The sequence below is a fragment of the Aotus nancymaae genome, unplaced genomic scaffold, assembly GCF_030222135.1.
Source record: "Aotus nancymaae isolate 86718 unplaced genomic scaffold, 86718_ANA_hifiasm-v0.15.2.pri h1tg000057l, whole genome shotgun sequence".
Lineage (NCBI taxonomy): Eukaryota > Metazoa > Chordata > Mammalia > Primates > Aotidae > Aotus > Aotus nancymaae.
This window is the reverse complement of record NW_026988471.1, coordinates 9,317,157-9,387,431: the sequence shown is the minus strand read 5'-3', so window position 1 is coordinate 9,387,431 and position 70,275 is coordinate 9,317,157. Positions and strand designations below refer to the sequence as shown.

Below are 70,275 nucleotides of genomic sequence, written 5' to 3'. Positions count from 1 at the left end.
GACCTCATTTAACCATAATTGCTGCCCTACTCCAAATACAGCCACACCGGGGGCTTGGGCTTCCACATGTGAATTTCGGGGGCCACAGTTCATCAATAGCAGAATTATACTGACTATTCAGTCAATGGTGCCTCCACAGTCCCACCTCCAAGGCTTTGCCAGATCACGCCCCCCACAGAGCACACCCTGCACAGAACCAGCCCAATCGCCGCTCGGCCTCCCAGGCAGATTTAGGCCCTAACCAACCCATGCCAGGCCAAGGGCTCTGGAGGGCAGGAATGCTGCCTTCTGCCCAGCCGGCGCAGGCCCTCATTCCCTTCAAGTTCGCTGAACTGGGTTAGACTGAATTCTTCTGGGCAGGCCTCCCAGCTGTGAGGCGATCAGGAGCCCAGAGGAGACTGTGCAGCGGGGGTGCCCAGGGAACCCCATCACCTCTCTCCTCACTCTCCTTCTCTCCTGAGGCATGAGGGCCTATTCCAGGCGAGGCTCCCAGGCTCCGCAGAGCCCTGCCCAGGGGCGGAGGGAAGGCTACTCCCATCCGGCCAAGGGCCTGACTGGGTTGGGCCTCTGCCAAGGGAGGAGGGATAGATACGGGTTTCAGGGGGCTGGAGCTGGCTCATCCCTAGAGCCAGAGGACATGGTGGGTCCAGCTGCTCCTGGGGCGACTGGCGAAGCCAGCAGAGGGGATCAGGCTGCAAGAACAGGCTGGGCACTTGCCACTGTTGTGCATGTTGAGATGCCGCTGGAGGAGAAAGGGGACCAAGGACAGGGGAACCAAGCAACGGAGGGAGAGGAAATCAGATGGAAAAGAGAAAAGAGAAAGAATAATCAGCTGGGCACGATGGCTCACGCCTGGAGTCCCAGCACTCTGAAAGGCCGAGGCAGGCAGATCATGAGGTCAAGAGATTGAGACCATCCTGGCCAACATGATGAAACCCCATCTCTACTAAAAATACAAAAATTAGCTGGCGTGGAGGCGAGCACCTGTAGTCCCAGCTACTAGAGAGGCTGAGGCAGAAGAATCGCTTGAACCGGGAGGCAGAGGTTGCAATGAGCCCAGATCGCGCTACCACAGTCAGGCCTGGCGACAGAGCGAGACTCTATCAAAAAAAAAAAAAGAATCATCATCGTGGCCGACACCCCCGAGGGCCTGCTATGGAACTCATGCTGGGCAAGCTTCCTACACCTCATTCTCACGATGATCCTCGGAGGTAGGGGCTATTCATCTCCCCATTTTGCAGATGTGGAAAACTGAGCACAGATAGTTTAAGTCACTTATTGAAGGGCTTACAACTAGGAAGTGCTGGGCTGATTTGAACCCAGGCAGCCAGAGTCCATGCTGTCGAGTGCTATGAGAAGAAGAGAAAAAGTCGAATGGGGTGGGAGGAGAGGGCAGACAAGGAGGAAGCTGAAGGAGGTCGGCTTTTCCATTCAACAGATATTTCCTGCATGCTGATGTACCACTGTTCCCCGGGACTCAGAGGGGTGGGCATCACAGGGTGTGACCCGTGTGGTCATGCTGGGCCCCTGCTCAGATGGGCCCTGAGCTCAGCTTAAGGCTTTGCTGCCACCGTCTTGAAATTCTTCATTGTTTTTCAACGAAGGGCCCCACGTTTCATTTTGCAGCTGATGTGGGCAGTCCTGGGTGCAGTAACAGCTCACCCAGCCCCTCCCTTCGCCGGGATTATATTCAGAGGCTGCACCAACAGACAGAAGGAAGAGGGAAGGGGCCGACCGAGCAGGAGGCGAACGTTCGCTCATGTCCTGCAGAGGGCTGGGGAAAGGGCACAGATTGTCCTTGAAGCTGGAAAGGCGCAATTCAATTATTTTTACAATTTCATTACTGGAAAAATCTATTGGCCCCAGGAGCATTCTGCTCACAAAATTGAACTAAAAACAAAAGGGCATTCGCCGTCTTCCCTAAGCGCTCGTTTGAGCCGGCTTCCTATAAATCACTGACGAACACAGAAGGAGCGCGGCATGGGGCATCGTCCTCCGTCCGCCCACCCTGGTCCCTCCAGAGCAGCGTCAGGTGGAGGCAGCGGAAGTGGGAGGGAAGCAGGCACGGCCCAGGGACCGCCATGGTGCCAGCCCTGGCCTCCTTCAGCTCGTCTGACTTTCCCCAGACCCTCGACAGACAGGCAGGCCTCAGCATCCGTGACTTAGAGCAGAGAAACTGCACCCCATGCAAGGTGACCCAGCAGGCTAGTTAGTAGACAGGGCAGGACTCAGCCCAAGTCTGTCTGGCTCCCAAACCCATGCCCTGTTAACACACGTCCCCCACTCAATGCACTCATGCTAAAATGCACACAAACCCCAAAGGAGCTGCGCTTCCTCTCATCCTTGGGCCTTGGCCAGGCCTGGACTGGCAGGGCCCCTTGGCCTGGTTTTCTAAACAAGCAGCACCTTCTCCTGAGATTTCCCAGCCTCTGGCCAGGTGGGGGCACCTCACAGCTCCCTGTCCTCTCTTCTTCATCCTGAGCAACACAAGGACCAAGTTCCTGTTTATTTTGTTTGTTCCTGAGACCTCGTGTCCAGAACAGTGCCTGACGTGTAACTGACACTCAATATTTTTTAATAAGAAAGACTGTTCCAGGGACGTTGCTGGGGGGGAGGTGTCCGTGACTATTCACTCCTGCCTCTGCCAGGCTGCCCTGTTTGGCTCCCTATGCCAGGGATCCTGGGGTGGCATCCATGTCGTCCTGACCCAGATGCTCAGGACAGAGGCTGCTGCAGCTCCCAAATCACCCTGTTCCTTTGTTCGACACCAGCTCTGTCTTACGGGCCACATTAGGGAGACTCTGACACTGACCGGTGGGCACCACCTTGCCCAGCCCTGCTTAGCTCACTTGACCCACATGCCTCTCTTTAGGAACAACTGCAGAGATGCCACCAGCTGGCACGAGGGGCCGGGCTGCCCTGGAAGCAAGCTCAGGAGGAGGGCAGGAGATGCAGACAACAGCAGCTGCCAAACCCGTCAGCCCATGGGACCCGCCTGACTTCTCTTTCCCTTTGCTGGGCCTTGCTGGGTACTGCATGGCTCTCAGCGCGGAGTTGCTCTGTGTTGATACCTTATCTCATTTAATTCCCCGGCAGCCCTGAGGGGCAGAGCTGACTGTTGACCAGTGAGGAGGCTGGGCCAAGCTGCCAGCCACAGAGGAGGGGCTCAGCCTCCACCACACCCTGCCCCGCCACAGGCTCGCTGCCTGGAGTCTGTGTGGCCCTGCAGCCTGTAATGAGTGGCCCAGCCTGTTTGGGGTCCGCTCCGGGTGGAGGGTCACCCGGATGCCCACTTTTCCCCTGACGAGGGCTGGGCCCCGCATCTCAAAGGAGCTTGCAGCCTGGAGGTACCTGGGCTGCTAGGGAACAAGCCCCTCACGGCCACTTCTCTCTCTCCTTCTCTCCTTTTAAAGGGCGCCACCTCTCCTGGCCTCTTGATTTTGGAATAGACACAGCTTCTTTCTGGCATCTGATTCCTAATCAGGCGTTCATTCTGCTGAGCTCTCAAAGGGCTGTGGCTGGGGCGGATGCAGGGAGCACAGCACACAGGCCCCATAGAGTCTCCTGTACTGCCTCTGCCGTGCCCTGGCACATAGGAGCCTGCACACCCACTTCTGGCAGCAGGAAAGCAGGTTGGAGAGAAGGAGGAGGGAGGAGGGGGGAGACCCAGGCCATAAATAACCCACCTCCCAGCCGGGGCTGGTGTCTGTCCCCACTGCCGAATGACTGAAGTCACCCTGGGGCTGAGCTCATCAGCTGCCCAGGCGCCTCCTTGGCATCATTCTCTCTTGTCCCCCTCCTTTATCGCTCTCTCTCCCAACAGGAAAACAAGGCTGACAGCAAAGCCCATTCGCCCCCACCCCCCAGCATTCCTGACTCACCCTGAAACTCCCCCCTGGTTCCAACGTCCATGAGCCAGGGGCCATCTGATTTCACCACGGGGCAAGATCAAAGTGACCTGACCAAGCGACCCCTTCTCGAGGAGGGAGAACATTGATTTCCATGATAAGCCAGTCAACTCCCAAGTCATGATACATTATGTTCTATGTCTCCAGCCACCTGCTCGACCTCAAAATCAAATTCCATGTCCAAAGAGGAAACGAGGAAGGTAATTGGGAAAACTGGGAGTGGCATCCTGGAAGGCAGAGGCGTCTCCAGGGGTCGTGGCAGGAGCAGGAACTCATTCTGGGGGTCTGGGGATGTCCGGGGTGTACTTTAAAGCCAGGAAGTCGGCAGGGAAAGGCACCCCCTTCACTCTGGAAAGCCTGAGCCCCAGTCCCAGGTACTTCCCATGCGGCCTTCAGGGACAGCAGGGACATTGGCCACTCCCGTGGCCTAGCTCACTCGGGTACTAGAATCTGGATCAGAACAGTCAAATGGGGCCACTCTCTATGTAAACTCGATGCCAGCCAAGGCCTCCCAGGCCCTCAGGAACTAGGAAAACCTGACTCACATCTCCCTCTTCTTCCCAAGTTCCAGCGTGGGCAGAAGTTCAAAGCCAGCTCCCAGACCTCCTCAGATCCCCAGGGGCTGGCTGGCATCCTCCTGGCCTCAGGAAGCCCAGTGCGGAGGCCAGCTCTCCAAGCTCAGACACTCATTTGCATGGCACGAGCACTCAGGACTGTGCAGACCTGGAGGGGCCAGGAAAGGGACACGTATTCTGTGGCCATGCCTGTCAGATTCCAAGGAGCAGCTGCCCCCGTCTTCAAATGCCCTCCCTCTGCTGGGGAGCCCAAGGTGCCTCCCCCACCCCAGCTCACCCTCACCATGCTGGCTTTGCGTCTCCTACTGTCTCTGCAGCAAAAACCAGAACCTGCCCCCTACAGAGCATTTTGCTGGCCTCTCTGTTGAGTTGCCTCCAGGGGACATCTAGGCCTTCACAGCGCCTGTGAGCACTTTTCTAGAGCAAAGACAGTCTTTGTCTTTGAGAGCAATTCTGCATGCAGCAATTAATCTAAGACTTCCCCTCATGTTGCACGTCTAAAACGACACCTGAAGGGAGTGCTTCAACTTGGGAACTTGCACAGAGAAGCAGCCAGGTGCAGTGGCGCACGCCTGTGATCCCAGCACTGTGGGAGGCTGAGGCAGGAGGATCGCTTGAGCCCAGGAGTTCGAAACTAGCCTGAGCAACACAGTGAGAACCCCATCTCTCCAAAAAAATACAAGTAGCTGGGCATGGTAGCATGTGCCTGTAGTCCCAGCTACTTGGAAGGCTGAGGTGGAAGAATGGCTTGAGCCCAGGAGGTGCAGGCTGCAGCAAGCTATGATTGTACCACTGTACTCCAGCCTGGGTGACAGAGCAAGACCTTGTCTCTAAATAAATAAATAAGTATTACAATAATAATAAGCCAGGCACAGTGGCTCACGCCTGTAATCCTAGCACTTTGGGAGGCTGAGGCGGGCAGATCATGAGGTCAGGTGTTTGAGACCAGCCTGGCCGACATAGTGAAACTCCGTCTCTACTAAAAATACAAAAAAAAAAAAAAAAAAAAAATCAGCCAGGCATGGTGGCACCCGCCTGTAATCCCAGCTACTCAGGAGGCTGAGGCTGGAGAATTGCTTGAACCTGGAAGGTGGAGGTTGCAGTAAGCCAAGATCATACCACTGCACCCCAGCCTGGGCGACAGAGCGAGGCTCCATCTCCAAAAAAGTAATAACAACAATAATAATAATAATAAAGAAAAGCAGCAAGTGACCAGTGTTTGTTGAATAACGGACGAAACGGGTATGTATCGAGTACCTGCTCTATGCTGGGTTTTGGGAGCCACTGCCTGAAGGAGTCCATGGTCCATTGCACAGGTTGGGTACTGAGGAAAGGTTGGATTGAAAGATGGAAGAATGACTGGTGATCAGGTCGGTGGGTGGGTAGAAGGAAGGAATGACTGGGTAATGGGAAAAGAAAAGGAGAAAAGAGAGGGAAGAAATGAATCAACAGGGCGGGGGCTGGAGGGTGGAGCCAGCCAGCCCAGAGCCGGCACATCTTTCGGCTGATTGTGGGGACAGGCAGGGCGCATAGGAGAGTGGTGTGGGAGCCACTCCAACCCCCAGTGCTGGTATCAAGATTATGTTAAACTGAAGACATCTGAGATTCAACAGATCCAGAAAGAAGGCTTTTTGGAGTTTTCCTTATCTGACTAAAAGCAGAAACTTCTGGGAGTGAGGCTGCCATAAACCCCCTCTTCAGAAAGGGGCAGCTTCACTCCCAGGAAGGAGGTCCAGAGCGAAACTCCCATAAATTCTCTTTTGGGGCGGAGGGCATGTCCTGCCAGGAGGAAGGTGGAGGAGATCTCTTGAACCTGCTGTTAAAGCAAAATGATTCAATGACGTTTGTTAATGATGGTAAGAAGGCACAGTTTATTGAGGGCATCAGGGGCGGGGGGAAGGAATTATCGCCATAGGTGTATGAACCACCGACGCGATCCTGCAGTGGGGGAGAGAGACTGAGCTCAGCCGCATACACAGCAAGGAAAAGTGGGAACTGATAGCCAAGGAGCAGGGTGGGGGTCAGCGGAGCGGAACACCTGGAGAGGGGGATCTGGCTAAACCGACCTCGCAGGATTCTTGCTGAAGGCAGGCCAGGCAATCAGACAGCACCTGGAGGATGAGAGAGGAGGATGGAGGGGGATCAGAGAGCAGGTGGGAGACTTCTCACTCAACTGACTTAGCAAGATTCACGCTAAAACTGGACAATGCAAAGACGAACACAGAAGTGCAAAAGTGAGGCCTGGGCGGGAAAGAGCCTAGGGAGACTGAGTCAAGCGTGGTCCAGGGGACAGTCTTTGTCATTGCATAAGCCAGCTTCATCACAGACGGTCTCATCTCACACGCTGGTCCCCTGAAAGCCCGTTTGTCTTTCCATTTGCTCTTCAGCAGGCGCCTTTTCTCTCCCTCCCGTCCCCTGTTCAGTCCTTAGAGCAGCAGGCCCCCACCCCCACATTTTTGGCAGCAGGGACCAGTTTCCTGGAAGACAATTTTTCCGACAGTGCGAGGGATGGTTTCAGGATGAAACTGGTCCACCTGAGATCATCCAGCATTCGCTAGATTCTCATGAGGACTGCGCAGCCTAGATCCCTCACACATGCAGTTCACAACAGGGTGCACGGTCCTCTGAGAATCTAATGGCACCTCTGACGGAGGCAGAGCTTAGGCGGTCGTGCCCACTCGCCACCCTCCTCCTGCTGTGAGGCCGGGTTCCTAACAGGCCCCGGACAGGTACCAGTCTGCAGCCTGGGGGTTGAGGCCCCTGCTGTGGATAAACCCCCTCCACTTCTCCAGTGTTACTATACACATATGTGTCATATGCATATAGTTTTCAGCCACGGTTCCCGGCTCGTAACTCTCATAGCCCTTGTTACACTCTCCGGTTATAACGTCGGGTGTTAGGCCGCAGGAGACAGAATCTCTCTGAACTTTGGGGCAGGACTCTAGTCTTCCCCCACTTTTCTGACTGTGGGTCTTAAAACCCTCCCCAGAGGGTCTCGCCCTATACCCTGGGGGAAGAGATGTTGACATCACGAAGCTTCCATAGAAACCCAAGAGGACTGGGCTCTCGAGCTTCAAGATGGCGAACCACACAGAGGTTCCTGGAGGGTGGCGCCCAGGGAGGGCATGGAAGCCCTGCGTCCCTTCCCCCACACCTCGCCCTATGCGCCTCTCCATCTGTATCCTTTATAATAAACCAGTAAACACAAGTGTCTCCCCGAGTTCTGGGAGCCACTCCAGCAAATTACTCAAACCCAAAGAGGGGGTTCTGGGAACCCCAACTTGAAGCTGCTCAGTCAGAAGTTCTGGAGGCTGACTTGTGACTAGTATCTGCTGCGAGTAGAGTGGCCTTAGGGACTGAGCCCCAGGCTGCGGGATCTGACACTCTGTCCAGGTAGGTAATGTTGGCACTGAATTGGAGGACAGCCAGTTGGTGCCCAATGCTTGGTGGTGGGGAGGAAACCCCACACATCCGGTCCCTGAAGTCTTCTGTGTTGATGACTGGGGCAGCGTGAGAGCAGAGAAAAAACAGTTGAGAGGGTTTGTGCGTGTGAATAAACTCTGTCTCTTCAGGCAGGCCAGGTCCAGTGGCTTGGGGCAGTAATCCCAGCACTTTGCGAGGGTGAGGCGAAAGAATCACGTGACACCCCATCTCTATGATAAAAAACAAAAACAAAAACAAAAACAGCCTTTGTCTTTTCTACTGTTGATCTGTTGACTGTGAAATTCTCAGACCCTCAAACACGGAGCCCAAGTGGGTAGACAACCCGCTTTTCCCCCAACACTGTAGTTTGGATGCTTTGAGAGTCGTTTCCAGAGACAATTCCTCTGGCCAAGCAGACATTTGGCCTAAGGGCTTATTACATCTCAGAGGTGGCCCCCATGGCCTTGTGTGGGAAGAGAAATCAGAATGGCCGAGTTATCTTCAATTTGGAAAATGAGGAAAGGCAGGTCATAAATCTCTGCCATGAAGAATTCAGGGTGGGGTCTAGTACACCGCCACCCAGGCCGGGGACATCAGCCCTGATCCCACCTCTCCACTTCCTCCTGGCCCAGAGAGGAGACACAAGGAGGCAGAGCCAGAACACAGGATGAGCAAGGGACAGAGGACCTTCCCACCACCACGCCCGCTGAGAGCACCTGCCCAGGACTATGCACAGCCCCTGAGAGAAGAGAAAAACACAAGGCAGGGCACTGCGTTCAGAGCCTGACACTCACCAGCCACCACATCCTCCACACAGGCACGGACACACACCCACCACCCCACTGTTTGTCCCCTGCAGTCAGGCAGGGTGAGAGGTGTGTCCCAGCCGAGCAGTGAGATCCCAGCCCCTGAGTGTTCGAGACAAGACGCTGTCCTGGGCCCTCGGGCCAGCTTCTTCCCAATTCCATCAAGAGCACTGTTCACGTCCAGTCATTTGCCTTTCACTGGCTCATTCATTCCTTGATTGGTTCATTCGTTTATCAACGATCATTTCTGATGCTACACCAGGCCCAGAAAAACCAAGGCAGATAAAACACAGTCGGGAAGGTGCCGTGCAGGGGTGGCAGAGTGGCAGTCCAGGAGTGTCTTGAAAACGGATGTGACAGGGCTCTTGACAGGTGTCACATGCATGAATCAAACAGCATTTGACATCCTGCTCCAGAAGGCAGAGTTCTTTGCCCTGTTGTCAAGGCATCTGCCATCATGCTGACACTGGCCCCAGCAAAGTGACCATGGCCTGTCCCCATCATAAGTGGCATGTATGGACACACTTGTTTCCTGACAGGGTCAGTGGTGACCGACTGCCACATTTCCAACGCCGCCGGGGTAAAAGCCCTGAGAGAGACTGTGAGCAAACTGTCACCATCTAGACACGCTCATGCTTGCGAAGTGCTTAGGACATGGGCAGGGGCAAAGCGCGTGTTCTATCACTGCTCGGTAAATAGAATGTGACAACGAGGCACTGCTCCGTAGGAGCACCCAAGCGCCCAGCGTGCCACAGGGAACAGGGCATGGGCTTCGTAGGCAACAGGCTAAGCCTTGGCCTCTGCCTCTCTGCCTCCTAGCTACGCATCACAGGCCTCAGTTTCTCCAGCTATCAAATGTGACCATAATTCTCTACCCCCAGGGGCAGCATGGACGATTAACAGAGATGGGATGCCAGACAGCTCACCCACTTGTCAGACTTGTGCGCAGAGTGCGGGGAGCACATGCGGCGTCCCTGACCCACCCTGACCCTGAGAGACCGGGCCCTGTTCAGGGCAGCCTGGTGTTCGGGCGCAGGGCACAGAAGCCATTTCGGCTGACCTACTCGCGCCAGCCACCAGGACCCTGGGGTGTGAGCGGGGCTGGTGGGCAACAGGGCCCGGGAGAAGGGCTGTGGGCCCCAGCGTGCCCCTGCAGCCAGCCCTGGTCTCTGGACTTCACTCTCCCGCACTCAGCTCTGGAAGGCCTGGTTAATTTAGAGGAGTCATTTTAATCAATTAGATGAAGTGTAAAATAACTGTTCAGCTCTGCTCAGGAAATGGGGCCTGTCGTCTTTAAGGCTTTATGGGAAAGGCATTAAGATGGAATGATGCGCTCCACGCTGCCAGCGCCGAGCTCAGCCAAACCCTGGGGCAGAAGGACCTTCCAGAGCCCCCGTGACGACCCAGCAAACTGTCACCAGCAGCTGCTGTGCTCCCCCAGGCCACTGGCTGCCCTTCCTGCCTTCAGACGCCTCTGATGCGGCTGCCGCCCGGGGATTCGAGGCACCCAGTCGAAGCCTCCTTCCCAGCCCATCCCCAGCTCCTCAGCAACAGGGCTGTGAAGCAATGCACTGAGTTACCACGGGGTGTGTGCACAGGGACCAGGAAGCGATCGGCAGGCCCTGGACCCCCGCACTTATTCCACCGAATCACATGCACTTTGCCAGCACAGCTCTTCCAGTTTGGAAGGCAGCATCCAGTCTCTCTGGGCGAAGCTGTCTCCCTAATCTCTTTGCCTTTCCTTGAGTGTGGTGTTTTAGGTCATTCATCACCCTGGTCACCCAGGAGAGGATGACAGCGTTGATGATGGGGAACGCCCGTGGGCACGTGACACTTCCAGAGCTTGCTTAAAACCATAATTTCCCGCAGGCTTTACAACATTTATACCCCTTTGTCCAGAGGAGTGGTGGGAGCCTTAGAAACAGCTGGTCTCCAGCTGGGTGAATTTGGCCCCTGCGCCGTGTCCTCACCCCTGTTGGCTTCGCCTAGGTCTGCCCTTCTTCCCACGCAGGTCCCCTGTCCTGGGACAGCTACAGAGCCCATTAATTGAGAGGTCACCCCATGTGGCTCTACCTCAGTTCCTCTCCTGCTGGAAATTTGATCCGAGAGGATTCAGTGAAGGTGCCGAAAGGGAAATGTGTTCAATGTATCTCTCAAAGGCCCTGCAAGTGTTCCGATGAAGATAACCGAAAGAGGCCAGGCGCGCTGGCTCACGCCTGTAATCCCAACACTGTGGGAGGTCAACACGGGCAGATCGCTTGACCTCAGGAGTCTGAGACCAGCCTGGGCAACATGGTGAAACTCCGTCTCTACAAAATAAAAAAAATCAGCTAGGTGTGGTGGCGTGCACCTGTGGTCCCAGCTACTCAGGAGGCTGAGGTGAGAGGATCGCTTGAGCCCAAGAGGTTGAGGCTGTAGTGAGCTGTGTTCACGCACTCCAGCCTGGGCAAGAGAGCAAGACCCTATCTCAAAAGCAAAAGGAAACCAAAAGAGTAAAGCGGGGTCCCCTGTGTGTGGCAGAATTCAAAACACTTTGTTCAGCTGAGAATGAGGAATGCTCCCAGTCGGTGGTAGCAGCCCGTGGCAGCTGGCCCCCAGGCACCTGGCTGTAAAACTGAGCCTGATTGTAAAACTGCAGATGGACTGCAGGACCAGGGAGGGGCAGTGGGGGCCCTGGCTGGTAAGTGACGGGGGCACCTTCTCTAAGGCCCTGGCTGCCCAGATCAGAACTGGGTGGCCCCCAGGGCTGGATTCTCTGGCCACACCTACATCTGTCCCCTAGTCCCTGCATCTGTAAGTAGCCCTTAAGTTACTGTCCCTTCTATCCAAGGATGGCATTCAAACTGTTTAACAACTAACAGGGTTCAAGCAGAGACCAATCCAATCACATGCCCACGTGCTCACCTCGCCTGTGAGTGCTGAGTGGACCCAGCCCTGCGTGCTCCTGAGTGGACTCGTCCCACAGCACTGGCTGCTTCATGTGGACGTTACAGTGACTGTCAGTGTCAAAAATAACAACGATGATGATGGTGATGAAATGTATTGAGCACTTACTGCCAGTCCTTGTTCTGAGGCGTCCGAGTGTACGAAGCAGCCCACACACATAGGCAGTGATGTGGACAGATGATGTGACCTCTACTCACAACACACACAGCTGGAGAGGTGGAGCCCAGATGTACTCAGGCCAGCTCAATAACTGTGCTCTGACAGCCTGGCCACTGCATATCCAGGGACCCGAGTCTGTTCGCCTGGCTGCAGGACTTCCCTCTTCAGAACCTTCCAGCACCACTGCCCCGGACCCCACAGCCCCCGCCTGCGGGCTCCATCTGCTCATTCTGCACAGCACTCATTTTGCAGACCTGGGGGAAACTGAGGCCAAGAGGGCTATGTGACTTGCCCAAGGTCACACAACCAACCCCCACCGAGCTGGCAGGAGCGGCCCTGAGCCTGCTGTCCAAACTGGCCTCTGCTCCCAGCCTGGCTGCCCCACACCCACCCACACACAGAGCTTGGTGCCCGGCGCAGGTGGTGGGCTCGGCCCTGGCCCCCAGAGGCAGCTGCAGACACCCGCCTCTGCCCAGCTCTGCCCTTTGGTTCCCCCAGGAACAGGCTGACATTCACCATCATGTGCTGGCTCCCCCTCTCCCTGCAGCCAAGAGCTAATTGTCCTGATTTCTTTCCAAGAGCAGTCTCTCTGAATAGCCTTCGCAGGCACAATTAGGCAGGTTCAGCTTGACTTTCACACTCCAGTTCTGAAAAAATCAAATCAGCAAGGAAGCAGAGCCTCTCGGAAGTTCTCTGAGAGCGCCTTTGTGCAGGAACAAAGCACACACATAATTACCTGCTTCGCTGATGAGCTCAGGACCCAGGGCCCTGCGTGCAGGAGCTGCCCGCTGGCGGCCCCGCCCAGACCCTGTCTGCTCTATTCTTAGAAGCAGCCAGCCAGGCTGGGGCTCCTCCTGGGACCTGCAGTGGGACGGACATGCCCCGAGACCCCCAACAATGCAGGCCATTTGTCTCTACCTAGAGCACCCCTGTCGTGGATTGGGACTGCTAGTGTGGGTGGACAACGGCCTTACTGTCAGGATGGAGCACTTGAGGCCCAGAGAGGGCAGATGCCCTGCCCAAGGTCACACAGCAAGTTCAGGCAGAGCCACGACTCCAATCCAGGCCTCCCGGGGAGCTGGTGTCTTCCCAGCCCTGACCCTGAGGCTAACACAGTGCACAGTCATCCTGCCCAGCAAAAAGCAGGGCTTTGAGCCCACGAAAGAAGATGGTTTCCCACTAAACAGCAGGTGCATCCCTGTTGACATATCAAGGAGAGTGTGGCCGGCACTTTTTCTGGGGACAGAGAAGGAAGGGCTCCTCTGTCTCCATGTGGGGAAATCAAGGCCCAGATGTCACACAGCCAAGAAATGGCAGAGCTGAGACTCATCCCCTGTCTCTGACTCCTGGGCGGGCGCTTATGACTAACTTCAGTAACCGCCCTGCACACACCCACACACACCGACACACCGCATCCCAAAGCCCGCTGCGGCAGCGTTTTGATTGACTGAGAGAATCAACATGAGTGACGGGTGGCTCCACACCACTCCGTTCATCAGGAAGTTGTGCCTGGCCTGGCAGCTCGGCTGTACCCTGCCTCCTCCCTTCCGTGCACCCAGGCATCCCGCGCCCTCTTGGCACCTCTCTTTGCTCATCTGTAGAATGGAGACGAGGCTGGCCCCTCACTGGGCTGGGGAGATTCCTGGTCCAGGTTGCTGTGTGGTACACTTGCAGGAGGCTGTGCCCCTTGTGCACGCGGGTGGTGGAGGCCATGACCCTGGTGGCACACATCCGTATCTGCCCTGCAATAGGGAGGTCGAAGTCTTGGACCTGTGCTAATAAAGAACCACCAGGCCGGGCACGGTGGCTCGTGCCTGTAATCGCAGCACTTTGGAAGGCCAAGGCAGGTAGATTACTTGAGTTCAGGAGTTCAAGACCAGCCTGGGCAACATGAGGAAACCCTGTTTCTATCAAAAATAAGAAAATGTAGTCAGGCACAGTGGCACATTTCTGTGGTCCCAGCTACTTGGGAGGCTGAGGTGGGAGGGTTGCTTGAGCCTGGGAGGCAGAGGTTATAATGAGCCGAGATCACACCACTGCACACTCCTGCCTTGGCTACAGAGACCCTGTCTCAAAAAAAAAGAACCACAGCCTGGGACAGAGTGGAGCTTGGTGCTGAGTGGCCCAGTCCACACTTCCTGCAGCCCCAAGGAGGGAGGCTCCGAAGGATGGAGTGACTAGCCAGGAAACACTTCCACGGAGAGGTGGGGCTGGGGGCCTCAGGGCCAGACCCACTTCAGAAAGCCTGATGGGAGCACTTCAGGGTGCAGCAACGGGGCAGGCAGAGGTGGGCAAGAAGGTTCTGGCATCCCAAGATTGCAGCCAGCTCGCCTGGCAGGGCCAGGGTTTCGGGAAGGCCTGCAAATACAGTGAGTGGGCTGCATGGTGCAGTGTCCTGATGTCCAGGGGTGTGGGCTGAGATGTGGGCGGAGCAGGCAGGGAAGCCATCAGGTGCCCTGAGACTGGTCTGGCAGGCAGAGGTGGTCTGCACAGGTGGTCCTGGGGCAGAGGCAGAGGGAAGAGGGGACCCAAACGTCTACGGTGAATACGGGAAGGAGGAGAGGAGCTGGGCATGAGGGAACCGCCTCAAATCCAAGCAGCCTCTAGGGAGGAGCCCCTGCCCATGCCAGCCTCCTCTCCCCAGCCTGCACGGCTCCCCCTTGCTCAGCTGTATACAGTAAGCACCTTCAGTCTATTTGCTCAAAGCCGCAGGGCCCGCCAGGCAAACCCGGGGTTAAGCTCTTGGATTTCCTAGAGTATCCACTCAGCACCACTCCATGCAGGCAGTGGGGACCCCGGGATTAATTGCATGTTGCACCACTTCCCAGGGGCCTGCATCTTGTCAGGGCGTGTGATGCTTTCAGCTCAGAAGGCCTTTGGGTTTGGTACAAAATGCTGCGGAGCAGTGAAATGAAAAGATAGCAGAAGGCAGTTAGGGGGGCCTCCTGGAAGGGGGTGCAGCACAGATGAAACCTGAACTATGTGCAAGGTGAGGGGAAGGGCATCCAGGCCTGAGCCCAGCATGAGCAGAATACGGCAGGATGTAGGGGCACACAGGGAATCACACAAGAGCAAGGAGGAAACTCATCACAGAGGACCTGGAGGGGCAGGGAGAGGGGACTGGACTTTCCCCCGAGGGCCCTGGAGACACACTGAGCAGAGCGTAAGAGCAGAGCTGTGTCCTCAGGAGGAGAGCCGGGCCTCCTGGGTGCCTCCCCCCAGCAGGAAGCACAACCGTGAGGCTACGGAGAAATGGGGGGCAGGCTCCCAGGGCTCCTCCGGGCCAGAATTTCTGAAATGGAAGCGGGGCTCTTCTCCCTGAGAGGCTCGTGGGAAACAAAGGTCTGAGTGTTGGGGAAAAGCCCCACTCTCTCCTTCCATGTGTGTGAACACACAATACAGCAGCCAATAAAGGCTCTGAGTCCTGCAGGAAAGAAGCCTCTGGAACTGTTTCAACCCAGTGACGCCTAAACCTCAGTCACCCTGGAGCCTTTCTTCTCTTGTTGCACTGTTTAAAATCCTACCACTCAGAGCTCCACCTTCTGGGAGGGCCTTGTGGAAAGACCCTGTGTCTGATCTGGGCCCAGGGGTCAAATCCCGTGAGTGGAACTGAGTCAGAGGAGAGACCCGCCTAGGCCAGACCTCAGTCTCCTGAGAATTAGACACAGGAGTGGACGCTACGCAAAGGCCGGCAGCCTGCGGAAGCACCGGAGACAGCGACACTCCCAGGCTGAGGGTGGGAACCATCAGGGGAAACGCCGGTGTGGCCTTCATCGTCTGGGTACCTGGGGCACCTGCGGCCACTGTTCACAGCTCTCCCACCACTCACGCCTTGGGGAGGATGTCTCCACCCACTAGGGAGTGATCTGGTCTCACTTAGGGATCCCTCTAAAGGAATCCCCTTTGAAAATGTCACCCACACCCACCTCACCTCTCAGTACCAGATGTGAACAAACATTAGGGCCAGTTTGGTCCCCACTGGAAACTGACTTCCACCTGTTGGCCAGAGAGTGTGATGCAAATTTATGGAAGAAGACGGCCAAAGGACCGATGATCTGGCCCGGCCCCCACGGCGCTGCTCTCACTCCTGCTTGCTTCTCTGAGGTGAAGGTCTGCGGAGGAACTCTCCTGGGCCTGCCCAGGTTGGGTCAGGTCAGTATCAGCTTCTGCCTGGTCACAGCTGACCAGGTGACCGACCCCGAGCTTCCGGCAGAGAAGGTCACTCCTCGGAAGCGCCCAGCCACTCTCGAGCTGGGGCAGCCAGGCCTTGCTCAGAGCTTGGCCCCGGCCCCCATGCCAGCCTCACGCTTGGCTGCTTATTATTTGAATTCAAATGAGCATAATGAGTTCGAGGGCACCTGTTACTCCAGACACAGAAAATAAATTAGTGAGCACAGACACCGCAATTGCATTTCAACCTCATCCTCTGGGTAAGGAAGGCGAGGGGAGGAAGAGCGCCAGAGTCAGGCCTGCAGACAACAGAGCTGCTCCATCGCAGCCCCGAGTGAGGGCAGGGAGCAGGCGGAGGTGGCTCGGGACCCCTCACCTTCTGCACTCGGAGTGCATGGCTGGAAAGACATGGCCAAGACCCCTTCGCTCGCCTAATCTCCCAGAGGCAGGCAGCATGGGGTGGCAGAAGGTATGCAGGGGACGATGGAAGGCTGTGGATTTATATCCCTGGCCAGGCCACTTACAGGCTACACGAGCACAAACCAGAACGATGATGGGCAGGAAGCTGGTGAGCGCTTTCCTGTGCCAGGACTGCTGACGGCTTTGTATGTGTCACCCCCTCAGCCTCCCAAGAACCGGCTGAGCTCTGAGGACACCCATTTCGAACATGGAGAAACAGAGCTCAGAGTTCAATGATTCAATGAGCTGGATTCTCTGAGCCTTGCTGTTGTTTCCATCCATAAAATCAAGGTGGCCATCCCATCTCAAAGGGCGTGGTGAGGATTACATATGGCAGCATTTATGAAGATGACCAGTGGTGTCTGACACAGGTGACCACCCAAAAATGCTCGTCTCAGAAATGCATTCATTTGGCCACTTACCCCTCCTCTCATTCATTCATTTTATTCCTTCATTTATTCATGCATTCATTTATTTAAAATAAAGAGGTCGGCTGTGATGCCCGAGGTTCCAACATTAGGCATTCTGCTAGGTTACGCCATGGAAGGGCCCCACTAAAAGACATGTCACCTGCCCCCTTCGCAAGTTCAGTTCCTGTGGGCAGGGTCGGTTTGCGGAGTAGGGAGCAAAACTGAGCCATTAGTTCTCTCTAATGGAATTATTCACAATTTTACAAGTGAAATGCAAAAATGCCAATCAGAAAGAGAATGAACAAACTGTGGGATAGTCAAACAATGGAATACCCTCTCCAGCTACGAAAAAGGAGGATTACAGCTCCTGCCACACGGACTCTCACAGGCATGATGTTCAGCCAAAGAAGCCAAAAAAAGGCCAGCAAAAAGTGTGCCATCCTTGGCCGGGCGCGGTGGCTCACGCCTATAATCCCAGCACTTCGGGAGACAAAGACAGGCGGATCATGAGGTCAGGAGTACAAGACCAGACTGGCCAACATGGTGAAACCCTGTCTCTACTAAAAAATACAAAAATTAGCTGGGCATGGTGGCTTATGCCTGTAATCCCAGCTACTTGGGAGGCTGAGGTAAGAGGATTGCTTGAACTGGGACCCAGGAGGTGGAGGTTGCAGTGAGCCGAGATCGTGCCATTGCACTCCAGCCTGGGCTACAGAGCAAGACTCCATCTCAAAAAAAAAAAAAAAAAGTGTACCATCCTTAATCCCGTCTGCATGAAGTGCCAGACCCAGCAAGTGAAGGATGGAAGTGGAGATGGTGGCACCTTAGTGTGGTCAGGACTGGGAGGAGCCGGGAGGGGTTTCCTGGGCACTGATGATGTTCTCTTTCTCCATCTGGGGGCTGACTTCACAAGTGCATGCACTTTGAGAAAATGCATTGAGCTGTGCTCTTATGATGTGTGCATTTTTCTGTATTAAGTTTTTAAAAATGTCTATTAGGGCTGTGTGTGGTGGTTCACTCCTAAAATCCCAGCATTTTGGAAGGCAGAGGCAGGCAGATCTCCTGAGGTAAGGAGTTCAAGACCAGCCTGGGCAACATGGTGAAACCACATCTCTACTAAAAAGTACAAAAATTAGCTGGGCGTGGTGGCTCACGCCTGTAATCGCAGTACTTTAGGAGGCCAAGGTGGGCAGATCATCTGAGGTCAGGATTTGAGACCAGCCTGGCCAACATGGTGAAACCGTCTCTACTAAAAACACAAAAATTAGCGAGGTGTGGTGGCATGTACCCGTGAGCCCAGCTACTTGAGAGGCTGAGGCAGAATCGCTTGAACCCAGGAGGTAGAGGTTGTGGTGAGCCAAGATCATGCCACTGCACCCCAGCCTGAGTGACAGAGCAAGGCTCCATCTCAAAACAATAAAATTATCTGTTAGACATCCCAGGGGAAGCGCTTCACAGATAATGAGACACTTGAGTGTGGCAGCCAGGAGGGCCGGGACAGAGCTGTGAATGTCAGCGTCGTTGGTGGGCCTGGTTGGAGCCAGCAGCACAGGGTGGCAGGCGTGCCGCGCTCTGGGGTGTGGGAGGTTGGGAGGGGAGGGGACCCAGCAAAGTGGGTAAAGAAGGGGAGCTGGTGATGCTGGCAGAAACCAGGGAAGGGTGAATCCTAGAGGCCAATGGAAGTTTCCAGGAGTGTGTGCTGCTGAGACTCAGGAAAGACGAGGCCCTGAGGACGCACTTTTGGGTCTGGCAACATGAAGGTTACTTGGTAAAAGCATCTGAGGGACAAAGAAGGAACAAGGGCCAAACTGTAGCCGGCTGCAGAGAGGAGGGAGACAAGGAAGCAGAGCAAGACCCACTGAATCCTACTCAAGCCTACTCACCCCTCCAGACTCACTCAAAACCGCCGCCTCCAGGAAGCCTTCCTAATAACCCTCGACTCCTAAGGCCCCTTCACTTCATAGTCACTGCAAATACGGCTGTCCTACCATGTGAGCCAAGTACTTCCCAAGGGCAAGGACTGTCACCCCTGCCTTGTGGCACACAATAGGCCCTTTAGAAACCTTAGTTCCTCCCTCTCCCTTTTCAGATCCCAGAAGGCAATTCTGAGACTTATTTTTTTTTTTTTTCAGAGATCGGGTCTCACTAGGTTGCCCAGGCTGGTCTCAACTCCTGGGCTCAAGTGATCCTCCCACCTTGGCCTTCCAAACTGCTTAGATTCCAAAGTGCTTGGCCTTCCAGAGGGATTACAGGTGTGGGACATTGTGCCTGGCCTCTTGAGACAGGGTTTCACTCTGTCACCCAAATTGAGTGCCATGACATGTTCATGGCTACTGAAGCCTCAACCTCCCATGCTAAGTGATCCTCCCATCTCAGCCTCCCAAGTAGCTGGGACTGCAGGCATGAGTCACCATGCCCGGCTAATTTTTAATTTTTTTGTAGAGACCAGGTCTCATCATGTTGCCTAGATGGGTCTCAAACTCCTCCACGCAAGCAGTTCTCCTGCCTTGGCCTCCCAAAGTGCTGGGATTACAGGCGTGAGCCATTGTGCTTGGCCTGAGACTTTCCCAAAACTCTGTTCTCTCATGTGACAAATCATTCCTCCCCAAACAGTTGTTTCTGTATTGCCGTGCAAAGGTTATTAGTATAATGATGAGATTTAATGTTACATTAATTTGGTTGTGAATTATTTGTATTGTCACAGTCATTAACTCAGTGATTGCAATTTTGTTTTAATTTAATTTAGCTCCTTGTGCATTCTCTCAAAACTTCCAGCAACAATGGAACCCAGAACTGTGTAATGTGATGCAGCATTCGTGGCAATCTGACCTGGGTTATGGATCAGGCAAACAGAAGTTCCCAGTTCTCACCTCCCTGGCTTCACTCGGCCCCCAAGCCCTCACTACCCTGGACCTTTTCCATGGGTAGAAAAAAGTTTCTGAATCAGGTTGTCCATTAGGGAAGCAAAGCAGATGGGGCGGAGGGGGTGCCCTTTGTGAGAAAGGAGTTACCCTGAATTAAGCAATCAGGCACAAGGTGCTCTACGAGATATGTTTCTCAGAACCCATTTTACAGATGAGAAAACCAAGGCACAGAGAAGTTCAGCAACTTGCCCAGAAAAGGAAAGCACGGAAGAGGGAGAGTGGAAATTTTGTGTCTGACCCCAAAACCCTTTTCCTTCCACTGCCAGATTGCTGCGTGGACCTGACAGCTGGCAGAGACCTGGCCTCGCCGCAGGCTGGCCCTGCAGCAGGCTGGCCCCGCAGCAGCTACCCCCAGAACAGAGGGGACACCAGGCACAGCAGGTGCAGACAGGTAAGAGCCGGGCAGGACCAATGCCCACCCCCTCCCACACAGCTCGGTTCTCCAGCCCCATTTCAGCCCCCTCTAGACCCCGAGAGCCTCAGGACAAGAACCGGGTCAGCTCAGCTCTCTGCCCCACACAGAGCTCAGGTCAACATCCTGCACATAGCATAGGCCTCAAGGAGTGGCGGAAAAGCGGCCCGGTTTGGAATGAAGGAATGACCAGCCCCTAGCCGCACTTGGTTTTGGCACACAGAGCGGAGAGCCTGGATATGTAACATAGGTCTTCTTTCTTCTCTCTCCCCAGCTCACATCATGACCCCAGCCCTAGTCCAGGCTGCAAAGGCTGGAGAAAAGCTCAGGTGACTTGAATTCATCTGGCTTTTCACCACTGAGCTTCACAATCTTTGCACTTGAACTGAACATGACCTTTTGCTTACTGAGCTACTGATGGCTGAAGCTAGCTGGCTATCCTCCAAGAGGCCTCCCAGGTAGCATTTACCTGTCAGCTAACCCATCTCAGAAACCTCACTGCCAAGCCAGAACTGGCACACACAGCAGCTTGCAAGGAAGACTCACATTAGCCAAGTTTACATGGCTGATATATAAACCAGAAGCTATTATTTTTTTCATTAATAATGAGTAACTGAGCTGTGACAAGCACTGGATGACTTTCTCCCAGAAATGCAGTCCCCTCTTTATCTGCCACCCCAGGCCTCTTTCTGGATAGTCCTAAAGCCCCTGGGTCTTCCAAGGTGTCAGGCACAGTGCTGTCACCTGACCCCGACATGGGTCTCTTCTTCGGCTCCCTGCAATAGTGTGGGCTGTCCGGACGCTTCATGCTGCTAAAGCTCAGGCTACATCCTGTGGCCCTACCGCCAAGGGACATAGCCCACTCCCTTCTCACTTCTCTTCCACTGAAGCCCCTTACACTGGAACTTTGGGCAGATCCAAGTATAAGAAATGGGCTGACTTCAGAAACTCCCTTCCTCCAACACGTTACCAGATTCCAGCACCTGAAACAGTTCCTCTGGCCGGGCGCTGTGGAAGCCTATAATCCCATCATTTTGGGAGGCCAAGGGGAGGCAGGAGGATCACTTGAGCCTAGTTGTTCAAGACCAGCCTGGCAGCATAGCAAAACCCTGTCTCTACAAAAAAGACAAAAAGTAGCCGCATGCGGCGGCATGGGCCTGTAATCCCAGCTACTCAGGAGGCTGAGGTAGGAGGATGGCTTGAGCCCAGGAGGTAGAAGTTGCAGTGAGCTGAGGTGGCACCACTGCACTCCAGCCAGGTAACAGATGAGACCCCGTCCTAGTCACTCCATCAGTCAATCAATCAAGCAGTCCCTCGCATGTTGTCAAAGCTCAATAAACAGGGAATAAATGAAGGAATAATGAACATGGCCTCGCTTTCACACCTCTGTTCTCTCTTCCTGCAAGTGAGCACTTTTCCGGGAGGCCAACAGACCCCAGTGTGCTGGTCCCAGCTCTCCAGATGACTGGAGACACAGCTGGGCCCCACAGAGGACCCCACTGCCCAGGCCTGCCCCTTCCCCTGCTCACGGCACTCAGTGAGTGCCAACTAGGCCTCACAGCCCTGGGAGCTATTTCTTGTTTAAGACTGTATGTATCTGATCCATTAGAGCAAGCTTGTCCAACCTGTAGCCCAGAATGGCTCTGAATGCAGCCCAACACAAATTTATAAACTTTCTTAAAACATTATGAGTTTTTTGTGATTTTTATTTTTTAGCTCATCAGCTATTGTCAGTGTTAGTATATTTTATGTGTGGCCCAAGACGATTCTTCTTCCACTGTGGCCACGGGAAACCAAAAGACTGGACACCCCTGCCTTACAGGCTCCCTTCAAAGTGAGCTCTGAGAGCAGCTAGAGCTCCAAGGTCTAGAGGGGCTTACTGGGAGCCAGCAGGGTTCTTCCCGTGGACTCAGGCAGACTCAGGCCAGAGAAAGCAAGTCCTCGGGAGAGCAGTGTGGGCTGGCGCTGCACAAGCTCTCTGTGCGGTAGCCTCCTTATCCTTAAGGAAGAACCAGTGTCGTTGTGGGAATTTGATGGCACAATTTCACCTCCCTAGGGGCACAGTGGAGCCAGGTAACTGGCTCAGCATTGCTCCCCAGTGAGGGGACATGGCTCTGAGCAAACTCTTTGCCACTGTTCTGGAGGAAATCCCAGCTGGAGAGCGCTGGAAGTGGAGGGCCGGCATCTCCCAGGCCGAGCCCAGTGGCTCGTGGCTCTGCAGCTGCTAATGATCAAATGAAGACGAGAGGCGTTTAGGCAGAAAAGAGGGATTCTGGACTGCGACAGAAGAGGGGAAGGAATCAGAGGGTGGAAGAGAGCCCTGGAACCCCTCGTAGTAGGGGTGGGAGACCAGATACCAACCCCACTCCTCATTTCATAGTAATGAAACCAGGGCCTGGCAGTGTGGCCCGAGCTGGGGACACACCCAGCTCAGTCTAATTCCAGGCCCATGTCCCCTCCACTCCTCCCTCTGGGCCGCCCCTGGCTGATGGGCTGGATGGATGAATGTGCAGGCTACCTTCTGTCCACAGCAAAAGGGCGCAGAGAGAAAGCCCACAGGAGGGAGCCTCATGTAGCCGGTGGAAATTAATGAAGATACTTGGATGTACAAAATATTTATTTATCTGTAATTTATCGAACCATTTTCACAAGACTCCATGACTGTAAACTTGCTAATTAAAGAAACCCCACTAGGCCCTGGATCAAGATGAGCAGTTTGCTATAGCTGCTGGTTTCAAACAGGAGCCAAGAGTGATGTCTTCCTTGTGGGCTGTTCGTTGCTCGGTATCCCAGTGTGAGTGGCCAATTTAGTTGGAAGCAGCATGGTCTTGAATATAAAGCCATTGTTTTTTTTTACAGAGTAATTTAACTCTGTCAGGCACTTACTCTGTGGAGCTAGGGACTTAACCAAATAACATTTCTTAGCCACTCAGAGGAACTTGGTCCTCGTCTTTTCTTCCCACCTCCTCCCTTTCCCCCTCTCAAGATCCCTTGCTTCCTTTGTGACTGTTAGGATACTGACCAAGCAATCTCATACTGCTTGGCAATTTTTTGGGAGGGAGGCAGATGGGTCTTGCTCTGTCACCCAGGCTGGAGTGCAGTGTTGCCATCTTGGCTCACTGTAACTTCTGCGTGCCCCCTCAAACCCTGCCCACCAGATTCAAGTGATTCTCCTGCCTCAGCCTCCCGAGTGGCTGGGACTACAGGTGTGCACCACCACATCCAGCTAATTTTTGTATTTTTTTTAGTAGAGACAAGGTCTCGGTATATTGGCCAGGCTAGTCTAGAACTCCTGACCTCAAGTGATCTCCCCGACTAGGCCTCCCAAAGTGCTGGGACTATAGGCATGAGCCACTGCGCCCAGCCTGCCTGGCAATATTTAATTTTAATTTACATTTATGCTGATGGTCCATACTTCAGTTCATCACTAGAGAATTTGGATGTTGACTACAGCTAACCCTAGAGGGAATATGCTTTTTTAAAAACACTCTTTAACTGTGGTAAAACATTGATAACCCAATTTACCATTTTAACCATTTTTAAGTGTGCAGTGCATTCAATGGTATCATGAATTTCACAGTGTTGTGCAACCGTCAACGCTTTCTTTTCCAGAACTTTTCCATCAGCCCAAACAGAAACTCTGCACCTGTTCAACAGCACCTCTCCTTCTCCCCTCCCCAGCCCCTGCTATTCCACTGTCCTATTTTCCATCTCTATAAATGTTCCTGGGAATTTACTTTTTTAAGCCACTATACGGGTCTGTGTTTTATACTTGGCAGCAAGAAAAAGTTCTCAGTGCCTTCGGGTCTTATTTGTTGGACATTTTTGGATTAACGGTAGGCAGGAGGTGAGGGAGGGAGCAGAGAATTGCCGTGAGGCTTACTGAGAACTATGCCAGCCTTAGCCTGCTGTTTCCCTTGGTATTGCTGATAGCTTTTCCTCTTTTTTTCCTAGAAAAGAAAAAAAAAAAAGAAACCTGAGCCCATGGGGCCTTGTATAATAGCTTGACACAGCACAAAAGCTAGTGGGTCCTCCGTCTGCTCCCAGAAACCAGATCAAAGAGAATAGAAAAATAAGCCCAAATCCTCAGCTTCATACCACACACAGAAATTATCTACAAATTAACTAAAAATGCAGCATAGACCTAAATGTAAAACTACAAAGTACCTAGAAGAAAACATCTTCGTATTGTATCGTAGAGCTGAAAAAGATCTTTTCTTTCTTTTTTTTTTTTTTTGGCGAAAGGGCCTCACTCTGTCACCCACGCTGAAGTGCAGTGGTCCGATCTTGGCTCACTACAGCCTCTGCTACCCAGGTTCAAGTGATTCTCCTGTCTCAGCCTGCCGAGTAGCTGGGATTACAGGCACACAAATAGGCCAGGTGCTGTGGCTCATGCCTATAATCCCAGCACTTTGAGAGGCCGAGGTGGGCGGATCACCTGAGGTCAGGAGTTCGAGACCAGCCTAGCCAACATGGGGAAACGCCATCTCTACTAAAAATACAAAAATTAGCTGGGTATGGAGGCGCAGGCCTATAATCCTAGCTACTCGAGAGGCTGAGGCAGGAGAATCACTTGATCCCAGGAGGCGGAGGTTGCAGTAAGCTGAGGTCGCACCACTGAACTCCAGCCTAAGCAACAGAGTGAGACTTCGTCTCAAAAAAAAAAAAAAACAAAACTAATAAAGCAATCATCTCCAAAAAGCAAGCAAACAAAACAGATACGAGAGCTTAGGGGGAACATAAAACCAGAGCCGACAGAACTGGAGAATGAGGGAAAAACATCACATCTTCAAAGTCATGACGAAATGGAAAGCGGGGCCAAGGAGCATCAAAGATGCTCAAAACACAATCAAGACACTGAGAACAAGGCTGAGGAAAGTGAGCAAAAGGAAATGAAAACCAACGGTGTAAAGAGATTACAGAGAAAATGACAGATTTGGAAAATCTACAAAGGACTCATCATATAACCCAGAATAGAAAACTGAAATAAGGGAACATAAATATTTAAAGATATCATTCAAGAAAATTTTCCTGAAATAAAAGAAGATAAATCTACAAACTGAAAGGGCACACCATGTCTTGGGGAAAATGACAAAAATCTGTCAATATCAAGATAATTTCTATGAAAGTAACTAGACTTAAAATACAAAAGAAAGAGGGAAAAAGCTAAATAGAGAAGACTTTGGACAGTCAAGTGAAAACATCAATTCATAAAGGGAAACAAAATAGAAGTTAACTTAGACTTTCCCACGATGGCACTTAACTCTAGAGACAAGTGACACCTGCGAAGCACGGACTAAGAAAGCTGTCAGTCAAACATGAAGACTAGAAACCTGGTTGAATATGCAAGAACTCAATAATTCTTTTTCATTTAGTCCCTTTTGATGGAACTGCTGGAGAAGGAATTTCAGCAAATCAAGAGAAAAATCAGAAAACTTCAGCAAGAGAACTGATGGTCAGCAGTGAATCAATCTGTAGGACCAATGTGAGGATTAAGGTCATATATAAAGAAAAACCCCGAATTTAGAAATGATACAGAAAACAAAAATTGTGACGAAAAGGAGGAAAGAAGAAGAGAGTTGTTAGTCTCTGATGTACTTCTTTTCTTTTCTTTTCTTTTCTTTTTTTTGAATCAGAGTCTCACTCTGTTGCCCAGGCTGAAGTGCAGTGGCATGATCTCGGCTCACAGCAACCTCCACCTCCCGGGTTCAAGCGATTCTCCTGCCTCAGCCTATTGAGTAGCTGGGATTACAGGCACCAGCCACCATGCCCAGCTAATTTTGGTATTTTTAGTAGAGACTGGGTTTCACCATGTTGGCCAGGCTGGTCTTGAACTCCTGACCTCAAGTGATCCACCCACCTTAGCCTCCCAAAGTGCTGGGACTACAGGCATGAGCCACCGCACCTGGCCTAAGTCTCTGATTTCTTCATCTTTCTTGTGGGGGAGGGGGCAAAAATAAGAAAAAGATAGCATAGAGGTATAAGCGCATTTCAAGACAAACACTAAGAAATACAATAAAAACTGGATGGCAAAAAAAAGGAGAAGGAGTAAGAGAGAAAATGCTCACTTTTCATAAGTGCTTTTAGTAGGAAACATACTGCTGAAAAAGGAATTCAGGGCAAGTGTGAAGGCTCACACCTGTAGTCTCAGCACTGTGGAAGGCCGAGTGGGTGGATGGCTTAAGCCCAGGAATTTGAGACCAGCCCAGGTACAGTGGTGCCAGCCTATAATCCCAGCTACTCAGGAGGCTGAGGTGGGAGGATCACCTGAGCCTGGTAGGTAGAGGCTGCAGTCCAGTCTGGATGACAAAGCAAGACTGTTTCTTAAAAAAAAAAAATTTAATGTATGACAAACTCCAAAGGAAAAAAAAAAAAGAGCTACCACCTTTGGGGAGAAAAACTCTTCACAAGTTAAAGGGGAAGTCAAAACCAACATCTATGGCTGGGCACGGTGGCTCACACCTATAATCTCAACACTTTGGGAAGCTGAGACAGATGGATCACTTGAGGTCAGGAGTTCAAGACCAGCCTGGCTAACATGACAAAATCCCGTCTCTACTAAAAATACAAAAATTAGCCAGAAATCACTTGAACCCGGGAGGCAGAGGTTGTAGTGAGCCAAGATAGCACCTCTACTCTCCAGCCTGGGCAACAGAGCAAGATGCCGTCTCAAAACAAAAAACCTCTGAAACTCAGAATATACAGAAATAATAAGGATGAAAACACTGCACAGCAGATTCTACTTGAAGAAAAAAAGGTCTCAGAGGAAAAGCTATAGTTTTAAAATCTTATCTTTTCAGGGGCCAGGGGAAAAAAAAACCTTATCTCTAGCCAGGCACAGTGGCTCATGCCTATAATCCCAGCACTCTGGAAGGCTAAGATGGGTAGATTTGCTTGTTGCCTGGGCAACGGGGCAAAACCCCATCTCTACAGAAAAAAATAATAATAATACAAAAATTAGCTGGGTGTGGTAGTGCATGCCTATAGTCCCTGCTACTCAGATGAGGTGGATCGTTTGAGCCCAGGAGGTGGAGGCTGCAGTGAACTGTGAATGTGCCACTGCACGCCTGCCTGGGCAACAGAGTGAGACTCTGTCTCAAAAACAAAAAACCACCACCAAGACAACAAATCCTTATGTTTAAATAAAGAAACGAAATTATACATCTAACACAGAAAGTTAGAAAAGAAACAAAATAAATCTTTAAAAAGTACGTAGAATACACAAAAAGTGAAGATTAATGGATTAGAACATGAACACGCAGGCATTTCACCATCTGTGTACGCGTTCCCCATGCTCAAAACGGGGGCCAAGCTGGGGGTCACTGCCCTCGCACTGCCCTCTCCCCTCCCTCCTCCTCCTCCCTACCCTTCTTGGGCTTACCAGGCACCCCTTCAAGGCCTGATCCACCCCCACCCCACCTCAGCTCTTCTGCACTCCTCCAAGGATGGCCCACCTGCTTCAGGGGCAGAGGGGACACTCAGGGTTGCCCAGTGCGAGGGGGCTAGCAGCCCCCAGAAGATGACCTGTGTCATGCAACGGCTGAATGGATGGACCAGCACGTGGCAGCTACGGACACAGGGCGGACACAAGGCCACTCACGCCCCTTCCCTATTCCGCAGAGCAGAGGCCTCCCCACCCTAGCTGCACATGTGAATTACCAGGGAGCTTTTAAAATGCCAGGGTCTGGCCATGTGCAAAGGCTCTCGCCTATAGTCCCAGCACTTTGGGAGGCGAGGTTGGCGGATCACGAGGTCAGATGACCATCCTGGCCAACATGGTGAAAGCCCATCTCTTTTTTTTTTTCTTTTTTTTCGGTAACTCGAATTCAAACATACTCCAAGAGAAACCCCATCTCTTCTAAAATACAAAAACTTAGCCAGGCATGGTGGTGGATGCCTGTAATCTCAGCTACTCAGGAGCTGAGGTAGGGTAATCGCTTGAACCCGGGAGGTGGAGGTTGCAGTAAGCCAAGATTGTGCCACTGCACTACAGCCTGGTGACAGAGTGAGACTCTGTCTCAAAAAAAAAAAAAAAAAGCCAAGGTCTAAGTTCCTTCCCCATACACTCTGATTGAATCAGCTCATGTCTCTCCACATTGGTCATCTGGTTCCAAACAGCAAGGAGCACTGGGGAAAAGGCAGCCCAGGGCATAGTAAACAGTGGGCGCTCTGGAGCCATTATTTGGAGTCTAAGCCCCGTCTCTGCCTCTCACTGGCTGTGTGATCTCAGGCTGGCACCTTACCCTCCCTGAGCCTCAAGGTTGCCATCCGTAAGATATGCTTCCCTCCCAGAAGGCGCTGGGGATGGGTGATTGTACATGTAAACCTTCAGCTGCCTCTGATTCCCAGCAGGTAGGCTAGGCTCCAGGACCACCTGCCCCCTCTGGGGAATCCAGATGTGAGCGAAACAGGGGCAGGGAGGCTAGCCCCCCGGACACAAGCAGCCTTGGATCCACAGTACCAACTTTGGGGGCTATTCTGGTTCCAATTCAGAATGCCTGCCTCCTGGCTCAATGGGCTTTGTCCCAGAGATGTAATTTCTATTTTGATTCCATGTGACATTTAATGAAATGGCTTTCAGACACCACGCAGTGTCTGAGTTATGAAACCACAGCTTCCGGATCCTCAACATGCCTCACGATGACAGGACCCCTCTTGCTGCTTCCAGAGCTGCCCCAAGTCTCTCAAGGCCTGGGTAAGGACTGCCGAGGTGGCATCTTCACTCCAGAGTCCCTGCCCCAGGCCTGCTGCCTGGCACTCGTGTCTCTCGTCCTGGCTGGACTCTGACTGACAGCAGCCCCTGCGTGGGCTCCTGCCTCAGTCTCCCTCTTGCCAATCCAGTGCTGTTCTAACTGCAGATCAAAAATATTCAGGGAGACAGGAAGCCAATGTAGAGGCTTGCAAACAGCATTGTTCAAAGAACAAATGAGCCGGAATAGAAGCAGAACAGAACACGCCAGAAGGAGCTGCACACAGCAAGGGTGACTGAGACTCACAAGCCCAGGATGCGAGTATGCACGCTAGGTCTCTATTTGCTTGAACTGGAAGAAATTTTGAATGACACTGCCAGTTACAACTTTCAGGATGGACTTCAGACCCCTCAGCACAGCACTGAAAACCCCTCCAGACCTGGCTCCTGTCTACCCACCCACCTGGCCCACAGCCGGCTCCCACCACACTGAGCTGCTGGCTTCTGCAAACTCTGCCAGGAGCTCCCACACCTGCCTGGAATGCAAGAGCCTCCCTCCTCCCACAAGCCTCCTTCCCGCAGCCTCCACTCTCCCATAGACTCCTATCAATCCTTCACCACCTCCTCTGTGGTGTCTCCCTGATTCCCAGCCTTGGGGGGTCCCGGCCCATGCTCACGCTCCACTTGCACACTTCGCATAACGCCATCACCCCTGCCAGCTGGGGGGTCATTATTGTTTCCATGCCTCCCTGCCCTTCCCCAGTGGACAGCTGGGACCTCCCTTGCGGGAGCTGGCTGAGCCCCTGGGTGCTCGCTGTGGTACCATTTGCTGACAGCAAGTGTGGGCTGACACTGGGACCTCTCCCGGGTGACCCTCTCCACATGCTGACCCTCCCGGGGCAAAGATGACCTCCTAGACTCTATAGAAGCAAAGATATAAATATTTCTGGAGCCCTTCCGTTCTAAAGGAAGTAAAAGTCCTACAATTTCTCAACAACTTGGCTATTAAAAATAGGAATTCCACCTACACGCCGGAACAGTTTGCCGGGGATGGTGGAAGGGCCAGAATCGTGAGGTCACACATGTTTTCAGAACTGAGAAAGCTGCTGGGCCCAGAAGCTGAGCGCTGTCAGAAGGCAGGCAGCTGCCTGCAGCTGGTGCTACAGCCCCGAGGCCTCAGAAATCTCTAGAACCACAGGGACGCCAAATGGTACTCTGCCAAGAGTTTCTTAAAACTCACTTCCCCACCACATTGCGAACATCTGCACAGCACAGGTTCCAAAGAAAACTGAAAAAGAAATCATGCATTAGCAAGCAGATATGACACCTCACCTTCGACCTCGGAAGAGTGTGGGAGATGCCTTGGGCCCAGCTCCTGCTGCCACCTCCTTCCACTTCCCGTCCTCAGAACACAGCCCCGGGCCAGCCCAGAGCTGGGGTCCCCTGAGGATTCAGTCTTCCGTGTTCATCTCCTGGCCCTCAAGGCCTGAAGCTCCATCCTTCCACCACTCCTTTGCGTTACAGGAGAGTCCCCAGCAGGCGCTGTGCATGAACAGTGACGGCAAGGTGGGCACACATTCTGTCAGCATCCACAGCCACTCGAGAGACAGGAGACGGGAGAGTGAAGACGGGAGAGGAGGAGGAAGGGGAAGAAAGTGGGCAGAAGGGCCGGGCACGGTGGCTCATGCCTGTAATGGCAGATGTGAGCTCAGGCAGATCATGAGGTCAAGAGATCAAGACCATCCTGGCCAATATGGTGAAACCCTGTCTCTACTAAAAATTCAAAAATTAGCCAGGTGTGGTGGTGCGTGCCTGTAATCCCAACTACTCGGTAGGCTGAGGCAGGAAAATCGCTTGAACTTGGGAGGCAGATGTCGCAGTGAGCCGAGATTGCACCATTGCACTCCAGCCTAGGCGACAGAGCGAGATTCTGTCTGAAAAAAAAAAAAAAAAAAAAAGGTGGGCAGAGGAAGCAAGCCCCACTGACGCCCCCACTCTGCGGGCCAGAGGCTCCAGTCATGGTCTCAATAGGCCCTGCCAGTACAAGCCGCATGTTCCTGCGTCAGACACAGCAGCTTCCCCTGAGGGTCATTTACTCTCTCATGCATTCAACACTACGAGTGCCCGGCCAGGTGCTGGCTGAACCCACAGTGGGGGCACAGACCCCATTCCTGCCCTCAGGGCACTCGCAGCTGGAACAAGCCATCAGAAACACGTACGATTCTGTACACTTTTGATAGCATGAAAAAGCGAAGTGCTAAACACCCTGGGCCATGAGGGCAGGGAGGGGGCCCCTAATCTGGCCTCACTGGGTCTGAGGAGGCTTCTAGGGAAAGTCACCTCTAAGTTGCGACCTGAAGGATCAGGAATGGGTGGGTGGGGACAAGGTCCAGGGTAAGGGAACAGCCTGTGTGAAGGCAGGAGGCTGGGGGATGTTGTGTTTAAGAAGCTCAGGCTCAGGGAGGTTCAAGGCAGAGGTGGGCCGGGAGCCTGCAGGTACCTGGGCTCAGGTAGGGCAGAGAGCTGCGGTGAGGGGAGGGGCTCACGCGACACAGCCACACGGTCTCAGGTGCTGCCCAAGAGACCATTCCAGATGCTCTGTGTGCAATGGACTGGGGGAGGGTGAAGGCGTGGGGGTGGTGGGTGGTCTGGCCATGCTGGGGGCCTGAGCCCTGGAATGGGAGGGGGATCTCAGGACCGCACTGCCTGGGGCCTGCGGCGAGGGAAACGGGAGGGTGAAGGCTCCCCCGCCTGGCCACACGTAGAACAGCAAGGGCTGGCAGGGCCTGGATTTCTGCCGTGCGGGGATCAGGCGGGGATGCGTGGGGGCGCTGTTCCCGGAGGTAGGAAACGGCAGGTGACAGGCCCCACAAGGCATCTCCAAGATGGTGCCTCTTCCCCCACCGTGCAAGTTGCCATCATGTCTCACCTGGAAGCTGCAACCGCCTCCCACTTCCACTGGCGCTCCCTGACACGCAGAAGCAGGGGTGTCCCTTTCAAGACGGAAGGCTGATCAGACCTTCCCGAGCTTCTCGTCCCCTTAGAAATGAAATCCAGACTCTTCACCTGGGTCTGCAGGCCTGCCATGTACACACCCTCTCCCCACTGACCCGCCCATCTCCCAGCCCTCACTCTGCTCTGACCACTCACAGACGTGCCTGCTACAGGGCCTTTGCTCTTAGCCACTCTGTGCCTGAAACACGCTTTCCTCCCTAACCATGTGGTCGGTCCCCACTTCCTGCGGTTTCCTCTCCTCTCCCCACATGAAAGAGAACAGGGCATCGCCCGCCCCTTCCTCCCTGCTTTCCTTGTCTTCGGAGCTTGTCACCCTTTGACTTACCGCACTCTGGGTAGGTGATGGTCTCCGTCTCCCCAACGGGTGTGCTGTCTCCCCGAGGGCATGGACTCCATCTGCTCAGCACTTCCTGGACTCCCAGCACCTGCCACAGAGCGCACAGGATGGCTCAGTGACTGCGTGCTAGAGCAGCCGCCTCCCAGCCCCTGCCCCGGGCCATAGCTGCCACCCGTGGCCTGTTTCCCACGCTTGGAACAGTACCCCACCCTCACCTGCTCTTTCCTTCCCAACAAGAACAGTTCGAGGGCTCTTGCCCTCCTTCCGGCCCCTCTCCTTCCCAGAGCTAATCACATCCTCCTCCGTGTGAGCTTAGAACCCTTAAGCATGTGGGCTCTTGACTCCAAAAACAGACACCAGGCCTCCTCCATTCCAGCACAACCACAGATAATATCTGCTGTCCACCACTGCCCAGGCCTCTGCTGGCAGTAACCGAGGATGCAGAAGCAGAAGATGCACGCCCACGAGGGCTGCCAGTCGCCCCGGAGAGGACACACTAACATGGGGACGACATCCTAGCATAGCACAAGATGCGTGTCAGTGAATGGAGCTAGGTGGCACCAACTCTGAAGCTCCGAATGGAACACAGGGGTCAGGGCGGGGTGAAGGGAAGATGGGATAGGAGGTGACAGTATTGCTACCTGCAGACTTAACTCGAGTCCCAGAGCACACAGCTGGTCAACAGCAGAGCTGGGCCTGGCTGGGTCCATCAGGCTCAAAGCCAGAGGTTTCTGAACTCAGAATGGCCCCCACTGGCCAACTCCTTTGGACAGAAGCAACTGACTCCCACCTCTCCACAAAATCCCAGGCTCCTAAGCAACTTCCAGAGGCTAAGCACAATAGTGGGCAGACACACAGCTCACAACGTGGGCCCTGCACATGCATAACAGCAACATAGGTGAGACGCAGCCCCAGCCCCCAGCTCACAGGAGCTTGGGCTGCCAGCCTCCACATGCCCAGAGTACCTCCCCCTAACCCTGGTCCAGAGCTCAGGGTCCCTCTGCCTACAGCCTTCCGGGGACCCAGAACAGCCTTCTGCCTGGGTAGCTGCTTCCCCCAGTGGCTGCGAGTGCTCATCAACACTTATTATAAGAACGTTATAGGAACATTTAAACAGAAAAATAGAACAGAAAGAAAAACTGCTCTCTCCCAACCCGCCCAAGGCCCCTCTTCATTTCTCCACGTGGGACACCTTCCTCTCTATCCATATGAACACATTTTTATGACAACATAACCACAGTGTACCCATCATTTTATGTTCTGCTATTTTATCATTTTCCTGTAAACAGCTTTCCATGTGTTTAAACCTGGTCTGCATATTTCTCATCTAGAGTGAACTGGTTAGCACTCCATTAATAACAGCTCTCTGAGTGGGCACTCACTGGCTCAGCCACTGCCAATGCCATGCACTACCTTCCCATCAGCTCCACTATGGACCCCTCAGAGCTCATCAAGCATTTTCCATAAAGACATAGAAAATACAGGCCACAGCAGCTATTCTAGTCTGTTATCCATGGTGAAGGCAGCCACACACCATACAAACAAGTGTGGCTGCGCCCCAACAAAGCTATTTATGGTCCCTGAAATTTGAATTTCATAGAATCTTCATGCAACACGAAATGTTCTTTTGATTTTCCAAACACATCCCCAGCTCCTAGTTTGTACAAAACCACACAGGAACCCAATCTGGCCCACGGGCTGTTTCCTGACCCCCAGCCTTAGTACTTCCACTCCACTAACATTGGAGGATCCAGGGGTGGGGAAGGAAAGTCCTAGAAAGGAGTGAAGGGGGAGGGCAGAAACTGAGGAAGCGAAGGAAGGCCCAACAGACCACTCTCTGTGTTCCAGAAAGTTCTAGGACTTGCTTCCAATTCCCAAGGGCCCTGGGACAGTCAGCTCTCTGAAACTCCCTGAACAGAGGACAACCGAAGCCTGGGACCAGAGAGATGGCTCAGCACCTCATTTTCCCAATGGAGGGGAAGGGTCACCAAGAGATGGGGAAAGAGCAGACCCCAATCCACTAACTGTCCTCTCCTCCACCCCCACCAAGGTGGTGATTCCAGCCTTTGACACCCCCTTTGTCACCAGCTCACAGTGGCTAAAGTCCCCTCCAGACAATGCCCCACAAATCTTTTTAATGACAAGTGGCCTACAATGCCAGGAAAGCTCCTTCTGAAATGGAAATCAAACTTCTCTCTGCGAAGCAGACCCATCCTCTGCTGCCCCGGCATTCTAAATCATCTCTTAGAATTAAGAGCCAGTGCCTTTGCCAATAACTTCTACTTTAGATGTGCCAGATCAAACCCAGAGACAGAAAGTGGCCCAGTGGCTGCCCAGGGCTAAGGCGGTGGAGGGGAGACAGGGCGTGACTAATGGACACAGGCTCTTTTTGAGGTGGGCAAAATGTTCAACTGTAGGGATGACTACCCATACCTGTGAATATACTAAAGCACTAAACCATACACTTTATTACTATTTTCTTTTTATTTTTTGAGTCAGAGTCTTGCTCTGTCGCCCAGGCTGGAGTGCAATGGCACAATCTCTGCTCACTGCAACCTCTGCCTCCTAGGCTCAAGCAATTCTCCTGCCTCAGCCTCCCAAGTAGTCAGGATTACAGGTGGCTACCACCATGCCTGGCTAATTTTTGCATTTTTAGTAGAGTTTCACCATGTTGGCCAGGCTGGTCTCGAACTCCTGACCAGTTCATCTTGGCCTCCCAAAGTTCTGGGATTACAGGAGTGAGCCACTGCACCCGGCCAAGAGCCATATGGTTTAGATGGGCAAACTGAAAGGCATGTGAAAAAAGTTACTTATCAAAGCATGCCAGGCACTTTACTCATCTAAATTCTCACAAGCCCGTTTAGCCTGGATTACAAATCCTAGTTCACGGAGCAGGGATGTGACCTCCCCAACCATTTCATAAGTAGTGAGACTGGCTCAAAGGGCAGTTAGTTTTCCAAAATGGAGGTGACAGGCTGCGCATGGTAGCTCACGTCTGTAATCTCAGCACTTTGGGAGGCTAAAATGGGCAGATTACTCGAGGGCAGGTGTTCGAGACCAGCCCGGCCAACATGGTGAACCCATCTCTACTAAAAAACACAAAAGTTGGCTGGGTGCAGTGGCTCATGCCTGTAATTCCAGCACTTTGGGAGGCCAAGGCAGGCAGATCACCTGAGGTTGGGATTTCAAGACCAGTTTGACCAACATGGAGAAACCCCACCTCTACTAAAAATACAAAATTAGCTGGGCATGGTGGCACATGCCTATAATCCCAGCTACTCAAGAGGCTGAGGCAGGGAAATCGCTTAAAACCAGGAGTCAGGGGTTACAGTGAGCCAAGATCGCATGATTACACTCCATCTCAAAAAAAAAGGCAGGGGGCAGAGAGGTGATGGTTCCTAGTCAGCCCTTTGCTGCAGCGGCTCCTGTGCAAACAGGATTTGGAAGTGTCCTTCAGTAACTAACACTGGGACCCACATCAGTCTAGGGGAAAGCCAGAGCAGTTGCAAGACCTATTCCAGCCCTCCAAAGCAAATCTCTTCCCATCTCGTCCTGGCACCCCATCTGGAGGAGAGGCTAGAGCCCCCCTGAAGTGGAGGAGAGGGAAGACTCAGAGAGGCTAAGGGCAGGCCTCAGCCAGGCAACTGCTGCCCAAAAGGCTTTCTGAAAACTAAAACCTCCCCATTTTCCGAGGTAAGTCACTGCTTCCCACTCACCCCATTCCTAAGCATGGGGATCCATCTGAGCATGAGTGCCTGTCCCTAGACTTTCCTTCATGGCCATAAGCCACCTTTCTAGCATGGTACCCAGGGCATCACAGGCCTGTGACACTGACTTGGGAGTCCCAGGTAGAAGCAAATTGGAAGTAGCCCTCACTTGTGATGTACAGACAGTAAGAGACCCCTGGTCCTATCAGAGCAGGACTCCCACAGCCACAGTGACAAGGGGCAAAGCAGAGCTCACCCTCCCCCACTACCACAGTGAAGTGACCAGGGAGGAAGGGCAGGCTGAAGGTGGACATGACCAAACCCTTCCGCATGGCTCACTGGCCAGCTGGTGGCTTCAGGAGCCGTTCCTTGAGTGGACAAGCATGAGGCCAGCAAGTGCAGGCTCTCCCATCGAGAGGGGCACATGCAGTGAAGGGATAAATATGGACAGGTTCAAGTTCTGGCCAACCACTGGTTTTTGTGCAGGCCAGTCCTCTGTGAGACACATGGCCTCCAAGCCTCCCAGCCACATCTCTAAAATGGGGGCGATCATCTCTGCCCCAGGGTGGCTGTGCAGATCAAGTGAATTCTGTTGGGGTGGAACTGACTGCACACGGTAGGAAAATCAACCCTGTCCTATCAGGAATGTGTTGATTTACTTCAGTGAAACATCTGAGGTGTGGGGTTCAGGAATCGCTGGACTCAGAAAATGAATGTCATGAGGCTTCAGCCTCTCTGCAAATCAGCTCTCCTCAGAGTGGAGGCCCCACTGTTGGACAGGCCTACCCTCATGAGTGCAGCACCCCCAATCCTGGGCCTCCCTTCTCCCCACCCCCACAAAGTGAAAGCCTTTAAGTGTGGCTCATGGGGTTCTGGTTGTATGGAATCTAGAATCTCAGAGGCTATGGCCAGGGCATTTGTTTTTAAGAGTGGGTCTTGCTCTGTTGCCCAGGCTAGAGTGTAGTGGTGCAAACATGGCTCACTGCAGCCTAGACCTCATGGGTTCGTGATCCTCCTGCCTCAGCCTCCTGAGTAGCAGGACTGCAGATGCATACCACCACACATAGCTAATCTCTTAAAATGTTTCTGTAGAGATAGGGTCTCCTTATGTTGCCCAGGCTGGTCTTGAAATCCTGGTCTCAAGCAACCCTCCCAGTGTTGACATCACAGGCACTAGCCACCACACCCAGCCACACCTCTGATAAAGTACAACAGGGCAGCAGCCTCTAGGGGAGAGGGTGCCTTGTCAAGACCACACCCACACCTGACACAGATTCCACTGACAAAGATTCCATCTTGCCAAAGCTTGGAAGGACAGCAGCCTACATGGTGGAGGCCCACCCACACCCAGGAGGGCTCAGCCTGCCGCAGACTAAGAGGCCCCAACGTGTCCACCAAGGCACATCTGCAAATCTGTCTTTCCACCTGGCATCACACGGGCCTCAACCCCCTGCCCCTCGTGATTCCAGTGTGTCCAGGTTACATAATCCAAACCATTCACTTGTGAGCGGTCATCTGACCACACCCTACCCCATCTAGGCTGGCCCCAGCCCCACTCTGACGGTCCTGCCTGTACACAGGATGGAGCATCTTCTCACATCTGGTAGGAATGCGAGCTCTCAAGCAATTCCCTGTAGAGCCATGAAGTCTCTGCAAGTGGCATAAAAGCAAACCCAGGGACCGTGTGTAGCACCAGAGGACAATGAGTTAAAAACACATGACTAAAGGGGATATGGAAGCACCAAGACAACACCCGCCTTCGCCACTCTGAGCCTAAGACCGGGACTCAGTGCCTGGGGAGGCAGGGCTGAGGTCACATCCAAATATTTTCATTGTGTTTTCCCAGAGGAACAATCATTCTTTAGGCCAATAACTTCCATCTCTAATGGGCTTTTTGCTTTAGTCTTTTTCCTATGGCAATTGTTTACATTGTTTAGTCCGTAAATCGTTTATAGCTAGAATTTGAGCCTTGAGTTTTAACTCTTAAGTCCATTTGCATCTACTGTGCTTTTATTTCTACCATCCTGTGCTTTCCATTGACTTGTTCTCTGCTGCCCCACCTAACCCTTTCTGCCTTCTACTAAGCCCATCAAGCTTTAACTCCCCCCACCCCACCCCCAACTTTGGAAGTTGAAATTCAATCTTTATTCTTTATCCCCTGCAGTGTCCACTATTCTAGTTCCATTTGTTTGAGTTTGGGTCTCACTGTTGCTCAGGCTGGACTCAAGTGATTCTCCCACCTCAGCCTCCCGAGTAGCTGGGATCACAGGCATGCACCATCATGCCCAGCTTCCCTATGATCCTGTCAATTCACTGTGGACCAGCCAGTATCTCTGCTCACCACCATCTTTTCTTTTGGCTCAATTTGTTAGGAATTATTTTGATTCACAGATGTGAATGGCAAAACCTTGGCATGAAAATGTATCTTACTTCTTTCTAAATAGTTTAGTCCAATGATTCCCTTAGCATTGAAGATATGTCATAATCTTTTGGCTTCTATTGACATATTCATTTAATTTTTCCTTTTGTTCATGTTCTGCAGCTTCATTCAAATGAGCCTAGGAATGAATGTGTCTCAGCTTCTCACTTGTGATTCCTTGTGGACTTCCTGATCTCAAGGATGAGTCCATTCTGGAGTCACCAGTCATTACCTCCTCAAACACTGCCTGTCCACTCTCCATGCTTTCTTCCATCTACTTTCCAATAATTCCTTCAGACACATCCCTCAGTTCATGAGCCCACTCCTCAGCTGTCTAATCTGTGTTGAAATAGCTCTGCGCCTGAACTCCAGTAGTTACACTGTATCCCAGACATTCTTCCTGATTCTGAAAATGTATTTCTTCACTGTACCATGTTATTTTTCCCTTTTATCTGTTGTGTTACTGGGGCCCCTGACTTTATACCAAGGTTTTGGTCCCAACGCCTCCCCTGGTTTAGATCAACCTCTCCCTCCAAATACAACTGCCCATCAGCCATCACTGTTGTTTCTCTAAGGGACTAATGACCACTCCTAGGGCTGCTACAGGCTCTGGGGTTCCATGGTCACTTCCTTTGTTCCCCAAAGAGGTCATTCCCCTTTCCCAAGAGGTGACCATCTATTTAACTTTTTTTCAAGATGGAGTTTTGCTCTTGTTGCTCAGGCTGGAGTGCAATGATGTGATCTCGGCTCACTGCAATCTCCACCTCCCAGGTTCAAATAATTCTCCTGCCTCAGACTCCTGAGTAGCTGGGATTACAGGCACCTGCCGTCATGCCCAGCTAATTTTTGTATTTTTAGTAGAGATAGGGTTTCACCATGTTGGCCAGACTCGTCTCGAACTTCTGACTTCAGGTGATCCATCTGCCTCAGCCTCCCAAAGTGCTGGGATTACAGGCATAAGCCACTGTGCCCGGCCTACCTACTTAACTTTTTGCTGTGCTATTTATCATGCTCAGGTGGTATGAAGCAGGAGGAGTTTGGTTCCTTAGCCCACCACCTTGCTGGAGCCACTCCAGTCGCTAGAGCCAAGGCTAAGGTGAACATGACTAATGAACCTTAAGCAGCAATGGGCTCAGCCATTCTCATAATTAAAGAAAAAATCCTGATGTGACATATTCCCTCCAGGGAATGACAGGGAGACACCACTGATGTGTTCCCTGTGTCCAGACAGACACCAGGAGGGTAGCCCTCTGCACTCCAGAGGGACAGCTGGAAGAGGCCAAGCCACACAGTCCCGCTGTGGTCACTCATTGATGAGGGGCTGGGCCTGTGGCTATCTTGCTAAGAGGCATTAAACCATTATCAGGATCTCCAGACCCACACTGGCAGGATCACTGATCCTCAAAATACAGCAAGTTATCTCCCTGGTCAGGTGGCAGTTAAACACCCATCTGGTTCCTGCTTCACAAGGATGAAGTCCTCAGGTCAGAGGCCACAGCAGTACCAGCAGGTGAAGGGAGGTTTTTGCAGGTCTGCTCTTAGCAGCAAAGCCTGGCCACTGCAGCTGGGCAGGGCCACGAATGTGCACACACAGTGAAGTTTAACCCTTACATAAGCATGTCTAGAACTGATGCACATCAGGAAACACATCTGGAACATGCTAAAACTGAGCAGGGCTGTCTTTTCCAGAAGTGAAAGTCAAACATTGGTAGCTTTTAAAAGCCCCCAGGTGATTATTAATTCACATCCAGGGCTGAAAGCCATTGGTTTGACCTTTATGTCAACAGTCCATCCCACCCAATCTGAAATGTCTGAGATCTCCCATTAAGATTACAGGGTCCCTGGTTTTACCCCCAGACTGATTCAGGGGGAGGATGGATCTCATGAGTAGCCAGGGCAATCAACTCAGTAGCCTGACCACTCACTGAACTCTGCAAGCCCTTCTCGGGCAGTATGGCAACTGGTTTGGGGACAGGGGAGCAGAACAGGACTGCAGGCCACCCGCAGGGGAGCTGTTCTAGTAGTTGGTCATCATCTTGAAGCCTGGCTGCCCTGAACTTCTGCAACAGACCTGACATTACAAATCAAATGACCTTCACTGAACACCTGTAGGTGCAAAGGCAAAGCTCTCTACCAGGGTCCTCTGGGACACAGAACACACCTTTACGCAAGTTACCATCCATCTCAAAATACTTCAGTTCCAATTCATTTATTTCCTCATGCATCAGTCACTTAAATACCTGACCCTTGAAGGCCTTGTGCTTAGAAATTAGAGATAGGTAAAAACGTGTGTCCTCAAAGACAACTTTCTCTTATAGAGCAGCACGGGAAGGGGGAAGGAATCTTAATGAGAAAGCAGGAGTCAGAAGCAGCACTTCAAACACTAGTCCCAGTCCCCCTCCAAGGATACATCGTCTCCCCCATGAGGCCTCTCCCAACCACTCCCACCCACCTTAGAATTCTCTGCTGCTCCCATCCCTGCCCAACACAATCTACTCATCCATCAGTTTTCCTCTCTAGGAGTAAACCCGAGATCCAGAAAGAAGGGCCTCCCCTCTGGCTCAGGACCCATCTTCCTGAATTAAAATGCAGGTGGAACATGGCACCTGAGAGAGCTGCTGTTTGTTCAATGAACTGAATGGCAGTGGCGTGTGAGGTACAAGGAATAATAATTGGTTCATCTGGGGACGGATGGGTGTCAGGAATTCTAAAAGGCTTTATGAAAGTGGGTAGGATTCCAAGTCAGGAAGGGGCTTTTATAGACAGAGGGACACATTATTCAGCTAATGAGACAGAATCCTAAAACCCGATTCTAACTTCTGCCTGTATCCCACAATGCAAGGCAAAGCCTTTCTTTATTTTAATGTTATATAAGTATAAGGGGTATATAATTTGGATTCCTTAACTTTAGGTAACAATAACTTAAAAGCTAGGGAAAGGTATACAGAGATTTAAAAATTGACTATACAATAAATGATGAAAACTAACAACAAAATACAACAATGTTCAAATAGTAAATACAATTAACAAATGGGGACAAAAGGTCAACATTTACCTTGCATCATCTTTCAAGCAATGTTTCAGCTTTTGTCTCCCAAACATAAAGGCAGATTAATTCAAAGTAGTTAAGAATAAAGTAATTAAGAATATTTGTTTGTTTCCTTCTGAAATTAATATTTGAATGGAAACTGTATTAATAACTCAGGGCTTCTCCTAAACATAAAGACAGATTTTCTTTTCTCTCAAACATAAAGGCAGATTAATTCAAAGTAGTCCTATTAAGAATATTTGTTTCCTTCTGAAATGAATATTTGAATGGAAACTGTATTTATAACTCATGGTTTCCTACTGAAGTTTAAGATTCCCCTAGATGATGGTCAGATTTAGACAATGCTAGAATAAGACACTGGGCAATTATTTCAAAGTATGAACTACAGGCAAAATCTAAAAGGACATACATAATTAAAAAATTTCTAATTTAAAAACCATAGTAAATATAAATGAATTAACTCACACAACCTACTTACATACAAACAAAACTAGAATAAACAACAATTTTGCCACTTAACAGGAGCAAGATCTTAGGTGGGTCATTTTGCTTAAGGATGACTTGAAATTTTACAATACCACCTTAGCTCCCACATATGAAAACTCTTCAAGAATCTTATCCTTTGGGAGGCCGAGGCGGGTGGATCACAAGGTCAAGAGATCGAGACCATCCTGGTCAACAAGGTGAAACCCCGCCTCTACTAAAAATACAAAAATTAGCTGGGCATGGTGGCATACACCTGTAGTCCCAGCTACTTGGGAGGCTGAGGCAGGAGAATCGCTTGAACCCAGGAGGCAGAGGTTGCGGTGAGCCGAGATCATGCCATTGCACTCCAGCCTGGGTAACAAGAGCGAAACTCCATCTCAAAAAAAAAAAAAAAAAAGAATCTTTTCAACTACAAGTTGGGGAAACTACAGTGAGAAATAAAATGAAACGGCTTCTCACCCATATGAAGGCCCAGATCATGCCTAAATTTCTAGGGATTTAACTTAAGAGGCTCCTTGCCCTGAGAGATTCCTTGATCCCACAACACTCTACTCAGATGGGGCAGAGAATCCCAGAACACTATCCAAGCCACAGGAGAAACACACAACCCGTCTTGTATCTGGCACCAACAGACTAATATCTAGCTATACACAGTATTGACTTTAAAGTTGGTTAATGAATATTTTAATTGATTAACATGCTTAGCCTATACAAGTTTAACTTACTTTAGTCCCTTAGTGAATTGTGAATTGGCTCCTGTTAGTGGTCAGGAGAATGCTTTGTATTTGGTATAGAAACCAAATAAATCAAGCTATTATCATCTTTTGAGTACAAACAATGTTTGTAAAGTGCCAGTTTTAGATTTAAGTAAACATTAAAATCTGCATTGAAGCAGTGAGGCTGCATCTTTCAACTGCCTGTGCTGGTTAAATGAAATGTTTAATCCTGCTGTGTCAAGCTCACTAGAAGGTCACCCCTCACTTTAAAGCCAGGAAGGCTGCCACTGTCACTGCTATGGCAAGTCACAGCCAGCCAGCCTGCTAGCAAAAGGTGATAGCACCAGCATTATAAACAAACAGGACTGGTTGTGAGGTAGCTACACAGTTTTAAAGATGCTGTTAATGAACATTATCGACAAGGCATGGTGTAGCTAGCTGATAACACTTTAGCTGATTTTCTTAAGAGATGGAAAAAAAAATCAGCAAAATAAAGGCACATCTTCAGTTCATTTAGAAGTCAGCATCCAAGGTAAAAGAATTCTCTGTTGGACTTGACATCACTCCCATCCTCTGATACTCGCCTACTCTCTTCTCAAAGAAGTTAGTCTTTCCTTCCAGTGAAATATTCTCCATAAAGTCAAATGGATTCTCTACTCTGAAAACCTGAAAAGGTTCACATCAAGATATAAATACAGAGCACCAGTTTCAAAACGAGCAGAAGGCTATGTAAACAATACTTTACCTTGCTAAAACCCAGTTCCAGCATAAGTCTGTCTGCCACAAACTCAATGTATTGCTTCATTAGAGTGCAGTTCATCCCAATGAGCTTCACAGGCAAGGCCTCAGTGAGGAACTCCTAGGAACCAAAATACAGCTTCTGAATACAACTAAAGCAGACATTTCCTAGCAAGCTTGAGTGACCCCTTTCATCACCCACTTACCTGTTCTATCCGAACAGCATTGATAATTATTTCTCTTACTCTCTCCTCTGATGGTTTGTGTACTAGGTGTTTGAACATCAGGCAAGCAAAATCACAGTGTAAACCCTAGAAAAAAGAAAAGTTCAAGATCACTAAAGCCAGAAGACTTCTGTCATTAACATAGAATATGAAATTCCTTTATCCTTTTCTGCATTCTCCTTATCCAACATGCTCATATTGAGAGCACTTGAACTCTCAAAGGGAAGATGACTAACTACTGGCTTCTCTTCTGCTGATGTCACCAAGACAAGCTCAGTCCCACTTAAGGCCCTCAAAGTTGACACCTAGTTAAAACAGGCAAGGTCTATTTCTTGCTCTGCTCTGTGTGGTGGCAAAGGAGGAGTCAGAGCTTCACTCAAAATATTCTTTCTACAGCCATGAACACTTATTTTGCCACTACTACCAACAGGAAAGGCAAAACTCAGTGATAAGGTTAGTTTTTATATGTACAGGAAATTTGTATGCAATTTCAAGTAAATCAAGTTTGCAAGTGAGCGCATTAAACCCCAAGCTTTACAACTTATCTCCCAATCCAGTAAGGAAGGTCTTCCTATAAGGTAAGACCAACCAAGTTTGATTTGCTCACTGGACTCCAAGTAAGATGCTTCTTCCTTTTCAAATGTGACTTAATCAAAGACATACGCTAGACCAAAATGTATACTCATTCCATTGAGATGCTAACACTGAAGTAGAGAGGTAATTTCTAGATCAAACAGGAGAAACATAATGGCTACTATGAACATTTATGGAAAAGGGGAGCACATACAATACCAGGCAAAAATAATAAAACATCCCTTAAAATCCCAATCCCATCAAGAATTTGTAGTTTTGGCCAGGTGCAGTGGCTCATGCCTGTAATCCCAGCAGTTTGGGAGGCCAAGGCGGGAGGATCACCTGAGGTCAGGAGTTCGAGACCAGCCTGGCCAATGTAGTGAAATCCCATCTCTACAAAAATACAAAAATTAGCCCAGCATGGTGATAGGCACCTGTAATCCCAGCTACTTGGGAGGCTGAGGCAGGAGAATCACTTGAACCCGCAAGGCGGAGACTGCAGTGAGCCAAGATAGCACCACTGTACTCCAGCCTGGGCGACAGAGCAAGATTCCATCCCCCCAAAAAACAAACGTACTTTTTTATGCATTCAAAGCCTATAAGGCAATACATATGTACTAATGTATTATAGAGAATACAAGTGAAATAATTTCAGTAAATTAAAGTATTTCCTTCTTTTGTCAAGTACGTGCATGGTTGAACTCACACATTAAATATGGATATATGCCATCTAGTATCTCAGGTCCCCATCAGTAAACACCAGAGCATGCCCGAGTTATGTTTGGGGCTCAGGTTACCCTATGATTTGATTTAGACTCACCTCATCTCTGCTAATAAGTTCATTAGAAAATGTGAGGCCAGGCATCAGTCCTCGTTTCTTGAGCCAGAATATGGATGCAAAAGAACCAGAAAAGAAGATGCCTTCCACTGCAGCAAAGGCTACGACCCGTTCACCTATTTAAGAGTTCACAGCAATATGATTCTAGTGAGTAACTGTTGGTATTCATAGGAAGGGTCAACAATCCAGTAACATTACATGGAAAATAAAGCTCAGGTTGAAGTAGGGGCAAGGGTCTCCTTACCATAGGTAGCCTCTTTGTCCCCAATCCAGCGCAAAGCCCAATCTGCCTTCTTCTTGACACAAGGCATCGTTTCAATGGCATTGAAGAGAAATTCCCTAGTAGGCACACACAGCATCAGCAACTGAAGCATTACAGTAAAAGACCCCCGATTACCAGCTGCTAGATAAGAGCTCTGGGACAAAGGCCAAATTCAAGTATTTGCTGAGTCTCTTCCCAAAGGAAGAACCCACATCAAAATGTTTTATTTTTACTGGTCAGCTTTTCCCTCCAGTGTTCTTTTAAAAGTCTCAACATTTGATTTACATTAATACAAACGTGGGTATTCTGTAGTTCATATGGAGCTTCAGGGTCTACAAACAGTAAAACGTGGTTCAGTACAGCAGGGACATTTGTTGCCTTTATTAATTCAAGTCCAGATCATAGTTCCATGTGACGAACCATAAAATTTAAATTTAAAGAACCATAAGATACTAACTGCCATGCTATTATCAGAATATCATTGGGTGCATTATTTGGCCCCAATTGCCACATCTCTATCATAAAATAATTAAACCAATAAACTAAGATTGTTTCCTACTAAAATTCTGTCCTATACTGTCAGTCCCAGGTCAGCAAAGTAAATCCACGGGTATTACAGTAAGTGGGTCTCCCTTACCACCCTCCTCTGCCTCCCTTTATTCTGGTGCCCACCTTGAGAGGCTACTGATTTCCCAGCCTGTTCCTACCCAGATGACCTTGTGTTCTGAAGCCAAGGTCACCAGACATTGGGCAGCTTTCATTTCTATTTATTTATTTAAGGGATGAGGGTCTCACTCTGTTGCCCAGGCTAGAGTGCAGTGAGATAATCATAGCTCATGTTAAAACCAAACTCCTGGGCTCAAGCCATCCTTCTGCCTCACTGTGCCAAGTGGCTGGGACTACCAGCTCACACTACCACATCCGGCTGCCTTTTATTCTCTTTCCATCTCACTGTCCTTCTCTTTGAGACCTGGGTCTGCCTCTCCCTTGCTTTTGAGGCTTCCCCAGCAGAACTTCCTGATCCCACCCGTTCTCCTTCTGGTCATTTGCCCCCAATCGTACCCCTAATCTTTGCCTTCTTTTCTCAATTTCCACCTATATAAACATATTCAAATCTCTTCACCCAGAACAAGTTTCCTCAGTCCTTTCAAGTTACCACTTTCCTGTTCATGCACTTCTAATTTTACAACAGCCACATTAGGTTTCAGCTTCGCCACTTCTCCATACAGAGGCTCCAGTCCCTAAAGCTGACCTTAGTGTCTAGACTACTCCAACAGCCCGTTTCTAACCCATCGCCTCCAATCAATCTCCAAAACATAAAACAGACCTTATGCTACCTTTATTCAGCCAAACTGCTGCATGCCTAAATCAATCTCAGGGCTCACTGCTGCCTCTGCCTGTGTAACTCCTCTTATTTGCCTGTAGTGTACTGCAACTTCTCAGCAGGAAGTCCTTCCCGCCCTTCATCCCGCTGCAGCCCCACATTCTAGTTTCTCAACAAATTTACCAAATGACCAAAGATGGTCAGACATAGGTTTTAGTTTGTCTTACCCAACATGTAGGAATTCCTTCAAAAGAAGGCTTTAGATTGGGAGGCATCCAACTCTAAAAGTGGAGCACCTTCACAACTCTACGTGAATAATAAAGTGAATTTAGGCCCCTTGCTAAGAGCAGATATGACCACGGGTGCTGGAAATGTCTATAACTGTCTGCTTAGTCATTCTGGAGTCATTTTTATCCCTAGATGAACTAAAACTTTGTCATAAATCAACAATTAAAAGAGTCCTAAAAATCTTGGCATACCACTTGAATACTCACCTTTCGTTGGGATCTTTTATGTAAGTGTCAATAAGCAGACTATACATTTCAGAATGTATGTTTTCCATGGCAATTTGGAAGCCATAGAAACAGCGGGCTTCTGTAATCTGAACTTCTTGGCTAAATCGCTCCACCTAGTGGCAAAACGCAAAGTCAAGCTTAGGAAAAAACTAGCGGCAGCAACTCTTGTCAATGGATAGTGGTAGCATCACATTCGGTACCATTATAAGATTTCTTTCTATATATATTTCATCCAATTCTTCACAATTCTGTGATAAAGTGTGATATTTTATATTATATGCTCAATTTACAGATCAGGAAATAGAAACATATAAAATAAGATTTCTGTGAGCGCTCAATTATTTCCTAATTTATGTCAAGAAAGATCTATTCACAATAAGAGATACAATCAAATTACTATTAAAACAGCAAAGCCACCAAAAGGAAGGAGCAGGGCCGGGCGTGGCGGCTCACGCCTGTAATCCCAGCACTCTGGGAGGCAAGGCAGGCGGATTACCTGAGGTCGGGAGCTTGAGAACATCCTGGCCAATACGGTAAAACCCCGTCTCTACTAAAAATACAAAAATTAGCCAAGCGTGGTGGTGCACGTCTGTAGTCTCAGCTTCTCAGGAGGCTGAGGCAGGAGAATCGCTTGAACGCAGGAGGCAGAGGTTGCAGTGAGCCAAGATCGCGCCACTGCACTCCAGCCTGGGTGAGTGAGACTCCGTTTTTATTTAAAAAAAAAAAAAAAAAAGGCGGGAGCAGATGTGGTGGCCACAGGGAGTCAGCCTATTACTACCACTTAACATGGCCTCAGTTTCTCTAGAGTCAGGAAAATACCATGCGGAAGAAAGAAATGCAAAGTGTGTTAAAAACAGGAAATGCCATGTAATATAAAAACCAGCTTACACACACCTACGCACTCAGCGTGGAAAATGTTGGACTTACAAGACAAAGAGAGACAAAGAGAGACAAAGAGAGCGCACAGGTCCGACCTCAGGTGGTCAAGTGAATGAAAGATTTTGTTCTGGAAACTCACCAAGTTTTCATTTACTATGCCATCGCTTGCTGCAAAGAAAGCCAGAACGTGGGATATAAAGTATCTCTCCTCGGGCTTCAGGGATTCCCAGTGCCGAATGTCCTTGGACAGGTCCACCTGCGGTTCGGTAGTCACAACTTCAGCACGAAGGAAGAGCGGAGCCTGCAGGACTCACGCCGGGCGCTCCCCAGTCAGCCCCGCTCGCCGACCCGAACCTCCAAGTGCATTTCCGAGGGTCCTCCGCTTACCTCCTCGGCGGTCCAGAAGGAGGCCTCCGCCTTCTTATACATCTGCCAGATATCGTGGTACTCGATGGGGAAAATGACAAAGCGGCGCGGGTTTTCTCTCAGCAGCGGCTCATCCCCCACGCCGGGGGCGGCTGCTCTCGTTTTCTGTTGGGGAAGAAAATAAAACACTGAAGTACCGGCGAACCTCATGAAACCGTCGCTTTTCTGGGCCAAGTCCGTTCCACTGGTGGCAATTTCGTGGGGCCCCATGTGGAAGGAAACGTGGCTGTCCCGTCGCGCTCCGTGGCTCACAGCAGGGGGCGCACGTCCGAACGGGGAAACGGGCCGCCCTGGCGGGAAAGGAGCCGGGGCGGGAGTGGGAACAGCTGAGGAAACAATGCAGCTTTGGCGCCAAGACGCTCAAGGGCGCCCCCGGCCCCTCTGCCCCACGCGCGCCACTCACCGGCTCCGCGGGCTCCTGGAAGATCCTCCTCGCGGTCTTGCTGGCCAGGACGCGGGTCCCGTTCAGGGCCGGGGGCTGCGGGGAGACGCGTGTGAGTGAGGGGCGGCCGGCCTCGCCTTCCCTGCCTCCCTTCCCCGCCCGCAGCGCCCGCCCCGCGCGCTCACCGTGTTCTCCTTGTCGACCAGGCTGAGCCCCTTCAGCGGCGAGAGCTGCAGCTGCTGCGGGTCCGTGATGGGCGCGAGCGGGACGCGGACGGAGAGCATGGTGGCGGCGCGACGAAGGAGAGCTGGCAGTCGGGGTCGGGCGGCTGGGAAGGGGTGCACGGGCAGCACCCCGACCCAGCCGCCTTTAAATCTCCCGCGCCGCGCACTCCCAGCTCTTCCCATTGGCTGTGCGGTGCTTTCGCCCTTCCCATTGGCTCCGCCTTGCCTTTGACCAGTTGGGCCTGGGTCTACCTCTGGCAAGGGTCCCGGCCCTTCCCATTGGCTAGGCGGTGCCCCGACCCTTCCCATTGGCTGCGCTTTGCCCCTACCTAGGCTGGCCGTGGGGCCGCGCGCAATTTTCAAGCGCTGCGCGGGAGCCTCCGCCGGCGCCTTCCGGAGACCCCCGGGGACGCCCCCGGGACCTCCCGGGATACCCCCCCATCCGCTGGCTGAGTCGAGGGCTCTGCCGCCTGGGCCCCCGCGGGTCCCACGGGACCAGGGTCTCAGCCCCTGAGGGTCTCGGAGGCCTTGGCGCGCGCGGGCCCCAGTTCGCCAGGGAACCGTTTGGGGTTGCGTGAGGCGCAGCGATTGGAGCCCGCCGGCGCGAGAGTATCCCGGGCCCTGGCCCCGCCTCCCAAAAGTGCCTCCTCCCAGCCCGGTGGCGGCCGGACGGGGGGCTTAGCGAACGAGGTTGGTGCAAAGGCCTGGAAAACGCTCCCAGTTGCAGGGGAGGCGTTGCTGCGACCCTTTCGATCCGTGTCCCAGGGTGGGGGTGCAAGGGCCCCGAGGCCTGACACTTTGGCGGGGTGGTCGGCGAGGACCCTACAGCCTAAAAGTTAGGGTCGCTGAGCCCCGCGACTCCTTTTGCTGTGAATGGGATAAGCGACCAGGCTTCTTACAGATTCGGTGTCCCCGTGGGTGAAATGGGACTCATAACAGTACCCACCGCGTGGGGTGTTAATGCAGTGAGAAGCGTGTTCGTTGAGATGACTCATGAAAAATGTGCAGTCCTTTGTAAACCTTCAAACTCCAGGACACGGAGAGGAGGCCCATGGTGCAGTTTTCCACTGAAATCCTGTCTCCTGTCAGGCGCCTGTCCCATATTGTCACCTTCGCTTTAAGAGCTGCAAAATGGCTGGGCGCGGTGACTCACGCCTGTAATCCCAGCACTTTGGGTGGCTCAAGCGGGAGGACTGTTTGAGGCCACGAGCTAGAGACCAGCCTGGGCAACATAGTGAGACCACCTGCCCCGCCATTAAAAAAAAAGAAAAAAGTTGTTTTAATTACAAAGTGGGCAAAAACTCCTGGGAGAAAGCTCACAGAATGATTTTTAGAACTAGGAATTAGTATACTACTCACTGGCTTTCTGATTTGCCAGGCCCTGCAATGGGCAAAATGCCAAAAATAAAGGAGGAGAAAGAAACTTTATGATCCAAGAAAGAAATCATTAACCTGAGAAAGCTTCAACAGCTGCACTCGGGCTGTTATTTAGAGAGACTCTGGACTTTTTTTACAAAGCCTTTTCTAGATAAGATACTTTATAGAGGGTGGGGTGGGGCTGGTACCCTCACCACCTAGCTGTTTTTCCCATTAATCAAAATTACTACAGACTTGTATTCAAAGTATTCTTGTGTTGCGGGGATGCGTAGTGAGCATCACATTCCTTACACAAAGCCACAACTAAAACTTTGACGTAGCATCATTTGTTTAAAGCAACTCGCAGACAATGCCAGTTTCACCCCAACACACTAAAGCATCCGTCTCCTGGAAACTGGTATTTTTATTGATAATTTTATGGCTGATAAAGCCATTATCTAACAAAATTATAATTTGCTGGTGTCATTTCATACCCAAGTCAGATTTCAATTTCCCATAATCAACATCCAAAGCCCTCGTTTCGGCTGCCCTGGGGCGCTCTGTGCTTTTTTGCTCCTGTTATACTTACTGTAACTGAAGCAGCCAGAGGTGGCTTCATTTATAGTTTAGTTCCTGGCCACGTTAATAACATAACCACTGTAGAAGTAGTGGAAAGATGCGTACGTGTTAGAGGCCGGGTGATATCGCCAACCTCCCTTCCCGCGCTGAGCCTGCGTCATCTTGGCGTGGCCCTCCTCCCCCCAGGTCCGGCATCTTTGCCCCACTGCGGAGGAGGTGGTGGCGCCCAGGGCCACGCGGCGATGCTGGCTGTTCCGCCCCTGGGGGTGCCAGGCGGTGCAGCCACTCCCGGGAGGGCGCCCGCTGCAAGCGCAGGGCTGCTGATAGCTCCGGGATTTACTCCATTTTCCCTCGGTGCTCGTTTTATTGGTTTTGTTTAAGTAAACAGAGGAGACTGCTTTAGACTGCCCAGGCTGGTCTGAAACTGCTGGCCCCAGGCGATCCTACCTCCTCCGCCTCCCTAAGCGCCGGGATTCCTGGCAGGAGCCACTTGAGCGCGCGTTTTGACATCGGCATCTACTCCACCATTGGTCCGCACGGGAGGCTCCGCCCCGCCCCTCGGAAGGCTCCTCTGCGTTCCCAGCCTCGGGCGCCCCGCCCCGTTTCCGCTGCGCGCGCTCCGATCTACAGGCCCTGCCTGGGCAGGTTTGCAGGTCCCTGGCCAAGGTTAGCGCGGGTTCCAAAAGGCTGTTCCTACCTATCCACCATTAAGGTGGAAAAACCGCGGCCCGGGGAGCTGAGCATTCCCTGTGTACCAGACGCCATGCTGAGGGTGGTCATAATAATAATAAAGACTGCAGCACCCACCAAGCGCCATCTGGGCGCTTGGATCATGTGAGGCTGGTTTGTGTTTTTTGTTTTGAGACAGGGTCTCGCTCTGTTGCCCAGGCTGGTGGCTCGATCATAGTTCACTACAGCCTCGACTTTTCAAGCTTAAGCCATCCTCCCACCTCAGCCTCCCAAGTAGCTGGGACTACAGGCATGCACCACTACGCCAGGCTAATTATTAAATTTTTTGTAGAGATGGGTTCTCAGTATGTTACCCAGGCTGGTCTTGAACTCCGGGGCTCAAGCCATCCACCAGCCTTGGCCTCCCCAAATGCTCAGATTACAAGCATGAGCACCGACCCACCGGGATTGGTATTTTTAACCTTGTTTCACCAGTAGGGAAATGAAGGCCTGAGAGGCAAGGAAACTGCCCAAGGTCACACAGCAGAACGTTTCTACCCTAACTTTTTATTATGATTGTTTTCAACATGCAGAATAATGGAAAGATTTCTAGTGTACACCCACCACCTCAGGTTCCACAGCTGTTTCCATTTTGCCAAATTTGCCTCCAGCAAATAAAGCAAATACCCTCTGTGGGTATGTGAAGCTTATGCTTTCTTATGGATCATTTGAAAGTGAGGGATAGATATCATGACTCCCCTCAAATGTTTCAGCTCCTAAAAATAAGGACACTCTCTACCATCACCACAATACCACACTTACACCTCAGAAAGCTAAAATAATTCTGCGATGTCACCTAATATCCAGTCCATATTCCTGTTTTTCCACTTGTTTCAAAAATGTCTCATAGTTTTTTTTGGATTTTTTTTTCGTACAGGATCTAATTCAGTACATGCATTGCATTTGGTTATTATGTGTCTCTTCAGTCTCTTAGTAAAGCTCCTCCACTTCTTTTCCCCACGACATTGACTTTGAAGTGCAGGCCAGTTTTCTTGTAGAATGTCCCACATTCTACACTTGCCTGATTGTTTATTCATCGTGTCAATTAACTTGTTTTCCTGACCCCTGTACTCTACACTGGAAGTAGGTCAAAAGGCTTTATTATTAGGCCCTGCTCGGTGGCTCACGCCTGTAATCCCAGCACCTTGGGAGGCTGAGGCAGGCAGATCACCTGAGGTCAGAAGTCTGAGAGCAGCCTGGCCAACATAGGGAAACCCCATCTCTACTAAAAATACAAAAATTAGCCGGATGTGCTGGCAGACGCTTGTAATTCCCACTACTTGGGAGGCTAAGGCAGGAGAATCGTTTGAACCTGCGAGGCGGAGTTTGCAATGAGCTGAGATCACACCATTGAACTCCTACCTGGGCAACAAGAACAAAACTCCGTCTCAAAAAAAAAAAAAAAAGAAGAAGAAGGCTTTATTAGACTTAAGTTAAAAGTTATTGGCAAGAAGACATCTTAGGTGATAATATAGATAGGATTTGTTTGTTTGTTTGTTTGAGATGGAGTCTGGCTCTGTCACCAGGATGGAGTGCAGTGGCATGATCTCCACTGCAACCTCTGCCTCCCAGGTTCAAGTAATTCTGCCTCAGCCTCCCAAGTAGCTGGGACTACACAGATGCACCACCACACCCAGCTAATTTTTGTATTTTTAGTAGAGACGGGGTTTCATCATGTTGGCCAGGATGGTCTTGATCTCTTGATCTCGTGATCCGCCCACCTTGGCTTCCCAAAGTGCTGAGATTACAGGCATGAGCCACCACACCCGGCCCTACAGCTAGGATTTGAACCCAGGTCTGACTAACTCCAGAATTCCAGACTCTCAAAAACTTTGTTTTAATATGAACTGCAGGCCAGGCGTGGTGGCTCACGCCTGTAATCCCACCACTTTGGGAGGCCGAGGCGGGCGGATCACAAGGTCAAGAGATCGAGACCATGGTGAAACCCCATCTCTACTAAAAAATACAAAAATTAGCTGAGTGTGCTGGCGCGCACGCCTGTGGTCCCAGCTGCTCAGGAAGCTGAGGCAGGAGAATTGCTTGAACCTGGGAGGCAGAGGTTGCAGTCAGCCGAGATCGCGCCATTGCACTCCAGCCTGGTGCCTGGTGACAGAGCAAGACACTGTCTCAAAAAAAAAAATAAATAAATAAATATGGGATCCACTTCCGTTACTTGCTGATGTGGATGGATCCCAAGATGGCTGGGTGATAACTTGCTCTAAAAACCATTGACTGGATAGCTTTTTGGGAGATCATACCCCAAAACCAAAAGGCCATTGCTAATTCCCTGAAATCCTGGAATGAGATCCTCACGTCCAGGTTGGCTGCTTTACCTGAGAATCCACCATCTATTGACTGGGCTTACTACAAGGCCCATGTGGCCAAGGCAGGCTTGGTGGATGACTTTGAGAAGAAGTTTAATGCCCTGAAGGTTCCTATCCCAGAGGATCCATATACTGCCCTGGTGGATGCTGAAGAAAAAGATGCGAAGTCTTGTGCTGAGTGGGTGTCTCTCTCAAAGGCCAGGGTTGTAGAATATGAGAAACAGATGGAGAAGTATAAGAACTTAATTCCATTTGAACAGATAACCATTGAGGACTTGAATGAAGCTTTCCCAGAAACCGAATTGGACAAGCAAAAGTATCCCTATTGGCCTCACCAACCAATCGAGAATTTATAAAATTGAGTCCAGGAGGAGGCTCTGGCCCTTATATTACACATTCTGGACATTAAAAATAAAAGTAATCATACAAAAATATATATATATGAACTGCAAATTACATTGTTTTTGTTTGTTGTGTGTGTGTGTGTGTGTGTGTGTGTGTGTGTAGATGAGGTCTCACTATATTGCCCAAGCTGGTCTCAAACTCCTGGGCTCAAGCGATCCTTCTACCTCGGCCTCCCAAAGTGCTGGGATGACAGGCATGAGCCTTTGAGCCCAGCTCAACGTTCTTAACGTAGCACAGCACAGCAGCGCCCAGCTCAACGTTCTTAACGTAGCACAGCACAGCAGCGCCCAGTTCAACATTCTTAACGTAGCACAGCAGCGCCACAACCACAAGTCTCAGGAGCAGCCCAGTTCAACTTTGTTTAGTTTACATGTCGCTCGCTCAGAAGTTGGCAGGAAATGGTTAAGCAGGAAGCTGGTTGGACAACCAGATGGAGCTGTTTGATGTTGATGTGTCACCACATCATAAGTGTCTAGAGCATTTGCACTGGAGAGCTCCAGCAACTGAGAGGCCATTTTCAGGGGATGGTGAGGATGAGGATGAGGCAGCCAGCCCAGTGCAGAGCCTTTGGGAGCAGTGATTTGCTTTGTGCTCAGATAACCTCCAAACCGGTGTTGAAAAGTGATGTGCCCATTTGCACACATTTAAAGTGACCTTTAGCCAGGCACAGTGGCACAACCTTATGTTCCCAGCTACTCCAGAGGCTGAGGAAGGAGAATTGCTTGAAACCAGGCATTTGCAACCAGCAAGACCCCTGTCTCTAAAACTAAAATAAAGAAATAAGAATTAAACTGACGTTTAAACTTTTCACCATACATTAAGTAGTTACAGGGGATGTAATCTTAATCTTGTTGCAAATATTAGCCCTTTAAAATGACAACTGGATGGGCATGGTGGCTCACAGCTGTAATCCCAGCACTTTGGGAGGCTGAGGTGGGAGGATGGCTTGAGCCCAGAAGTTCAACACCAGCCTAGGCGATATAGTCAGACCCTGTCTCTGAAAAATAAAAAATTAGCTGATTGTGGTGGCACACACCTGTGGTCCCAGCTTTTCAGGAGGCTGAGGCAGGAGGATTGCTTGAGCCCAGGAGGTTGAAGCAGCAGTGAGCCATGATCACATCACTGCATCCCAACCTGGGCAACAGAGCAGGATGCTATCTCAAAATAAATAAATAAAAATAAGAATGCAACTATGTGCTTTTAACTCTTAGAATTTAGAATCCACAGATTTCAGTATGTTTGTTATTCTTATTTTAAAATTCTTAGTCTGTCACATCTCTCTCTCTCTCTCTCTTTTTTAAAGAAATAGGCTTGCTCTGTCACCCAGTCTGGAATGCAGTGGCACAATAATTGCTCACTGGAACCTTGAACCCCTGGGTTTAAGCAATCCTCTTGCCTCAGCCTCCCAAGTGGCTAGGACTACAGGTGCATGCCACCACCATTGCCTGGCTAATTTTTTTATTATAGAGACAGGGTCTCATTATGGGTCCCAGGCTGGTCTTGAACTCTTGGCCTCAAGTGATCCTCTAGCCTCAGCCTCCCAAGGCGCTGAGATTACAAGCCTGAGCCACTGTGCCTGGGCTTTGTCCACTTATTGATTAGGTCATTTTTCACTTTCTGATTGATTTACAGGGGCTCTATATGATTTGGACAGGATCTATTTCTATTATATATGTTGCAGTTATATATTATGGCACGCACCTGGAGTCCCACCTACTTGGGAAGCTGAGGCAGGAGAATCACTTGAGCCGAGGAGGTGGAGGTTGCACAGTGCCTGCACATGGAATTTTCAGGGAATGCTAGCTGGTGCGATGACTGTGAGCTCTGCCATGATTTTCTAGGGCTCCCTTTACCCACGTGAAGACCCCAGGAGGTGTTGCTGTTCTTCCCTGGTGGAGCCTAAGAGGCAGGCCCGAGAGGCTGATCTGAGTGTGGCCCTGTGGGGTTGGCAGTCCTGGAGAGATCAGTGAGGCTAGACATTGGGCCTAGTGGGTACACATGTTCAGAAGCTTGAAGAATCACACTTAGGGTGGATTAACAAAACCAAAGTGGCAAGACAGCGCTCCAGGAAGTGGAGGGACAGGTCTCCGGGGGAAGAACAGGGCCTGGAGGCAGGGAGGCTGGGCTCCGGCTGTCCTGAGGCACTCTGACTTCCCTGTCTCATCCCATTCGGCAGAAGTCCCAATCTTCAAAGGCCCACAGGGTGCCACATGTTCTGCTCCCAGCCCCTCTCCCTGTGTCCTCCCTACACCCAGTCCTCCAGACGCAAGGACCTCCTCCTTTTCCTGGGAAACTGAAGATACAACAGCTGTCTCAGGGGCTCCTCTGGCCTAGTGGCCCCCTCTACCCGTGGCACTCATTCTTCACTTCCTTCAAGGCTTTCCCCAAAGTCATCTTCACAACGAGGCCACGTCATGACTAGGCTTGCGTAAAACCCTAAACATTCACCCTGAACTTCCCAGGCTCTGGTCCCTCCTTCTCTTTCTCTATAGCACCAATTGCCTTCTCTATAATACTGACTTCTTCGCTTGCTCACATTTCCCCATCCCCTCTAGAATGTCAGATGGGCATTTTCACCTGTCCTGCTCACTGCTGCATCCCAGAATCTAGAATGACACCTGGCACACAGTGGTACTCACCGGAGGAACACAGAAGCCCAGGGAGGTAAAGTTCTTGTTTCCAAGGAGATTGCAGTTATCTGGGAAGATAAAATAAATGCATATAAAACAATTATTTAGTACCACAGAGAAGCTTAGACTTGTTCAATTTTTGAATTAAAATTTATTGTATGTTTCTCATGATAAAACTAATGCAGGCTGGGTGCAGTGCCTCACACCTGCAATCCCAACACTTTGGGAGGTCAAGGTGGGAGGATCACTTGAGCCTAGGAGTTTGAGGCCAGCTGGGCAACATAGTGAGACCCTGTCTCTATAAAAATGAAAAAAGTATCTGTGCATGGTGGTGTGCACCTGTAGTCTCAGCTACTCAGGAGGCTGAGGTGAGAGGATTGCTTGAGTCTGAGAGATTGAGGCTACAGTGAGCCATGATCATGCCACTACACTCCAGCCTGGGTGACAGAGCCATAAAACAAACAAACAAAAAGACGAATGTACATTCATTGTAGAGACTAAGAAAAAATAGACAGAGTAAAATCATCCCTGTTCTAATCAACCAGAAATAGCCGCCAGTGGAGTTTAGACACATTTCTCTCCCTTCAGATTTTGCCTCAGTCTGGGCATCTCTCGTTCTTGCCCGCCCATGCTCTCCCTGATCTGTAGTTAGCAACTCCCCACATTTACTGGAGACCACCCTCCCCCATTCCCAGACTTCAAGATTGAAGGGAGCCGACTCCCTCCCTCCCCGTCCTTCTTATCCCCAAAGGTCTGGGGAGGGACATTTTCTATTCTCCTCACCCATTAGGAACAGGCTACCCACACCAGCCTTACTACGGAAGCTGGATTTCAGGCCATCAGCTGCCCATGCAGGGGGAGAGAAACTGTCCTTCTGCTGCCTGTGAAGCTTGGAGATCGGAGGTGGCGGCTCTTGAGAGCACAGAGTGGAGAACAGAATCAACAAAGAGGAAAGCAGAACTGAGACAGCAAGAGACTTCATGAGAACAGACAGGCAAAGGAGTGTTGGTTGGCTCACGTGCCCAAAAAGCCCAACATGACTCTTCCACTGTACCTGCTCCTAAACACGAAACAGAGCCAGAGGTCAGCCATTCCCTCCTGCCTCCACCTGCATGCCCAGTACCACACCGCGTGGCTGTGCTCACCCCACAGCCACCTGATTCCTAGGAAGCTGATCATCTGACTTGTGGCAGCCCCCACCTTTCTCCTTTTTCCTGCCTCTCCTAAGACTGCGTGCGCGCATATGTGTCCAGTTCTGCTTTGACCTAGAAAACAATTCAAGGAGAAGAATGTATCAAGCAAAGAGCTCAAAAGCAGTGCAGGAAATATCTAAATATTAATGTTAGCTTAAGTAAAAAATAAAACGATTTCAGATGATAGTTGTTTAAAATCTGAACCTTTTACTTGCGTCCTCATAAAAAGAGTCTAGTGATTAATTTAGGGCTTGATAAAAGACATCTCCCTGATGTTTAGATAATATTCCGTAAATAAATACCAACTCGAATAGAGATACTCCTCAACTTACAATGGGGTTACACCCTGATAAAGCCATCATAACTGAACATATCATTGGAACATGCGTCTAATCCGTCTACCCTACCGACCATCACAGCCCAGCCTCACCTGCCTTAGGCGTGCTTGGAGCACTTACATTACCTGCAGTCAGGGAAAGTCGGCCAGCAGGAGCCTATTTTATAACAAATGGTTGGATTCCGTATGCAGATGGGCATTGTGTATACATTATGGGATGCCTAATCACAAAATACGGTATCCAAAGGACGCCGGCAACACAGTGCACTGTCTACAGTGCTGGTTCTTTACTGCCCGTGATCGCCTGGCTGACGGGGAGCTGTGACTGCCCATCATGGCCAGACAGTCCCTTACTGATATTGCTAGCCCAGGAAAAGATCAAAATGCGAAGCACAGATTCTACTGAATGTGTATCTCTTTCACAGTGTCGTAATGTTGAGCAATTGTAGTTGAGCCATCCTAAGTTAGGACCATCTATATATAAAACAAAACCTTAAAAATCATTCTGTTATGCTGAGTGTGCAGTGGCTCACACCTTAGTCCCAGCAGCTCTGGCAGCTGAGGCAGGAGCATCACTTAAGGCCAGGAGTTTGAGACCAGCCTGGGCAACATAGTGAGACCCTAATCTCAAAAATGTGTGTGTGTGTCTGTGTGTATGTGTGTGGTCTTAAATATTTTTAAATTATTGCAAATTTCTATCAATTTTCATAAGTGATTTAAGCTATATTTACAAATTATTATAACTGGCCGGGCATGGTGGCTCACACCTATATCCCAGCACTTTGGGAGGCTGAGGTGGGTAGATCACAAGGTCAGGAGATCAAGACCAACCTGGCCAAGATGATGAAACCTCGTCTCTACTAAAAATACAAAAATTAGCTGGGCGTGGTGACGGGCGCCTATAATCCCAGTGACTTGGGAGGCTGAGGCAGGAGAGTTGCTTGAACCTGGGAGGCGGAGGTTGCACCATTGCACTCCAGCCTGAGCGACAGAACAAGATGCCACCTCCAAAAAAAAAAAGAAAAGAAAAATTCTTTTCTCAGAGTAGGCCAGGTACAGATTCTGAACTAACATCAGTTGAGCCGGGCATGGTGGCTCACACCTGTAATCCCAGCACTTTGGGGAGGTGAAGGTGGAAGAATCGCTTAAGGCCAGGAGTTTGAGACTAGCCTGGGCAACAAAACAAGACCTCATCTCTTAAAAAAAAAATAAAAATTAAAAATTAGCCAGGCATGGTGGTACATGCCTGTAGTCCCAGCTACTCAGGACTCAGGAGGCTGAAGCAGGAGGATCACTCAAGCCCAACTGGGCTTAAGCCTAGGAGGCCCAGGCTGCAGTGAGCACTGACTGCACTCCAGCCTGGGGAAATGTCATCGTGTCTCAAAAAAAATAAAAAATAGGGCCGGGTGCGGTGGCTCAAGCCTGTAATCCCAGCACTTTGGGAGGCCGAGGCGGGTGGATCACGAGGTCAAGAGATCGAGACCATCCTGGTCAACATGGTGAAACCCCGTCTCTACTAATACAAAAAATTAGCTGGGCACGGTGGCGCGTGCCTGTAATCCCAGCTACTCAGGAGGCTGAGGCAGGAGAATTGCCTGAACCCAGGAGGCGGAGATTGCGGTGAGCCGAGATCGCGCCATTGCGCTCCAGCCTAGGTATCAAGAGCGAAACTCCGTCTCAAAAAAAAAAAATAATAAAAAAATAAAAAAAAAAATAAAAAATATACAAGAAAATAACATCAGTTGAACCAGAATCAGGATATGGGAGCAGGTTTCCTCTCTCAAGATGACCTGAGCTGGGGCACCTGGGACATTCACCCCTTTGTTAGGTAGGGAAGATGATCTCAGCACACATCTTCAACCTAGACTGTACATCTTCCAACCTGTTTCTCCCCGGACTGGTGTCTTCTTACAGTCACTCGGCTCGCCTTAATCATCCACTGTCATCTCATTGTGACACCATGGCCTGGTCTGTTAGCTTTATCATATTTAAATTGTGAGATCAACTCAAGATTTCATCTCTGAGGGGCGAGGCCAGGGAGTCAGCCCTACTTGAATCGTCTCGCCAGTCCGCCATCATGACACACACCCCTGGGCCTTTCTCTGCTCGGTCACTGAACACGATCACACCCACGTCACGCTCACCATGGGCTCCTCAGTGCTGCTCAGCCCTTCCTGTTCTGGGGTAGCTTGGCTGGGCCACACTTCCCTGTGCTCATGTGTCCGCTACCTCATGTGGAAACAAATGTTTTTTTTCTTTTTGGAGACAGAGTCTCATTCTGTTGCCCAGGCTGGAGTGCAGTGGCAAAGTCTCAGCTCACTACAACTTCCACCTCCTCAGCTCAAGCAATTCTCCTGCCTCAGCCTCCCTAGTAGCAGCGACTACAGGTTCATGCCACCATGCCTGGCTAAATTTTGTATTTTTAGTAGAGATGGGGTTTCACCATGTTGGCCAGGCTGGTCTTGAACTCATGACTTCAAGTGATCTGTGCCCACCTCAGCCTCCCAAAATGCTGGGATTATAGGCATGAGTCACTGTGCCTGGCCAACAAATGCATTTTTAAGCTTTAAGCTCCTCAAATACATGGAGGACCCTAATCCAAGAGTGCGCTTTCCCCCATGGCATCTGTCAAGTCCCTTAGCTACTCCCACCCTCTCCACTGTGGGGCAGATGACTGGGCTGCCCTCAGTCCTCCCGTCTGGAAGTTCTGGGAGCCTCACCCAGCCCGAGATCCTGGGTTGGTCTAGGAATGTGTGTCGCTGGCGGCCGCCAGGGGCACCCCAGCCTCGTGGTGGCTCAGGGCCTTTTCTTCCAGGCAGAAGCAGGGAAAAGCTCTGCTTTCCTGCTGGGAGGAATAGGGAGAAACTGACCTGAAACATGACCGGAAGGAACAGAGGCCGGGCAGGGGCTTGTTTGGAGGCTAAAGGTAGGACACAGTTTTCATTATATAGAAGACACTGGGACATTTTTATTGCAAAAGAGACAACATTTTTATTCCACATTGCACACAGGTGTTGACACAGTCAGACAAGCATCAAAAAGAGCACAACTTTGGGAGGCTGAGGTGGGCCGATCATTTGAGGTCAGTAGTTCGAGACCAACCTGGCCAACATGGTGAAATCCCGTCTCTACTAACAATACAAAAATTAGCCAGGCGTGGTGGCAGGCAGCTGTAATCCCAGCTATTCAGGAGGCTGAGGAGGGAGAATCGATTGAACCCAGAAGGCAGAGTTTGCAGTGAGCCGAGATTGCACCACTGCACTCTAGCTGGGTGACAGATCGAGAGTCCGTCTCAAAAAAAAGAGCAAGGATTTGGAGGACAAGCCGACCCCTGTGGAGCTCCTCTCTCCTCACTGGCTACTGGCATCTGGGCGAGCTCCACACTCCTCTGGGAGTGGTTGCTCTGGGAGACCTTCACCTGCTACCCTGCACAGTCCTCATGCCGCCAGCCCTCTGTCCTGTGACCCGGGAGAGCTGCTTCACCCTCCCCAGGCTTCTGCTTGCCCACCTGGAAGGATGGCGTTTAAACTGCGCCAGCTCTGTCCTTTGCGCTCTGACTTCCAATTCTATTCACATGTCCAGAGCCAAAGGTAAAAGGCAAGGCTGTGCTTAAAGCAGCCCCACACATCACAGGAACAGGCCGGCCGGGGCTAGGGCTTCAAAAACGGTGACTGAGTTGACACTAGCCTTCAGCTGGTAATACATTCTCTGTTCAGTTACCAAACTTTTCTCATGATTTCCAGGGAATAGGTATTTTCCACTGACTTTCTGGGAAAATGTATTTCGAGTTTTAAGTAGCTGTCTTTTGCAAAAGCGTTTTTAGCTCACTGTTTGATCCTTGTTATCTTCTGAATGCTGTACTGATTGCTCAACATGCATTATCACTTTTAATTTTATTCACTTCTCTCAACGACACAGGGCAGTTATTATTCATCCACAGTTGAAGGCACAGTGAGATGAAGCAGTCTATCCACAGCACACAGATGGGAGACTCCCCCCGAATCCAGAGTGTATCCATTTCCCAAGCGCTGCTGCTCTGTAGAGCTCGTACTTGCGAACAGACTGCACTCCTGCTCCAGACAGATGGTGTGCATGTGGCCAGAAATAGCCCTGCTCTAGAAGAACAAGAACCTGTGAGGACTGTTTGCCCAGGCTTGCCCCGGAGGAGAGAGAGGCTCTCACAGAGCCTCCTCTCGCACTCTTCAGCCAGGTAACAAATAGTTACTGAGGTTCAGACACTGTAAACGCAGCAATCAGTATAATAATTGATAAATGTAATCAATAAGTACATTGAATTGTACATTATAAGGCAAAGGGCTATGGAAAGAAAACAGCAAAATAAAGGGATCTGGATTGGCCAGGTGCAGTGGCTCACACCTGTAATCCCAGCCCATTGGGAGCCCAAGGTGGGCAGATCACCTGAGGTCAGGAGTTCAAGACCAGTCTGGCCAACATAGTGAAACCCTGTCTCTACAAAAATACAAAAATTAGCTGGGTATGAAGGCAGGTGCCTGTAATCCTAGCTACTCGAGAAGCTGAGGCAGGAGAATTGCTTGAACCTGGGAGGTGACAGTTGTAGTGAGCCAACTGGGACACTGCACTCCAGCCTAGGAGACAGAGTGAGACTCTGTCTCAAAAATAAATGGGATCTCGAATGTGAGGAAGGCTGTTTTCATTTAAAGCAGGACTTCCAGGCCCATGTGGTAGCTCATGCCTATAATGCCCGCACTTTGGGAGGCCAAAGCCAGAGGATCACTTGAGCCCAGGAGTTTGAGGCCAATCCGGGCAACATAATGAAACCATGTCTCTACCAAAAAAAAAAAAAGATTAAAACAAAATAGGCCTCCTTGCAAAGAAGCAATGTGAGCAGAGGCCAGAGGAGGTGAGAGACGTGGATGGACATGGGCTGTGGGTCCTGGGAGAAGGACGCAGACACAGTCAGTGCAAAGGCCCTGTGGTTCAAGAGTGTCTGGCCCGGGTGAGGAAGAGCAAGGAGGTGGAGAGGCTGGAGAAGACTGAGAAGGGACAAGATCAGAGGAGAAACCAGGGCCCACCTGAGAGGATCATGGAAGCCATTGTAAAGACTTTGGCTTTACCCGTGAAGAAAGTGGGGGTCTGCTGCTGGCTTCTGAATGACTCAGGGACCTATGAATGACACTTTGATATGGAAACATTTCGAGTTACAAGGGGACATAATCAGGCCTGTGTTTTAGCTCCAGCTGCTGAGTTGGGAGCAGTCTGTTGCCAGGTCACAGGGAACAGGAAGATGGAAGCGAGAGATGAGGGTGTTCGCGATGGTGGTCAGATTCCTGGGATGTCAACTGAGGGCACAGCTAGGGGCTTGCTAAGGACGTGGAGGTGGGCTGGGAGAGGCAGGACTCGAGGATGACTCCAGGGCTTTTGGCCTGGGTAACTGGAGTAATAAAGAATTTAAAGCAATCTCAGTCCTTTGTAGTTTGTGAGCATGATGGGGGGGTGTTCACGTGCAGTGTGAAGTGTGCCAGCCTCGAACTTTGTTATGTCAGCACATTACCCATCTCACCTGAAAAAACACAACAAAAAACTGATACCACAGCATTAAGAAGAGATCAGCCATCCTTTTCTGTTCCCCATGAGCTCCGTGGGCCTGTGTCCAGCAGTGTGAGTGACATGCCTCTGCCAGAGACTCCACATTTAGTGAGAAAGTGAGAGGGGCAAAGAAATAAGGCGGCATTAGGTGGGCACAGTGGCTCACACCTGGAATCCCAGCATTTTGGGAGGCCAAAGTGGGCAGATCACCTGAGGTCAGGTGTTCAAGATCAGCCTGGCCAATATGGTGAAACCCTGTCTCTACTAAAAATACAAAAATTAGCTGGGCGTGGTGGCGTGCACCTGTAATCCCAGCTACTCAGGAGGCTGAGGCAGGAGAATCGCTTGAACCCAGGAGGCAGAGGTTGCAGTGAGCTGAGATGGCGCAATTGCACTCCAGCCTGGGTGACAAGAGCAAAACTCTGTCTTAAAAATAAAATAAAAAGAGGCCTGGTACAGTGGCTCACACCTGTAATCCCAGCATTTTGGGAGGCCGAGGTGGGCGGATCATGAGGTCAGGAGATTGAGACCATCCTGGCCAACATGGTGAAACTCTGTTTCTGTAAAAAAAATAATAATAATAAAATAAAATAAAATAAATAAATAAAAAAGAAATAAGGTGTCACAGCAAAGTTATTCACAGTGTACAAGATATGAGAGCCAGCACTTCCTTTTACTGTCAGGAAGAAAAATACACAACTTTAGGCCGGGTGAGGTGGCTTACTCCTGTAATCCCAGAACTTTGGGAGGCCAGCTCAGGCAGATCACTTGAGTCCAGGCAGGGGTGGGGCTCCAGCCCCCTCCTGGAAGCCAGCTCCAAGTCCCGTGCAGCCTGAAGCCTGGTCCCTAGCTCTGGCCTTGGCGGATAACCTGGTTCCCAATTCACTGCAGCTCTTAGGTGTGGGCACTGCCAATCCTGGTCGCCACAGCCACTTCTAATCAACAGAGCTGAGCTTGGGAGGCAGGAAACAACCCTCTTGAGAGGCCTGTTCCCTGGACAGCACAGATGGTGAAGGAAAGAGTTTGCCCGCCCGAGCCCCTTCAGGATCAAAGTATCGGCTCCACGGTTTGCTACTGAGGTGGAAGAATGCTGCTGTTTGGAAGGAGAGACCCCACCTCACCCCAGCTCACCGGACCACTGTCCCAGCCGCCCAGCTGCACTCTGGCCTTTTGTCCTCTCCACTCCATTTTCCATGTTGGGCAGCTGAAACTCACTCGATAAACTCGCTGCAGCCCTCAGAATGACAACCAACCTGCTCGGCAGCAGTCAAGGTTCCTCTGATCTGGACATCCCCACCTCTCCACATTCCACACGAACCGCCCTTCACTATTATCTCTGCCTGGTAAATGGTGGCATGATCTTGGCTCACTGCAACCTATACTTTCCAGGTTCAAGCAGTTCTCCTGCTCAGCCTCCCGAGTAGCTGGGATTACAGGATCCCACCACCACACCCGGCTAATTTTTGTATTTTTAGTAGAAACGGGGTTTCACCATGTTGGCCAGGCTGATCTCAAACTCCTGACCTCAAGTGATCTGCCCACTCAGCCTCCCAAAGTGCTTGGATTATAGGCATGAGCCAGTGCACCCAACAACCTCTATTTATCTTTTAAGAAGCAGTTAATGTTGGGTGCGGTAGCTCACACCTGTAATCCTAGCATTTTGGGAGGCCAAGGCGGGCACATCACAAGGTCAGGAGTTCAAGACCAGCTTGGCCAACATGGTGGAACCTTGTCTCTACTAAAAATACAAAAATTAGCCTGGTGTGGTGGCTGGTGCTGGTGCTTATAATCTCAGCTACTCAGGAGGCTGAGGCAGGAGAATTGCTTGAACCTGGAAGGTGGAGGTTACAGTGTGCCAAGATCATGCCATTGCACTCCAGCCTGGGCAACAGAGCAAGACTCTGTCTCAAAAAAAAAAAAAAAAAGGTCCGGGCACAGTGGCTCACACCTGTAATCCCAGCACTTTGGGAGGCCGAGGCAGGTGGATCACGAGGTCAAGAGACGGAGGCCATCCTGGCCAACAAGGTGAAACCCCATTTTTACTACAAATACAAAAATTAACTGGGCATGGTGGCGTGTGCCTGTAGTCCCAGCTACTTAGGAGGCTGAGGCAGGAGAATCGCTTGAACTGGGGACACAGAGGTTGCAGCGAGCTGAGGTCATGCCACTGCACTCCAGCCTGGCAACAGAGCGAGACTCTGTCATTAAAAAAAAAAAAAAAAGGAAGCAGTTCAAAAGCTTCCACTGCTGGGAAGTCTGCCCTGATGTCCCCAGGCAGAGGTGCTTGCCCCAGGACTTTGTGTGTGAGCTCTATCCGATTTATCCCTCTGGACTGCAGTTATTTGTTCACTCTCTTATCTCCCCAGCTGGGGTACAGGTTTTTTGAGGGCAAGGTTGGTCTATGTCATGTTCATCACCCCCCAGTGCTTAGCACAATGCCTGAGCCTAGCAGGGCCACAAGTGTTTAGTGGATTACAGACAAGATGTTCCCTAGACTTTCAATTCCATCTCCGTTGGCTAAAGGCATCCCTATCCCCACGCTCAGCACGGGGCTTCCCATGCAACTGGTGCATAGTCAGTGCATATGAACTAGCTGACAGGTTAATCAGAGGAAGATCAGATCAAGGAAGTACCTTACTTAAGCTCTTCTCTCCCCACCCAGCGTTCTGAAACATGCAGCTAGCGGTGAGAGAGGGGCCCGCTGCGAGCTGAACTTTGTAGCTAAGACCTGAGTGGTGTTACTTGGACTGCTGGAGTCCAGAAGAGCCTGATGCCTGGTTACCATGGCAACCCACGCTTGCTCTAGGGCAGCTGGTGTTCAGATCTCATTTGGACTTCGAGATGCAGTGGAGAGCCTGATGTAACGATGGTTCAGATGCCATGCAAATCCAAATAATCCCCTCACGCATTTGGCCACTAGAGGCAGGCACGTGGATGCCAGGTTATACGAACTGGAAGCTGGACTGTGATCATTTTAGGAGTAGAAGATGCTGATTCAGCTCCAGTCTGGGAGAGAGTTCCCTCGAGGACAGGGACACATGCTTTACAGGTGCCACTGAGGCCATTTGTGCAACTGTCTGCTGGTCTATTAGTATCAGTGGCCTGCTGGTGATGCAGGGCACAGCCGGGAGCCAGGATCCTGGCCTCAGGTTAAAGAACGTGTCAGGAGAGCACAGGCCCTGGAGGGAGACCCCCAGGCTCCCCCACAGATTACCTGTGTGATTACGGGTGAGTGTCTTGGGCTCCCCAAGACTCCACGCCCTGTCCATCAAGTGGAGGACCACAGAATCTACCCCATAATGCTGCTGAGGGAAATTCGGAGCCTCACAGCGTGCCCAGCACACCACAGCCCTCAACAAAGGATTGCTCTGGAACACGTGCTGGGTCACCTTGGAAGAGTCACCACCTTCTTCAGGACTCTGTTCCCAGAGCGCGTATTATCCAGGGTTCCTTCCACTGCTGATGCCAAAACTCCAGGTGTTTGCTGTGTGCTCATCCAGAACCCCTGTGGTGCCACACAGACCACGTGTCCCACATGCCCAAAGACTTCATGGGGGCAGGGGGAGCCTCCCTTCACTTTTGGATTTCATTTCACTTTCTTCAAAATGCACGATGCTTTTTAGAAATCGGATCACACCTGTAATCCCAGCACTGCCCGAGGCAGACAGATCACCTGAGGTCAGGAGTTCGAGACCAGCCTGGCCAACATGGTAAAACCACATCTCTACAAAAATTAGCCAGGCATCATGGCAGGTGCCTGTAATCCCAGCTACCCAGAGGCTGAGGTGGGAGAATGGCTTGAACCCAGGAGACTGAGGTTGCTATTGCACTCTAGCCTGGGTGACAGAGCAAGACTCCGTCTCAAAAAACAAAAAGCGAGGCTCACACCTGTAATCCCAGCACTTTGGGAGGCCACAGTGGGTGGATTGTCTGAGGTCAGGAGTTTGAGACAAGCCTGACCAAATGATGAAACTCTGTCTCTGGCCGGGCACGGTGGCTCACGCCTGTAATCCCAGCACTTTGGGAGGCCAAGGTGGGTGGATCATGAGGTCAAGAGATCGAGACCATCCTGGTCAACATGGTGAAACCCCGTCTCTACTAAAAATACAAAAAATTAGCTGGGCATGGTGGTGTGTGCCTGTAATCCCAGCTACTCAGGAGGCTGAGGCAGGAGAATTGCCTGAACCCAGGAGGCGGAGGTTGCGGTGAGCCGAGATCGTGCCATTGCACTCCAGCCTGGGTAACAAGAGCAAAACTCCGTCTCCAAAAAAAAAAAAAAAAAGAAACTCTGTCTCTGCTAAAAATACAAAATCAGCCGGGCATGGTGGCTCACGCCTGTAATCCCAGCTACTTGGGAGGCTGAGACAGGAGAATCGCTTAAACCCAGGAGGTGGAGGTTGCAGTGAGCCGAGATTGTACCACTGCACTCCAGCTGGGCAACAGATTGAGACTCCATCTCAAAAAAAAAAAGAAAAGAAATCAGATTGCTGTTTTCCTCACTGTAGCAGTAAGCTTAGTCCATATGGGAAATGGCACCGTCTCTTGCTGTCCTGCCCTTGCCTGGCACACTGACCTCCTTGAAGGTCCTGTGTCCTTAGTACTTCAGCAGGCTTACCTCAGTACCTTCCTTCTCATTTTTCCTCTGCTTGAAGACATTCCTACTTCTTTCTTTCTTTTTTTGAGACAGGGTCTCACGCTGTTGCCCAGGCTGGAGTGCAGTGATATGATCGCAGTCCACTGCAGCCTCCACCCTCTCGGCTCAAGGGATCCTCCCACCTCAGCCTCCTGAGTAGCTGGGATTACAGGTGTGCACTATCAGGCCTGGTTATTTTTTAAAAATTATTATTTTGTAGAGATAATGTCTTACTAGGTTAACTAAGCTGGTCTTGAACTCCTGGGCTCAAGCAATCCTCCTGCCTTGGCCTCCCAAAGTGCTAGATTCCAGGCGTGAGCCCCTGTGCCCAGCCCTTCCTTTGTATTTTGAACCTGTTATTACATGTTTCTCTTGTTACTTTATTTAACACATCTGTCTCTCCCACTGGCCCCTGAGCTTCTCGAGGATAGGGATTATGGATTATTCATGTCTATATCTCCAAATGTATGCCATGGTAGGCGCTCTACAAACATTTGTAGAGTTGAATCAAATGGACTATGTGGGGTGTACACTTGTGCAAACAGACTGAGTTTCTTTTCTGATCATTTCATCTTGGTGTAAGTTTGTTTTCAGTTTAAGTAGTCAAACATTTGGATAGGTATTCTTTTTTCTCGGATAGGTGTCCTTGAGTGGACTAAAATTAACTTTTAATTGATTTCTAGTGCCGTTGCTGCAAAACTGAAAATCTAAAAGATTTTTTCCTTTTTTTTTTTTTTTGAGATGGAGTCTTGTTCTGTCGCCAGGCTGGAGTGCAGTGGCGCAATCTCGGCTCACTGCAACCTCCGCCTCCTGGGTTCAAGTAATTCTTCTGCCTCAGCCTCCCGAGTAGCTGGGACCACAGGCTAGTGCCACCACACCCGGCTAATTTTTGTATTTTTAGTAGAGACAGGGTTTCACCATGTTGGCCAGAATGGTCTTGATCTCTTGACCTTGTGATCCGCCTGCCTCGGCCTCCCAAAGTGCTGGGATTACAGGCATGAGCCACTGCGCCCGGCCAGATTTTTTCCTTTTATCAGAGTCTGAAGAAGAGAAAGAACAAAGGTGGGGAAATGCTTTTTGATCTGCCCCCTTTCCTGTGCCTTTTTAAGGTTAACACAGTGCCTTAAGAGCTAACACAAAAGGGCAAAGTACGTCTCCATAAAGCCCGGAGAAGATTCTGTGAAGCTCCGCTCGGGATCCTGTCTGGAGTCACAGCTAGAAAACAAAACCAGAACAAGAAAACAGAAACGCATTTATCTGTTAGGAATGAAGAGACTAGAAGCAGAAAGTAAAAACGATTTGCAGATTTAGTTTCTCGCTCTTTCTAAAGGAGGAATGTAAACATTAGGGAGGCTCATTTATTTCCCCTTTTCACTTTGGGTTTCATAACTCGACAATCTCCCCTGAGGCCCCAGGTGAGAACAGTGAGTTAGCTATGAAGGCAGAAATAAGTTACTAAAGATCTTAGGTGGTTAATATTAACTTCCTTTTTTTTTTTAAAGACAAGGTTTCACCATGTTGGCCAG

The 70,275-nt window shown here is 50.7% G+C and overlaps 1 protein-coding gene, 1 long non-coding RNA gene, 3 other non-coding genes and 1 pseudogene across 5 annotated transcripts; 4 read left to right on the top strand and 2 right to left on the bottom strand.

Moving 5' to 3' along the window:
* Window positions 1-22,791: 22,791 nt before the first annotated feature.
* On the bottom strand, window positions 22,792-32,212 carry LOC135269653 (uncharacterized). The gene is made up of 3 exons (XR_010337887.1): window positions 31,811-32,212; window positions 30,214-30,423; window positions 22,792-24,142 (listed from the first exon to the last, which is right to left on the bottom strand). It is a non-coding gene; the product is annotated as an uncharacterized LOC135269653 (long non-coding RNA).
* LOC135269823 (small nucleolar RNA SNORA2/SNORA34 family) lies at window positions 22,884-23,018 on the top strand. Its single transcript, XR_010338073.1, has one exon. It is a non-coding gene; the product is annotated as a small nucleolar RNA SNORA2/SNORA34 family (small nucleolar RNA).
* Window positions 32,213-41,187: 8,975 nt separating the features above from the next.
* RRM2 (ribonucleotide reductase regulatory subunit M2) lies at window positions 41,188-49,070 on the bottom strand. The gene is made up of 10 exons (XM_012438866.3): window positions 48,957-49,070; window positions 48,793-48,867; window positions 48,351-48,494; window positions 48,103-48,219; window positions 47,064-47,197; window positions 45,228-45,322; window positions 44,966-45,099; window positions 43,555-43,659; window positions 43,356-43,469; window positions 41,188-43,276 (listed from the first exon to the last, which is right to left on the bottom strand). The coding sequence occupies exons 1-10, from the start codon at window positions 49,053-49,055 to the stop codon at window positions 43,124-43,126; spliced, it is 1,170 nt and encodes a 389-aa protein (XP_012294289.2). The 5' UTR covers window positions 49,056-49,070; the 3' UTR covers window positions 41,188-43,123.
* A 4,786-nt stretch (window positions 49,071-53,856) lies between these two features.
* LOC105707770 (ATP synthase subunit d, mitochondrial-like) lies at window positions 53,857-54,409 on the top strand (annotated as a pseudogene).
* Window positions 54,410-63,991: 9,582 nt separating this feature from the next.
* On the top strand, window positions 63,992-64,091 carry LOC135269849 (small nucleolar RNA U13). Its single transcript, XR_010338097.1, has one exon. It is a non-coding gene; the product is annotated as a small nucleolar RNA U13 (small nucleolar RNA).
* A 5,754-nt stretch (window positions 64,092-69,845) lies between these two features.
* On the top strand, window positions 69,846-69,966 carry LOC135269830 (small nucleolar RNA SNORA26). Its single transcript, XR_010338080.1, has one exon. It is a non-coding gene; the product is annotated as a small nucleolar RNA SNORA26 (small nucleolar RNA).
* The last annotated feature ends 309 nt before the right edge of the window (window positions 69,967-70,275 follow it).

Excerpts from the sequence above, each read along its gene's own strand:
- RRM2 (XM_012438866.3), bottom strand. The coding sequence starts at position 49,055 with ATGCTCTCCGTCCGCGTCCCGCTCGCGCCCATCACGGACCCGCAGCAG. Across the intron at positions 48,220-48,350 it reads CCTTCTGGACCGCCGAGGAG|GTGGACCTGTCCAAGGACAT; the intron begins GTAAGCGGAGGA and ends ACCGAACCGCAG. Across the intron at positions 43,470-43,554 it reads ATGCTGTTCGGATAGAACAG|GAGTTCCTCACTGAGGCCTT; the intron begins GTAAGTGGGTGA and ends TTTGGTTCCTAG.